The sequence below is a fragment of the Furipterus horrens genome, unplaced genomic scaffold, assembly GCF_987537825.1.
Source record: "Furipterus horrens unplaced genomic scaffold, mFurHor1.1.pri manual_scaffold_17, whole genome shotgun sequence".
Lineage (NCBI taxonomy): Eukaryota > Metazoa > Chordata > Mammalia > Chiroptera > Furipteridae > Furipterus > Furipterus horrens.
Genome location: NW_028327187.1, coordinates 3,675,529 through 3,747,617, shown reverse-complemented (window position 1 = coordinate 3,747,617; position 72,089 = coordinate 3,675,529).

The window sequence follows — 72,089 nt, the reverse complement described above, 5'->3', positions numbered from 1 at the left end:
CTTGGAGAAGTGTCTATTCAGGTCCTTTGCCTGTTTTTTAATTGGGTTGTCTTCCTGGTATTGAGTCTTATAATTTCTTAGGTTTTTTTTAAATTGAAAATTCTACTCTTCTCATAGTCATGCAAAAATAGTCAAATGATTTCAACTGAGGAATCATAGCACTGCTTTTCTACGAAGTGCTGGGGGTTTGAATAAGTATGAAGAATTGCCTGAGTTGATGATTCAGGTGAAAAAGTAATACAGTATGATTGGCACCATAAATATTTACATACACTATCAGGAGACTATCTAGAAAATCTAAGAAATATTGTATAGACAATAATTGGCTCTAGGCTTTCCTTTTGGAATGTAAGGCGATACACAGCTAATGAACTCAGAACAAGTTTGAACTCCAAAAGGGACTAACTCTTCCTGTTTCTGTTGTTTGATTGTTTTCATTTTAAAGTAAAAATTTAGAAGAAAAAGAACGGAGTGTGTAAGAATATGAGTGTGTGTGGGAAATTTCAAATATAAGCTTATTTTTTTTTAATTTTATTTTTTGGTTTTTCTATTACAGTTGTCCCATTTTTCCCCCGTTGCTCCCCCCCACCCAGCCCCCCCCCTTCTCCTGCAATCATATATAAGCTTCTTTAGCTTATTCCATAAGTGAATGATGCGTAAAATTTTTAGTAAAATGTGCCTATTATTTTTTGGGATGGGATCATTCTTGCTTAGTAGAGAGGAAACTGAGACAGAGTATTAACTGGGTTGTCATGGGAAAACAACAGAGGTAGAGATCAAAACCCAGGTTTACTATTTTTTTCATTCTATTGTGTAAATGAGACTGCATAGACAAAAGCACAATACACTACTTTCTCAAATAAATTCTTATTTGGATTTTTTTTTAATTTAATTTTATTTTTAAGTATATTTTATTGAATATATTGTTACAATAGTTCCAATTTGTCCCCTTTGCTCCCCTCTTCACAGCAGCCCCCTGCCCCCAGCAACCCCCCCCTGTCCGTGTCCATGGGTCGTGCATACAAGTTCTTTGGCTTCACCCTTTCCTATATTATTATTTTTTAAAGAGTAATTAATTCATTTATTATAACAATAAAAATAATAATCCCCCCTCAGACTTAAGACCCCTTATAATCTTATAAAGGACAATGGGCAAAGGTCTGGAGCTCCTCTAGCTGCTTCAAGCTGGACATGGTCGTCGTCCTACCTACCATTGGGTCCAGAAATCCCTAATAAGAGTGGGGGTGTGGAGGGGAGGGTGGCCTTCCCACATGGGGAGGGATCGTGCAGACTCCAGGTCAGTTGGCTGTCCCCAGACAACACCGTGCTTGGTTTAACAGGCTGGCATCCTTCTATTCTGAGGGCAACAGATTTGGCAACAGGGTTAAAAGGCATCACTCAGTCCATAACCACTAGATGACAAAAGGCAGGGATTGATTTTTCAATGTCCCACGTTAGAGAAAAAAGGGGCTTCTTTGGAGGAAGGTGTGCAAGGCACTTCCACACCCGTCCAAAATTCTTTTGCCCACTATTCTTAGTTTGGGCTGAGGCGAATATTTTAGGTTTTCCCCCTCTAAGACCTCTGGGTCCTTTCTGTCCAAGCCATTAGGATAGAAAAGAGAAACCAGTTTTAAAATGAAGCCCACAAGCCACCCCATACTTCACCAACCCAGCCACTTAGTTCAGCCAAACCATTGAGTCTCAGGAGGCAGCACGGCAGACAGGATTAAGTGAGGCCTATATGTGCAGACAATCACTCAGGTAATGAGGTCATAGTCTTATGCCCTATGAAAACAACACACATGTTAATTTATGTAATATAACCCACATACAAGTCTCTAAATCTGTGAGACTGTCTTATTGGAAAGACATACAGTTGTGAAGCATTTGACATTCTTCTTGCCTGTAAATTAAGCATCTTTGATGATGCCACAGCCCTAATTTAACTTTCAAATGACAATGAACTTTAAATGAAAAGAAACTAGACAGTTAGTTGCACTAGCTTATAGTCTACCACTGAGCATTGTGATTTTCCTTGAATAATGATTTTTCTCCCTGGAAAGATTGCTGTGGACTGCACAACCAACCATGGCAGCAGGCCTTTTATTTCGTGGGCTTTTATTACCTTATTTGGAGTCTAATATAACACATATTGGATATAAATGGAACTAAACAGGATATCTCGGTGATTTTATACAAATGTAAGAAAGAAGAGGAAAAAAGGAAATACCTGCCAGTTGTTTTAAAATGACATCATGCAGCATTATGCCTTTTCTATCACTAAGAACTCAAAATACTGTAAAACAGTCATTTAACAAACTTGTAAACAAATGGAGTTTTGTTTGCAAACTGAAAAATATTGCACATAGAAGTTGACAAGTGCTAATTTGTATGTCTGCATTTCTTCGTTGTTACAGAACCTGAAAAACTTAGGAGTGGCAAAAAATGGCAAATCATAGTAATATGGGATAGAGAAAAGAGCAGTCTTATTTGGAAACCACAGATATAGAATTGTATGCTTGAAACCTACATAATTTTATTAACCAATATCACCACAATAAGTTTAATTTTAAAAAGTTAGAGTTTTAAAAATTTCCTTAAAAGACATTGGGATTAAGGTGCCTTTTTAACAATTGGTAAAATCGACCCAGCAGAGCCCTTGGAGCCATAGCTAGGTGGAGAGATAAGATTGTTCCACCCAGGGCATCAAAATTTGGAGAATATCCAATACTGTAAAATAATAGTAATGCCATTTTTAAGGCAACCCTGGCTTTGGAGTTAATACACTTTGGTAATAACATTACATTATTTCCCCTTTATCTGTGGGGCATAGATTCCAAGACCCCCAGTGGATATATGAAACCATGGATAACATCAAACCATCTATATGCTTTTTTCCTTATACATACAAACCTGTGATAAAGTTTAATTTATAAATTAGGCACAGGAATAAATTAAAAGTAATAATAAGATGGAACAATTGTAACAACATACTGTAATAAAAGTTATGTGAATATGGTTTCTCTCTCTTAAAATATTTTATTGTACTGTATTCCCCCTTCTTCTTATGATGAGGTGAGATGACAGAATGCCTAAGTGATGACATGAATTGAGGTAACATTAGGCTACTATTCACCCTCTGACAATACATCAGAAGAAGGATCATGTGCTTTGAGCAGTATCCTCAACATATAGAAATATATAAATGGGTAATAGTTTACTGTACTCCATCTCCTCTCTAAACCAAAACCTTGGCATTTCTTTGTAAGGGTGCACATGTCTTTTCTTTAGAGGAATAAATGATCAATGTTGTTCTTGTCACTGACTAGAGAGGAGATTCAAATTTTTCTAATAAGGTACTAAATGAAGACATTTGTTTACAAGGAAGTCAATTAAATTTAGATTACAGAAAAGGTAGCTTTTTAATCCTCTTTAAAAGTCCTTTAGTCCGCAGCAGTAAATACTATTCGGAAAATACATGATGGTGTTCCTTGAAGCAGATAGGCTTTTTTGTTTAATTTTGATGAAGTTCAATTTATTTTTCTCTTGTCACTTTTTGTATAATCCAAACTCATAAAGATTTAATTCCACATTTCTTACATCCTCACCTGAAGATATGCTTTTTTTAGAGAGAGAGAAAAACATCAGTGTGAGTGAGAACCATTGATAGTTGCCTCCTGTATGCGCCCTGACTAGGGATCAAAGCTACAACCTAAGTCTGTGCTCTGACTGGGGGATTGAGCCTGCAAACTTTTCTGGTGCATGGGACGATGCTTAAACCAACTGACCTACCTGACCAGGCCTAATTCCACTTTTAAGAGTGATATAGTTTGGGCTCTTACATTTAAGTCTAGGATCCTTTAGGCTGCACTGAAGGGACACTAGATAGGAACTTAAGTCCTCATGAAGAAATATAAACCATTAGAAGAGGTAACTACATAGTTAAACGTAAAAGACAGTATAAGGTATTTCTGTTATCAGTTCTTCCATGTAAAGAACTTGGAAGCTGTCACTCCCAGCCTCAAAACAACAATAAAATAGGTGAACAATCTGAAAATCAACAAATTTATTAAGTTATAGCAAGTTGGCAGGATACAAAGTTAATCTACAAAAGTTAATTATTTTTCTATATACCTGCAATGAATAGTATTTGACACTTAAAACACAGTACCAAAAATTACTTAGGTATAGATCTAACAAAATATATACAAGAAATATTTGTAAAAACTATAAGTTCTGATGGAAGAAATCCAAGGTGTACATAAATGAAGAGAAATTCTATGTTTATTGATATGAAGACAATATTATTAAAATGACTTTTTCCCCAAAATGATTTATAGATTAAATGAAATCACAATAAAACCCAACAAGTTATTTCTTCATATTGACAAACTAAGTCTAAAATTTGTATGGCAAGAAAAAAGACACACACAAAAAACTAGTATGATAATAAAGAAGAACTAAGTCCAATGACTGACACTAATTTCAAGACTTAATACAAGGCAACAGTAATTAGGGTAATGTGGTACTGGTGAAAGATTAGGCAAATAGAACAGAGTTCCAAGCCCAGAAGTGGACCCACATAAGCACAGTCAAGTTATCTTTGACAAAGCAGGAGTGACAATTCAATAGAAAATTAATAATCTTTTCAAAAAAATGGTGTTGGAGAAACTGCACATCCACATGAAAACATATCCACACACGGACCTTACAGCTCTCACTATAAAATGCATTTAATTAAAAAAAAATCAGAGACCTTAATGTAAAACTTTAAAACTTGTAGAAGATAAAATAGGAAAAATCTAGATGTCCTTGTGTTTGACAATGACCTTTTAGTTATAACAAGAAGAGCACAATCCATGAAAGAAAAAAGATGATATATTGGACTTCATTAAAATGAAAACTTCTGTTCTGCAAAAGACATTTTTAGGAGAATGAAAAGACAAGGCAATGATATGTGAAAATATTTGCAAAACAATATCTGATGAAATAATTTTATCTAAAATATTCACAGAAGTATCTATTCAAATAAAAAATAGACAAAAGTTCTGGACATACACCTCACCAAAGAAGGTATAGTGATGACAGATAAGCATATGAAAAGATGCTTGACTTCATATGTCATTAAATAAGAAATCATTAATACCTTTTAGAATGATTAAATCCAGCTAACTGACAAAACTAAATTCTGGCAAAGTGTGTACTAACAGGAACTCTCATTCATTGCTGGTGGGTATGAAAAATGGTACAGCCACTTCGGAAAATATTTTGGTAATTTTTTTTACAAAGCTCAATATAGTTTAACCATACTATCCAGAAACCATGTTCCTAAGTACTTAACCAAAATGAGCTGAAAACTTATGTCCACACAAACACCTACTTACAAATGTTCACTTCAGCTTTATTTGTAATTGTCCCAAGCTGGAAGCAACCAAGATGTCCTTCAGTTTGTGATTAAATAAACCAACTGTGGTACAGCATACAAATGAATATATAGAATATTATCTAGTGACTATAAGAAATGAGACATCAAGTCATAAAAAGATATGTAGAAATTTTAAACGTTTTTTTTTTGTTGTTGTTGTTGTTCTAGTTACTTTTTAATGTACCATCTTCTCTGGTAGACTATAAATGCCAAGGCAGGAACCATCTGTAAGGGCACATAGTGGGGTTTTTTTTAATGTATTTTATTGATTATATTGTTACAATAGTTCCAGTTTTCTCCCCTTTACTCCCCTCCACCCAGCATCTCCCTCCCCCAGCAATCCCCCCCCAAGTCCATACCCATGGTTTGTACATACAAGCTTTCCCGCTTCACTCTTTCATATATTCTTCTTCTCTTTTTTTAGTAAATTTGTGATTAATTAATTATTTTAACAATAAAAAAGAACAATCCCTCCCTCTCAGATAAGATAGTAAGACCCTTTGTAATCTTATAAGGGACAATGGGCAAAGGTCTCGAGCTCCTCTAGCTGCTTCAAGCTGGACATGGTCATTGTCCTACCTACCCTTGGGTCCAGAAATCCCTAATAAGAGTGGGGGTGTGGAGGGGAGGGTGGACTTCCCACATGGGGAAGGATTGTGCAGTTGGCTGTCTCCGGACAACGGCGTGCTTGGTTTAACAGGCTGGCATCCTTGTTGTGTTCTGGGGGCAACAGATTTGGCGAAAAGGGTTAAAAGACATCATTCAGTTCATAACCACTAGATGACAAAAGGCAGGGATTAATTTTTCAATGTTCCACATTAGGGAAAAAAGAAAAAAGAAAAAAAGGGCTTCTTTGGAGGAAGGTATGCCAGGTACATCTCACCTGTCCAAAACCCTTTTGCCCATTATACTTAGTTTGGGCTGAGGGAAATAGTTTAGGTTTCCCCCCTCTCAGACCTCTGGGTCCTTTTTGTCCAAGCCATTAGGACAGAAAAGAGAAACCAGTTTTAAAGTGAAGCCCACAGACCACCCCATTCTCCACCAACCCAGCCATTTAGTTCAGCGAAACCATTGAGTCTCAGGAGGCAGCACTGCAGAGAGGATTAAGTGAGGCTTAAGTTGAAAAATCCAGTATAATAAGTCTACGTCCTGTAATATTACAAATATATGACAATCTGGAAACTATGGACAGAGCAAAAAAATCAGTGCTTATCAGGGGTTCAGACGGATGGAGAAAGGGATGACTAGATGGAGCATAGGGGAATTTCACATTATTATTGTGGAAACATAACATGATGCATTCGTCAGAAGCCATAGAACTGTACAATGGCAAAATATGCATCTTAATGTAAACTATAGATTTTAGTTGGTAATACTAAATAAATACAGTTTCTTTAATTGTAGGAATTGTATCACACTAGTGCAAGATGTTAATAATAGGGTAAATTAGATGAGGAATATGGGGTTGCATGGGAACTTCATATTATCTGCTCAGTTTTTATATAAACTTAATGTTTCCATAAAATGAGGTCTCAGAGAAAAAAAGTATAAATCTTTGTTTTGTTTGTAACTATTTTTATTTGTTTTAGAAGCCAACTGCATAGGGGTAAAATTATAAACTGTATTGACAGGCAGAACATATATAAAGATGTATAAAAGAGTGGGAGAAGAATAGAGCTATATAAGAGCAATGGCTTTGTTTAGCATTAAATTTAACTTTTTATTAAACCAAGTTAGATTGTTATATGTTAATGTTAATTGTAATTTGAAGGACATCCATTATGAAAATAAATTTTTGAATATAATAAAAATGGGATGAATAGTACAGTAGAAAATATTTAGCACAGCAGAAGGTAGTAAAAGAAAAATGAAAAAACAAGAGGCAAAGAAAATAAATAGCACAATGGCAGGTATAACTTCTATTTTACCAGCATTTATATTAAATGTAAATAGGTTCACCATTGGATTTAATAGGCAAAGATTGGTTTTTTAAAAAGAATGCAAACTTATTATCCACCTGTGTTCTGTCTGCAGGGACACATGAAATATAAAATATATAAACAGGGTAAAAGGATGGAAAAAGTTTTAGAATCCAAACAAATATTAGCTTGTAGAGTGCCAAAATTATTATCCCGTGATGAGTTCTTTGAGGTTTATATCAAGTTGGCTGACCTCAGCTCTCAGGGCTCCCTTAGATCCTGGAGGTAAAAGTCAGCTACAGTACAAACTAGAGTTTCATTAAGTATGTGGATCATCAGATTTTATTTCTCAGTGACACAAAGACAAGAGTGTGGGAGAAAAATTAGAAATATTAGAAGATGGAGCCAGATATTGAAAAACATTAGAATAAGAATTAGAAAATTTGAAGAGGATTGACTAAAAAGGTAAGATGGCAGGATCTAAGCCAATTTATAGGTAAATTTAAAAATACAGTTTACAGATAGATACAAAATATCTCAAACACAATGAATGAGACTAGCATGTCCTTTGAAAAATGTCTATTCAGATCATCTGCACTTTATTAAATTAAGTTGTTTTTAAATTTTTTTTATCTAGAGTTTACATTCAACATTATTTTGTATTAGTATCAAGCATACAGCCAAAAATATTGAGTGGACAAGATTCTTTCTTGGAGATACCGGTGACCTAGATTGAGGCAGAGGGAGAGTACAAAAATAGCGCTCCCCATCCTCCATCTTTGTAGATGCATGTCAAATTAAATACCTGCTCCTAAGGCCAGTGCTTTAAGATACATAAACTAGCCCCTTTCACAGAAATTCTGGTCACTTTTAAGTTGACTGCCTCTATTCTGGGCCTTAGGGTGTGGATGAGTCCCTGCCAACCCTTTTAAGTCTGTTTCTTCATTTGCTATATAACATTGTGGATCTCCTGGATGCAAGCTCCAGTGACTTTCAAAGCTAGATGTCTTGGGGGCGCATCTGTCAATGGTAGGTTTTAAAAGTTGAGTGCCAATGTGAGATTCAAACCTTTCGCTATTCAGGGAGGAGCTTGGAGCTGTGAGTTCCTTCCCGATTATGGATCACTACAGTGGTGTTGGGATTTATATCAAGATTGTATCTCAGTCTCTCATACCTGCTTTGATGTGGATTTTTCACATTTGACCAGTGTGTAGGACTTGCTCGGTTAGTTGTTGTTTTTTAAAAGTGGAAATTGTTTCATGTGTCAGCTGTAAATTTAGTATGTCCATGGGGGAGAGTGAGTTCAGGCTCCTCCTACGTTACCGTCTTGAAACAGAACTTCTGTGTTTTCTTTTTTAATGTAAGCATTTCCCTTTAAGAATTATGTGTACTTCTAATTTGCAGTGTTCTTCGTTAAGATTTACTGTTAAAACAATTACTTATATACTACTAATATAAGTGAATAATTGAAAATACAATTTACCCCATTCAGAGAAATGGAAGGCTTTTGCAGTGCTTAATTCCAAATAGCCCTCCCCAAATACATGAGATTTGAACCTCGTTCGGTTTAGAAAGAAATGTATCTAACATCTCAAAAAATTAAAATCACTTTTAAAAATTCACAAAACTAAAAGTAAAACTTTTGATAGATTTGTACTTACTCATGGTGTGATAGTTGAGCTCCCCCTTCATATGCCCCTATTCTGGCCTGTGGCATACATTTAAATTTAGTGTTTTAATTCAGTAAACAGGTATCTATTAAGTACTAATTGTGTACAATGCTTGGTGCTTTGGAGAGATACCATAAAGTACATAAATCATAACCCTAGTCAGAGTACATATGAGCTGGGTAGATATAACATGAAGAGATGAAAATAAAACTAACAGCTTATAGCTAAAGAATGTATATGATCAGTGTTAATTACAATATCAACAGCTCAGTATTTGACAGAGGCTACTCTGTGCAGAGCCCTGCTAGCTTATACGGAACCTCTGTCTGAACCATAAGTTACTTACTCTGGGCAGCAAATTAGAAAAAAAGGGCTCTCACCTCTTAGCAGATATAACCCCTTCAGAGCACAGCTTAGAAAACTGACTGTGCCTTTAGGTGAAGAAAAAGGCGCCACTTCCTCCAAAGGGAATAAATCTTCACATCAGGGACCATAGATTTAAAGGCAGAGTGCTGCTGAATTTTTGTCTCCATGTGCTGCATAAACGAGGTCACTTTTACACAAATCCAATCCATATGTTGTGACCTTGTGCTTAAGCTTAGTTTTTGTAGTGGCAAAGATAGTTCAGAGAAATCTACAAAATTATTTGCTTAATTTCCTATGTATTTATCATTTTTAGTAAGGGTTAATGAAAAAGTGAAAAAAACCTAAAAAAAAAAAAAGGTCAAATTATTACTTGGTTTCTTGATTAGTAAAATAATAGAAACTAAACTAAAGAGTGCTATCTGTGCTATGTATTAGTCAATAGTAAATAAAATATGCTTATTTGTTAGAAATTATGGATTCTTGGTATGGTGTCTGAATTCAAGATACTTTTAAGAGTTGTTTTCTTATTTTTCTTGAAAGTGTTTAGAGGCATAGTTTTTTTTAAGTATATAAAATTTTAATATCAAAATGAATTTTGTCTGTGAAAAGCTATGAACTCATCTCCTGTATGAGGATATATAAACCTTACAGAACAGAAAGTGAGAGTAAATTATTAGCATTTGTGACATTGAAGCCTGTATAATGAATTTTCTTTCTAGGAATGGTGCTTTGTGGGCCAGTCACACTGCACTGAGAGCCTGTCAGACTATATCGAGAACATCCTGATAGACATCTCAATTCTTCCTATTGCACTTCAGGCAAATATAGTGGGCAATTTTCTTGCAGAACTCCTAGACTGTACAGCGACAGCTGAAATAGAAATTGTTGGTGGAAGTCGTTCATAGCAGAGCTAATGTGTAGCGGCAATTTCATACTGCCAGCTTGAGAGTCACGAAACTCACCTGGTTTGAGACGCAAAGTGTTATTTCGTTACTCTAACATTCTAAAAGAACTATTGTAATTCACCTTCATAAGGTGAGAAATTACTACGTGTATACTGACTGGTTCTTGTCTGGCATTTTTCAAAACAGCTGGAGAATATTTAGTGAGGAAAAAAAGCAAGATGTATGTGAAAATTTATATATCCTGACCTTCAGTGGGGTCATAAGATCCCCCTAAGTTTATGGTACAAGTATCTCAGTAATATACAAGGTTAGAGAAATCTGCTGTTTACAGATATTTAGTTGTTCTAGGACTTGATGTCTGCTGGTGTGTTGTTCTTATTATTAGACTTTCAGTGTACATGCTATCTTTATTGAAATAGTTCTCTATCTCTTGAGGATAAACTGGTCCCTGCATGACTCCTCAGCAGTTAATACAGTACTTAGAACAATATCGTAGGTGCTGAGTCATGTATGTTGATTGGCTCATCAATACAGTAATGCACACTGAAGGCAAATATATAGTATCTCTCCTAGTTCAGACAGGCTTGTGACTTCTGTTGATTTTAGGTTGGATAGTTCCTAGCACTACCAATAATGTCGCCTATATATTGGACTTTTTATGGGTGTTAACCTTTTGTTCCTATGGAACTTCACCTTTTAAGACAAAATTGCCATCCAAATATCCAAAAACATAGCCAATGCTTCTCAAGAAGGATGTTGCTGATATTTTGGGAGAAATGTGGGCATAGATAGGGGCACAATTATTCCTTGTGAGGGACTGTACCAGGCAATAACAGAATGTTTAGCATTCCTGACTCTTCCCCAATAAATATCAGTAGTGTTCTTCAGTTGTTTCGATAACCAGAGTTACTCCTATACATTTCTATACTACACAGGAGGAATTGGGGCATGCCTTTTGTTGAGATCCACTGAGTCAGTGATACAGTATTTATTTGCATTTGACTTCCATTTATGAGAATATCTGCTGTGTTCTGTAACCCATCCTAGCTGCAAAGAAGGGTGCAAAGATAAATTTATGCATACTTCATAATTTCCATTACCTTTCAGACTAGTAGCAAAACAACATATGTCAGCAAATAAGTACAACATATGGATGATATGCGTACATGAAAAGAGTGAGAGAAGCACAAATGAAACTAATATGTATTTGAAGGAGACAGGGTTTTAAGTGGTGATTGGGAAGATTTGGGATGTGAGGCATAGCATGTCAAAAACAGACATGGGAAACTTCAGTGTTTGCGGAAATGTGAATAGTATGGTTTGAGTAGAGGATTTCTGTATGGGAGTATTTGAAATGGAGCCACGCGTGAAAGGCCTTGAGATACAATTAGTTTTAGGTGCACTTTGTAGAGTGAAGAGTCATTGAAGGCTTTCAAGCAAAGGAGGGAAATGAGTCAGAACACTGAAGCAATTCTGTTTTAATTTTTAAATTACATTTATTGGGGTGACTTTGGTTAACAAAATGATATAGGTTCCAAATATACATTTCTATGATACATGGTCTGTATATTGCATTGTGTGCCCGACCACCCAAAGTTGTTTTCTTTTGTCACCATATGTTTGACCCCTTTTACCCTTTACTAAAGCCCCCATCCTTCTTCCTTCTGGTAACTAACTTAATGTTAACTCTTTCTATGGGTTTTTGTTCATTTGTTGCTTTCATCTGAGTGAAATAATGTGGTTCTTCACTTTTTCTGTCTGATTTATTTCACTTCTCATGATCTTCTCAAGGTCCATCCATGCTGTTGCAAATGGCAGTATTTCATCTTTTCTTACTTCTGAGTAGTGTTCCATTGTATACATGTACCACGGCTTCTCTATCCACTCATCTAGTGAAGGACACTTTGGTTGTCTCCCTGTCTTGGCACAGTGAATAATGCTTCAGTGAACATAAGGGTGCACATATCTTTGCAAATACATGTCTGAAAATTTTGAGGTAGAAACCCAGAAGAGGGGTTGCTGGGTCATACAACAATTCTATCCTTAATTTTTTGGGGAAACTTCATACTGTTTCCCATAGTGGCTGCACCAGTTTAAATTCTCACCAGCGGTGAATGACGGTTCCTTTTTCTACACAATCTCTCCACCACTTGTTGTTACTTGTGTTGTTGATAAATAGCCATTCTAGCAGGTGTGAGGTGGTATCTCTTGTAGTTTTGATTTGCACTTACCTAATAACTAGCAGTTACTAGTGAAACATTATTCAATTCAATCATAAGCTGAATATGTAGATAAAGACAGTACATTCATGTGGTACAATTACAGAGAATGAAAATGAATCCTTTTTTGCTTAGGCAGCTGAAAAGCCTGCCAATGGCCACCTGGATTGCTTTGCAAAAATAAGAAAAAGAGCTTTCCTTTAAGCAAGGTAAAGCAAAGAGTTTTCACATGTTAATATCCATCAATTTGTTAGTGATGCTGGATGTCTAAAGCAATATGTCAAAAAAGATTTTGTGGTTGAATCCTAGCTTAAGAAGATTGTGAGGATCAATTAATTATGTTTGACATGAGAACAGAGCTGAGTAACAGAATGACAAATGCCTGTATTTTCCATCTCTACTATACAGCAAAGGTTTTAGACTAGAGTCTAGAAGGCAGCTATTAGAGAACAGAGAGAAGCACTTCAGATGAGTAACGAAATCCCTAGACAGTGTTATACAGACTTCTTTCATGCTCAGGTTGAAAATACATATTGGTTCTAAAACTTTTTTTCACATACACATATATAACTTATTTATATGTGGTTTTTTATTATTGTTTTTCTATTACATGGTTCCCATCCCCCCATTGCTCTCCCCCACCCCGTCCCCCTTCTCCCACAGCCAATCTCCACCCCGTTGTCCATGTCCATGGGTCATTTACACTAGTTCCTTGACTAGTCCCTTCCCCCTCTTTCCCCCCTTTTCCCCCTCCTCCCTGCCCCCTGGTCACTTGTCAGTCTGTTCCTTGTTTACATGCCTCTGGTTCTGTTTTGCTCATTGGTCTGTTTTAAAATTTTTAAAGTAAGACCTGTGTATATGGATCATCATTCATTATCTAGTGGTATTTCCCTGAGTAAAAGAGCACAGCGTATATAGAAAATATAAATTATCAGGAATTTCAGAGCCTGATAAAAGAAAGGTATAAGTTTGTAAACACAGGTGGGTGCATTGCTGATTTATTGAACTGCTTGGTAATGGTAAAACCTGTTTCAAGCTAATTTGCTCTTCTTTTATTGTTTTTCTATTATAGTTGTCCCATTTTAATTTGCTCTTTTTAAATACATACATGTCATTGATTTGAGACTTCATTTACATTTTGTTTTCTGGTTTATTGAATGAATTTATGATGGCAATGGGTTCTGAAGTGCGATTGAATCATACAGTCTAAAAGTTGCAACTCCTTATCTCCTCAAAAGGAAAATAAAAAATTCAAATTTAAAATCCATGAAACCATTTCAAACTCCTCAGCTTTATGCATATTTTATGAAGTTGTAAGGGGCTAATTGAGTGGAGGATAGGGTAGTTTGTTTTGTTTTACTTTTTTCTGAAATTGGACAGGAGCAGGGGAGAGATCAGAAAAATTTAGATGGGGATTGGAGTCATCTATGGATTCTTTGAGTATGATATTTTTCTTGCTTTCTTATTTCCCAATCCAGTAGCATCATTGCTTTCTAACTTTTCAGCCAGACTTCACTGACAGGAATCTGGGAAGAAGTAGAAATTAAGATGGAGATCAATAAACTAGATTTAATTCCAGACTTATTTTTAGGGGGTATTCTTGAGCTGTTCATAGACTAATTTAGGCAGTGTGTATTTCCTTGCCACCCATCCCATCATCAGCAATCATGACACTACTAGCTCATTGCCTATTTATTATGTGTTATGCATTGTGTTGAGTCCACTTTATTTCTATTATCTTATTTTAAACATTAGGAAGTTGAGTTTAGGAAAATGAAGTGATTTTCCTGAAATTTTCCAACTAGTAAATGTCTGAGCCTGAATTTGAACTGTGGCAGTTTGAGTTAAGTGTTCTTACTCATAGCTATTGCATATGCCGCTTCTATTATACAATATATGGATTATGCATATAAAAATATATGCATAATACTATATATGCATATCTATGAATTATGTTATGATCTAGAGCTTTTGTCTATCTTTTTATAACTTTAAATCTCATTTTTTATTTTTAAATTACTTGTACTTTATTTAGTATGCTTTAAAAATAAAACCTGCACATAATCCATTGAATATTTCAAGCAATGAAATACAAGGTGGATTTGACTGCTGTCCTAGTCTATAGCAATTTCCCATGCATATTCAGGAAGCACAAGTTTCTTTCATGTCGATTGTAGTACTGATGAAAAAATTGAAGGAATGAGTTTTGAGGTAATGATATAAATACGTTAACTCTGGATACAATATTAGTTTTACCCTTCGGATGTTTCTGGCTTTTTTTTTTTCTTTTATTTTTTCTTTTTTGGCAATAATTAAAATGTTAAAACTGGTTCTGTACTTTTTAATTTAATACTCAGTTGTTTATTTTTTAAAAAAACCTTACTAAGGATCTGTAGCTAGGTACAATTAAAGCAGTATGATTTTAGGTATCAAACAAACTAAGGGCCATGAATAAGCCTCACTCTAAATACCTCTGAACAAGTGAGAGAGGATTTCTCCCCAGAGATGCATTCACTTTATACAATTTCCTTAGTTGCTTTAGATATTGCATCTTCACACAAGATTTTCACCATTATCAATTTAATAAAATATATTATTTTTATTATTGTTGACTCTTATTTAGAACTTTACACCTGAATTTTCAGAATGTGTGTACATATTAGTCTCTGTTTTTAAATTTCCTTCTACATTTATTTTGCTGGGGCAGTTTTTTATTTTTGAGGGGGGTTAAGTAGAAAAGTGAGTTTTAGATATGTTTATAAAAACATTGTGTATGCCTTGTTTTTCAATAAAATGTAATTTAAATATATTCTATAATGCCTCATCTGTTAAAAATTGAAGAAGTATGTGTATGGATTAAGTGTGAGTTAAAGTATTGAGAGGTAGTGTATAATTCCACAGCTTATAGCAGTACATGAAGAAAGGAAGTACAAAGGCCTCAAGACCAGCTTTTTTTAATTTAAAATTTTATCTAGGATCTGTTTTGAAAATTATGCTTGTTGATGCAAAGGATTATACTCTAGATAGCAACAAAATTGAATATCAACAAATGTTTTTTATTTGTGACATTTTAAATATTTTAATATTTTTATTCATCATCTACTTTGTGACTCATTTATGTAAATATTATAAATTAACCTCCCACCTCATCATTTGACATTATTTATTTTTAACATTCTTCTAAACATCTTTATTACAAGTGTTCTTAAACACCACTCTACATGCACTGCAAAATTTATATAATCTCCATTGACTGATATAACACCAATCTATGCACAGTAAACAAGTAGTGTTCATAAATACATCTTTATTACAAGTGTTCTTAAATACTTCACTACATGCATTGCAGAATGTATAGCTACCATTCACTGATATTGTACTCTTCTCAAAGTAGTATGTAAGTAGGAGACACTTGATAATTTAAATAGTGAGACAAATACCATATGATTTCACTTATATGTGGAATCTAATGAATAAAATATCCAATAGAACCAGAGGTGTGGATACATGGAACAAACTGCCACCTGTCAGAGGGGAGGTGGGGAGGGGATACTGGATAAAAGAAAGTGAAGATATTAGCCAAAGAATATATATGCATGACCCATGGGCACAAACAATGGTGTGGTGAAAGCTGGGCTCAGGGGTCACTGGGTGGAGATAGGCAAAGGGATGGGGAGAAATGAGGGACATCTCTGATAGTATCAACAATAAAAAAGGCCATACCAAAAAATAAGTATATAGGTAAATAGCAACATAAGCTTTTCAAAAATTAGGAAGCATGTCTGCTGCAAAATGCACATATATACACACAAAAACACATTTGTATGCCTCCTTGGAATTTCAAATATATATGTATAAAATGTGTATTACGCATTTACTCTGCATTATCCATATTCATAGTCTCATTAAAGAAGATAACACTGCAAATTGACTTTGTGTGTAATTTCAAATACCATTTTCTAATTAATTGTCAATATTTAGGTAGAATTTTACCATAGCTTACTCATTTGATTTTGAAATTTCATACCACGTTTACTTTCAAGCTAGTTTATTTCTACACTATCTTTGCTATATTTTAAAAAAGGTTTTATTGGATGTAGTCTTATTTGTTTATTTTTTCTTTTGTTTACCTTGCCCGAGGCGATATATCAGAAAAAAATATTGCCTTGAGAAATGTCTGAGATTTTCCTACCTAGGTTTTCTCCTGTGATTTTTATGATTTCCTGTCTAACATTTAACTCTTTAACCTTTTTTTAGTTTATTCTTGTGTATGGGATAAGGAGGTGGTCATTTCAATTTTTTCACTTATCTGTCCAGTTTTCCCAGCACCATCTATTTAATAGACTATTGTACCTATTTGTATGTTTTTGCTTCCTTTGTCAAATATTAATTGATCTTTACTTACCATTATTCTTATGTATGACTGATGTTTTGTAATAACAAATTGAGGTAAAAGTTTCCTGTGGTACCACGTTTGTTTTGTACGTTTGAAATTTCTGGCTATCTCTGAATTCTAATTTTGCATTTTGCCCATAGAAGTATGTGTAGGTTCAATCACATATGTTTTTTTTACGAATGGCTAATTTGAAGAAGCTCTCAGTTAAAATGCTAACAATAATTTGTTGTTTGAAATTCAGTGAATGAAGAGCTTCGAAATGCATTGATGTCGGGTTTTTTTTTTGTTTTGTTTTGTTTGCCTTTTTTCTATTTAAGTATATATCAATTCCTTATAAAATATAGATAGATAAAATTTTCTTAATTGTGAAGTTTCAGAAAATTCAAAATGGTTTTGTTTGTAGATATATCTATTTAATTTTCAGTTCTGTTATTACTTTACCTAATTTAATTAGTCAATTTGTGACTAATGCAACTCAGCAATAGATAGATTTTGTTTCCTGAATTCTTTCCAGTACTTGTTCTCTTCTAGTTAAAGTCATAGCACATAAAAATATGAATCCACATTAGCTTCAAAATAACATTTTATTAGTCTATATAGAGTTTGGTAGGTTGTTGAACTACAGAATTGATTATTGAAGTTGTATTACATATTGCTTAGTGGTAGGAAATACAGGGTTGCAATTTCCTTGTGTAGGAAATGTGTATGTAAACATTGCCCAGTCACTCAAATTCTTTATGGTTTCTCTCTCTCTAATTAACTAGTTCCTATAATATTTCTCATTCATTTAACTCTTGGGATTATTTCTTTTAGTGGGACATACATTTTATTAACATTGTGTGTGTGTGTGTTTGTTTATTTACCTGAAATCAAATTGTAAGCTCTTTCAGTGTAGGGATTGTGTTGGGTTTCGTCCAATTCCAACAGTTTCTAACAATTTCTATGCACATTGGAAATGGTCTTTAACTCTTTCCTATACAAATGTATGAATGAATTTAGGGAATGATGAGCTGTACAGATAGGTTATGATCTTTTCAAAAATTAACATATTGGATAGCTGGCTACACTTAGGTTACTCTGAGATTGTGGTCAGCTGTCTCCTATCTTCAAGTATTCCATTCCAGAAGATATTTTGTGGGTATGATGGAGGCATTTTTCAATCTTAAGCCATCTCAATTACTATGAGAAGTAATATAGCATAGTGGTTAAGAGTATGAAATCTGAAGTTAGACTTGTTGGATTTATATCTTGACTCAGCTCCTTACTAGCTTGTGTATTTTTAAGTGACTTACCTCTCCTTGTGACAGTTTTTACATCTGTAAAGGGAAGATAATAGTAGTTACTATGTCATAGAGTTGTGAGAGTTGAAAATATATATGAAACGTAACAATATCTTCACGGATACATCTCCTAAGGCAAGAGAAATAAAGGAAAAAATAAACAAATGGGACTACATCAGACTAAAAAGTTTCTGCTCATCAAAAGAGAACATCAAGATGAAAAGGAAACCAACCATATGGGAAAACATATTTGCCAATGACATCACAGACAGGGGACTGATCTCCAAAATATATAAATAGCTTATACAACTCAACATCAAGAAAACAACCCAATTAAAAAATGGGCAAAGGACTTGAACAAACACTTCTCCAAAGAAGACATACAGAAGATCCATAGGCACATGAAAAAATGCTCAACATCATTGGCCATCAGAGAGATCCAAGTAAGAACCACAATGAGATACCACCTTACACCTGTCAGAATGGCCATCATCAACAAATCAACAAACAACAAGTGCTGGCGAGGATGTGGAAAAACAGGAGCCCTACTGCACTGTTGGTGGGAATGCAGACTGGGGCAGCCACTATGGAGAACAGTATGGAATTACCTCAAAAGATTAAAAATGGAACTGCCTTTTGAACCAGCGATTCCACTGCTAGGATTATACCCGAAAAATCCTAAAACCCTAATTCAAAAAAAACCTATGCACCCCTATGTTCATAGCAGCCCTGTTTACAATAGCTAAGTGCTGGAAACAGCCTAAGTGCCCATCTGTAGATGAGTGGATCAAAAAACTGTGGTACATTTACACAATGGAGTACTATGTAGCAGAAAGAAAGAAGGAACTCCTGCCATTTGCAACAACATGGATGGAACTAGAGAGAATTATGCTTAGTGAAATAAGCCAGGCAAAGAAAGCAAAATACCATATGATATCACCTAATACAGGAAACTAAAGAGCAACACAAACAAACGAACTAAATAGGCAAAGACTAGAATAGTAGCCAGTAGGGGGGAGGGGGGAGGGAGAGAAGGGGGACAAGTAAGGGAAGGGTTTAGTCAAGGAACGTGTATGAATGACTCATGGACGTGGACAACGGGGAGGGATATGATTGTGGGAGAAGGGATGGGCTGGGAAGGGGGAGCAATGGGGGAAAAATGGGACAACTGTAATTGAATAACCAAAAAATAAAATTTAGAAAAAGAAAATATATATGAAAAGTGCTTAGAACAGGGTTAGATATTACTTATTTTATGACAGTAGGTCTTGCAGTTTCTTAAACTAAAAAAAAAAAAAAAAAACTCCACTTATTTTTCTTCATCAACAAAGCACACAGACTAATCCTGATGGCTTTATTTCAGTCCCCAGAAATATAAATGGGGCAATGACTATATAAATTATTCATACACTTGGGAAAATACATTAAAATTTTTGCATGTACATATTCACACACATAAAATGTTTAAGAATAATATTGTGTCCTAAATATGTAAGGCAATACTATTAATAGCAAGCTCTGATGGGACCAAATGACATGGGATAAAAATGGAAATTTGGGTAAGTGTGGGTGTTTATGTCATATAAATCATATTGAATGTTACAAATGTCCAGGTTGATAACTTAATATTAAATCATAAAATTCATCATTGGCAGTAATTTGAACATCATTGCTACATCTGTTAGAAAGGATATCAAAACCCAGATGGTTTTAAAATCTGAAAATGTTGCTTATATTGAAAATGAGCTTTCTGCTTTTAATCAGATTTACTGTGGAATTTTTATCAATTCTTAGATTTGCTAAATGTTTTCTTGGATATTTTCAACGAATTTTAGGCATCATGGCATTTAGCCTTCTCAGTCTTTATGTTTTCTTGTAAGAAATGATCATGTCTCTTATTAACAAAGTTCTCATGTGTACAGATAACCTGATCTATATTAATCAGATCAACATGTTTGTGATGTCATTTGTGGCTCAAAAGCTTACATGTTTAAATGAAGGCCAAAATGATGTGAATGGACTTCATCCAAAATCCTCCAAAACCCAGTGATCCAAGTGTGCAGGTTATTGGTTGGTGAAGCCACGGACTGTGTTACAGGTTCATAACCATTGAAAGGCTTTGTAAAAGCAAAGGAAAGGTAACCTAGCAGAGATAACTGGCATTTAGTATATCAGATATTCAGTCATGTGTGGAGACCAGATTGTCTTAGTACAATTCCTGAATTTATTCCTACAATCTTACTGACACTATATTCTAGTGTAAGTATCTGCTACAATTAGTAAAACAGAATGTGAAACCTGGGATGTGAAATATTCACTCTCAATACATACATGAAGAGTAAGGAAAAGCTTAAAATCTCCTGTGATAAGTTATTCAGTCTTCAGGTATAGTTACTGAGTTAAGTTGTAAGTACATATGTTCATCATCCATAAGAATGTATATGTTACTCTTTTAAAAAATATTTTATTTATTTATTTTTAGAGAGCAGGGAAGGGAGGGAGGAAAGGGGGAGAAATATCGATGTGTGGTTGCCCCTCACACGCCCCCAACCGGGAACCTGTCCCAAAACCCAGGCATGTGCCCTGACTGGGAATCAAACTGGCGACCTTTTGGCTCACAGGCCAGCACTCAATCCACAGAGCCACACCAGCCAGGGTTTATTCTGTAGGATACAAATATACATAATTTCCCCATAGCCAACTGATAGCATAAGAGCTGACCCATTACAAGTTTTGATTTATCTTTTTAGCATATTTAATCACTATAATGAAATAAGTACTGTATAGGCTTCTGTAAACTAACAGGATGATTAGATTGATAAAGTTAACTTTCAAATTTCTTTTGACATAGTTACACATGACCTCTTGATATTTCTGATTTATGTTTAGCCATTCATATACCAAGTAGTCTTCTAAATCAAATACTTAGTTGTCTCCCACTAATAAAAGGAAATAGGAAACATGAAAAATGAACTGAGAGAGAGAAAGACACCCAAGTCTATGTAGGTACTTTGCAAATTTCGGAATAATATTGCTGATTGTTTTCTAGCATGGATCAGAGAAGTTTTCTCTGTATTGAAACTCCAAAGTGGGTGGAATTGGAAAATCTGAATAAGTACACTGATAGAAAGGTTATTCCAGGTGACTTCAATTTTTAAAATTTAAAATGTAGTAATAAATCTAACTAATTTAAGAGTAATCAAATATAAGGAGAGTTTGAATATATAGCAATAAGGAATTGTAAAAATGTAAAATAAAAGAAATATAGTTTATGACTTTAAAAGGTAGATTCTAATGAAATTAACAGTAAACTTATAGAGCTCATTACTAGGTCTTGCTTTAATAAATAAGTAAGAATGCAAACATGATTTAATAACATATCAGTACAATGAAATGTATACTCCTAGATTACTTGAGAAGTTTTAAAAAGCAGTTTAAATATTCTTAATGAATTCTTATTTACATTATCTAATTATTTATAAAATTATCTAAAGATATGATAAAAGTAAAAATTTCCCTGACTTAATTATTTTTTAAAAAGCAAAGTAATGGAATATGTATCAGTCAGTTTATACCATTAGTTCCCAGAATATTAACCACATTCACTTTCACAGCAAAGTTCAACATCAAATTTCTAACAAGTCACAAGTTCTTACTTTTTCCACATTATTAATATGGATAACAAAATATGAATGATAATTTGATAATTTATTTTGTCTTTTGATGTCTTCAGTTATTCATAGCTTGGCAAATTTACATGTCAAGTTGTATTAATTTATTTCTCCATCATATAATGCACTGTATTGTTATATATTTACTTTTTTCTAAATAGATCTGAAAATATGGCATAAACTGTTCATTAAAACATACCTGAGAAATTTTTGATATTTTTCCTGTATTGATTATAGTTATGAAACTGTTGACCTGAGATATTGTACCCTCCCAAAATAGTGCACATATATTAACTATATAGATCATTAGTTGATAACATTCTAAATATAAAGCAGTCAAAAATAAAAAACCACATTTTATCTCAATTCAAAAGTCCATCTTAGGCATTATTATAACATATGATGAATATGATCTCAGTTGTAAACTCTGTACCTGCATATTTGAGTCACTTTTGTTAATTAAATTTTGTACTTGAGCATTTCTGTAGGGACCTACAAAAATTTGTCCCTCTTAAGCCTTTCTAACTAAGGATTCTAAATTTAAGATGGAGTGTTGAAATTAAAAGTGTAATCGACTCATTAACTAATGAACAACACAAACAAATGAGCAAAATAGAACCAGAGGCATGTAAACAAGGAACAAACTGACAGTGACCGGGGGTGGGGAGGAGGAAAAGGGGGGAAAGAAGAAGAAGGGTCTGGTTAAAGAACTAGTATAGATGACCCATGGACATGGACAATGGGGTGGGGATTGACTATGGAAGAGGGGTGGGCTGGGTAGGGGGTAGCAATGGGGAAAAAATGGGACAACTGTAATAGAAAAACAATTAAAAAATAATAATGACAAAAGAGTTACAAGCAATTCTATGCCAGTAGAATTGTATAGTTATCTATACAAGGAGGTATATAGTGTCTATTTTCCTTAACATCTTCTCTACCTCTTTTATGCCCTTTTCAGACTTGGATTATAGTTTTCTCACATATGGAGAGAACTTTGAAGGAGCAGGAATCAATGGGAAGATGCTATTTAAAATCACCCGTGAAGAACTTAGGAATCTCGGCGTAGTCCCAACTGATCACCAGGACATCATATTAAAAGCAATTACTAGTATTATTGAAATGGTAAATATAATACTGTTCTGTATCACCTGTCTTTTTAGTTAACAAAAATGATTTAAAGGCAAGAAGTGTGTTTTTGTTGGCTACATGGCCTATAGTACATTGCAGTTTTTCAGCTTTGCAGTCCAAAGGTAATTATGACTGATATGATCTTTAATTGCTCTGCTCAAGAATTCTGTGGATGTCTCTCATTTTTATATTTGAATGCTGGCATTCTCTGAAACAGTTGCTATTTCTTGCTCTTTCTTAAGGATATGTGTCCCATTATTCTTAGGAAAAGTCAAGGATATTCTGCCTAAAGTTATTTCCTACCCGAAATGTGAGTCCAAGATTGAGATTCTAGAGAATTAGTTCACAAATTCCCATTAGATCAAAGGATTGAAAGGACTGCTGTATCTACTGAGGCTCACAATGAATCAAGGGATTAAGAAGTACAAATTGGTAGTTACAGAATAGTCATGGGGATTTGAATACAGCATAAAGAATGTAGGCAATAATATTCTAATAACTATGTAAGGTGTCAAGATGGGTGCAAGATTCATTGGAATGATCACTTAGTAAGTTATTGTAATGTCTAATCACTGGGGTATACTCCTGAAACTATAATATAATAATATATATCAACTTCAATTAAAAAATAAAAATGATTTTAAAATGAGAAAAAAGAAGCAAAATAGAAATGATAGCAAGTTATGAGAAAACATATTTTGCTCAATTTAAGAAATAAAATTCTAATATTAACATATTCTCTTGGTAGATGGTAAGCTTATTGTTTCTAAAATCAGATGGAGTTGTTGGAGTTAGCTTTGGGTTAATTCGTGCTATTGGTAAGTTGTTAGACTTAGCTAGGCATTAAGATACCTTCCATTTCCGGGATTTCTTTTAAGTTTTGATTCCACAGAAAGTACTAAAACGAACTTCCATAGTTCCCTAAGGAGTCTTCTAATTCTGAAGTGAGGAACATAATCAGGCTACATAATACTATATATTTACCATGGGTTTTTCATGTATGTATAGATATACATACATATCTATTTCTGTATTCTTTGTTTCTTCTATATAGCTTAAAGAAAAAATCACCCATACATCATAAAAGTACCATGTTACTCCACAGTCAAAGTAAAAACAAAACAAACAAAAGAGAACTGTCATCGAAGTAGGTGTACTACTTTTCTATTCTAATAGTCAAATGTAATAGAGAAGGCAGTTAAGTCTACATCCTGATATCTTGATTATTGATCTGAATATAGATGAAAATATCCCAAGTCCAAAGCTGCTTTAGACTATAAACATGGATTAACATAGTATGCTGTAAGTTATCTTAGTTATCTTCTTCCTTATTACATGGTGAAATAATTAAAAAATGATAAACAATTTGACTCAAAAATGACATTATCGTCCTGTGCCACATAATGGCATTTCAGTCAACAATGCACATGCTATATGACACTGGTCTCATAAGATTATGATAAAGCTGAAATGTTCCTGTTGTACAATGATGTTAAAGCCATCTTAAAGTCATAGAGCAACATATTACTCACATATTTGTGATGATGTGGTGTAAACAAACTTCTTGTGCTGACAGTTGTGTAAAAGTGCAATACATACAATTATGCACAGCATATAATACTCGATAATATTAATAAATTACTGTGTTACTGATTTACATTAAGAAATTAATCAATTTTAAAAATGATCAGGAGTTATCATGGCCAGATGCAATATTCCAGACAACTGCCTCTATTAAACCTAGAAGTACAGTTGCCATTTTACATAATAGCCAAATCTACCCAAAACTCAAAAGTAAATACAAATGGCTTACCAGAACTATTTTACTAAGGAAATGTGGAGATATTCATTATTTCAGGGCTGTGATCATACTAAAACCCATTCATCCATTCGAAAAATACTTATTGAGGACCTTGATTAGCTTCAGTAATTCAAACAATGTCACATGCATAATTCTATCTAATGAGTTTAATTTCCCATGTTTTCATTGGGCAGGCTTAAAAATACTTTATTTCTAATAGATTTTAAAATATTCTAATATGTCATATCTCTCGGATGAATTTTATCCTTCTTTGTTTATAAACACACTGTATACTCCTCTTAAAAATAAAGTTCTGTGTACCTTTTTCTTTATATTCCAGGTAGATTGTACGAGAGTGAGACAATATGTATGTTTGATTATATCTTGTGTTGCAGTAAATTAGATATTCCACTGAGACTATTAACTAGCAAACACCATGACAGTCCTTGCACACTACCCGAACAAAGTGGGTATGTTAGTCATAAAAGGGCTCCGTTTGAACAACAGTCACCTAGACTGTTTAATCACCAATTTATTTATAAATGGAAGACTTGTGCAGGAGACTATTAATTTTATCAATGGTCAAGTAGTTGTTCCCCAAATAATAGAACACCGTTTTTAACTATGTGATGGGAGAAAAACTCTTATCGATTTCTCTCAAGTATCCATCCGTTCTCTAGAATATCTTGGCATCAAAACTAATTTTGCTTGTTCTTAGATAATCTCATAAGTTAATTTTGTGACTATGCCACCATGTTACCCATCCTTAGCAGTATGTTTCAAAGAAGGTTCTTTTAATGAAAAGGTCAAAAGCATTTGTAATGTATAAATTAGTACTTCTGTCAAGTTTATTGAGTTATAGATGAGCAAAAGATCTTAGAAACCTCTACCCTCTGTTTCATGACCATATTTATTTTGCCTGGTATGCCTGACTAAAGAAAGATACATTGGATAGCCAAGCTATAAGGCATGCTTCATTGATTATAAGATTCTGCTCTTGAGGAGTGCCGTTGTTTTGTTTAGCACTATGAAAGAAAAAAAAATCCTACCGGTTTAACCTAGTCCAGTGTTTTGTTCACACTTGGATAAGCAACCAAATCCTGACTTTAGAGATTTTAAAATACAAAAACCCTGCTTCCTCCAATAAATGAAATATGGTATTATATAAGTCTATATGGTCCCTAAAACCTGAGTTGAGATAATATTTTGGAAAATTAAACTGAAAAGGTATACGTGTTCTTAGAGGTCACAGAGAGAGAAGTGTTTAAATTTTCTATTTTATTTATTTTTAGTTAGTTATTTTTTATTTAATTTATTTGGGTGACATTGGAAGAGATGAGTTTTTATAAAACTGGTTGAGCAGTTACTTTTGGTAGGCTATTTCTGTCTCAAATTCTGAAAATTAGCCAAGTATCATATCATATATCATATCTTAACTGGACGTCTGGGGCTTCTAGGATGGAACAATAATAACTCCATTAGACGAAAAATGCTCAAGAGAATGTGAGCTGAAAATAATCAAACAGAAATGTGGTCAGGACACAGGCTCTGAATAAAAAATGATTTCTTAGGGAAGAGGAGTATATTTGTTTTATGTTTGTGTTTTCATGGGGGGATGGATCTTGAAAAATGAGAGGAAACCTTAACAATCATGGAATATAACTATTCTCTTTGGCATATAATTAATATAAATTCATCATAATTTCTTTATTGTCAGCTGAAAAGTGGATACATAAACCACATGCTTACAGATTTCAAATGTATCATAAAAGATACAATTATAGATAATAAATAATGACACAAGACAATAAGTTTTTCAGTAATGCTGTATTACAGAATTTTTTAACTCAAATATTGTTTGTATATGATAAAAGGTGGAACATCAGGGTTAGAGATATCATTTTGAAAGCTAAGACCATAATGGAAACTTTGGGATGTATTTTTGGAGAATATCAGAAAGTTTGTTATAGATTTTGAGGTAATAGTTGCAATAGTATTACTTGATTTTATGTAGCAAGGAATCATTTATAAAGTACTATCTCATATTGTAGTCTGATTTTAACAACTTTAGAGTTAAGAACATCAAGCATTCTAAAATACTCAGAATTGCAAATTAAAAAATGATGCAGTGAAAACAAAAGAACATCAGGGATAGTTGTTACCATGCCCATTTTATAAATGATGGAATTGAGAGTTATAGACTTTCAATTGTGTTAATCCATGATTGCTTGATGAATAAGTAATGATGTTGGGTCTAGAATGCAGGTCTTCTGGATCAGTATTCTCACACTCAATCAAAGCAGGGAGCAGAGAAGGATAAAGAAGGGTTAAGGAGAGAATGAATGACAAGTATCTATAGGCTATCAGAAGAGCCACGAAATCACAAGTGAGGGAAGATACATGTCTGTAAAGGACACTGTCAGCAGAATCAAATATTTTATATAATTTAAGTTACATGAAAATAATTAATGACAAGTATGATAAAGTAATATAAGCAGAAATTTGGCTCTCAGAAAAGTAGGGAAGTTTTTTTTTTTTTTTTTTTTTTTTTTGGAATGAAATAATTTGAGTGAATTAAACTGCAACTGTTCAGTATGTTCTCTTAATACCACAGATCGCCATAACTACTTCCAGTGCCATTTAGGGAGTTTGGAGAGTCTTTTGAAGATTATACAATTCATCATTTGTTCTAGTAAAAATAATGGTTTGGAAGTAATCGGGATATAATTCTTACAAAAATAGAAAAATAAAATGGAAACCATCATACTTCACAAAGCCCCTATCGTAATTCAAACAAGTTTTTTCTTATAGTATATGGAAAATTAACTTATTTCTGTGTTATTTTCTAAATTTGTCCTCAAAACTAGCTCATGGTTAAATCTGGGATAGAGTCCGTCATTCCATAATAAGAAACTTAAGTTGTGATTTCCTGTTTCAGCTTTACAGTGTAAAAAAGTGTCATCAAATATGAGTTAATATTTTAGTTCATGGATTCTTTTCTTATATATGAGCAATTCAGAAAAATATTAAAGAAAACCACTCTATTGATGCCCTTATGCCACTATTGCTCAGTTTTGTGTCAAATCTCATATATTTTAAGTTTGGAATAGGACACTAGATATTTTGGAAAGTCATTTTTCTGTGTGATTCCTCTTGAAATATTGAGTAAAAGGATGTAAAAATGTCTCCTTTTTCTTCCATGGTAGAACTAATTTTTAAAGTACACTAAAAATTCCAGTGAAATCAGACTCACAAGCAATGTTTTCAGATACTGAAGCTATTGTCCCCTCCCTCTGTGAAATACAGAGATTACTGTACAGCTCCTTTAAAAATATATCCAGTTGCCTTTTAGTCCCACGTTGCTATAACAAATGGTTTTAAGTTGTAACCATGTTAGAAGAATGGAATGCGATTTAAATGATGACAAAGCAGATAGTTTGTTGTTCAGCAGTTGGAAGGAAAGTTTAGTAACTGTTTTCTTGCCTTCAAAACTTAACGCATTCAAGTTAATTTACCTGCAAAGAACTTCTTAGATTATCTAAGAACAAAATTTTTAAATCGTCTTCCATTCAAGAAACACAAACCTTCTGGCATGTGAAGATTTTTCATTAAAATGGCCTTTATTCCTTCTTCTTCCTTAGTACAATGAAGTTAGATTTCAATAGCTCTCGACTGGTTAAATAGAAAAAAAGTTAATTTATTTACTGACAACATCAGGGCAATGTGTTAGTGGACGGAAAATTTGAAGAACTTGAATTATAATAAAGATCTTTAAGTGTACTGGGAAAGAGAAATAGCAAGATATCTAAATAAATGTGTTGCATCATAATAATGGGAAAGACAAGTTTTATAGTTTTGGACTGCTTGTGAATGTATATTGGACATAGCCTTATTCTGTCTTCTCTGATACCATAGTTATGGATAATTAATTGTGTGTTCTAAAATATTACCACCTTTTAATCTTCATTTCATTCTTTGTTATAATTATATTGAAGTTGCTCTAAACTCAGTGCTCAAATTCTTAAGCCTTTTTACCCAGAACTTTATGGGTGGCTTTTTGCCTTGTGGAGAGAGCCTAACCAACTCATTTTCCTATGTTAACTTTTGCAACTCCTTTATATCTTACCATGAGAATATGTTTGCAACTAAAATCCATCTTCCTGTCTATTACTTGGCATTCCAAGAAGAAAAAAACACCTTAAATAATTATAAAACCATGCAATAGAAATAACCCTATCTTTTTGATGTTTCTTCTACAATCTTATTTCTTTAGTCCCGCTAATAGAAATTAAAATTAAATATAAGGAATAAAAATGTGTAATACAAAAATCAATGTCTGGCCAACTGTTTTACTAGATATCTGGGTCAACAGTGGCAGATTGCATGATAGGCCAGAAGTTAAGAAAATTATGTTAGTATCTCACTAAGTGATTTATCACTACACAGCCTACAAACCAGGAAGTTCCTCAAGTTCATTCATAGTTATTAAAATTCCAGAATTGGTAGCTGGTTGGTTTTTATATTGACACTGAGGTAAGTTATAGTTGTGATGGGGGACTTAAACTATTTGGACAGCTGCTGGAAATGTCATTCTATTAATAGCAAAACATGTGTCTGACTATGCCTACCATTCCCTTCCTTCATTACTACTTACTAACTATAAGATGACATGGTCTCCCTTTCCCGAGGCTTCTATGATTTCTTTCTTAGTCAGAATTTGGACCAGAAAAACTGTTCTTATCATGGTTTTCTTTTCTGAGAAATGAAATTGCCAAGAGTGCAACTCTCCAGACTCAGGTGATTTTTATCTCAGGGTATGAGAGTGGGAACTAAATACATATACATATTATTTCAGAAGGAGGATCAGTAATTTTAGTGAGGAGATGCCAGAAGCTTAAGAAATAAATTTTTATCTTAAAGAGATGTTTTCCAAAGTTTCTCCAAATGTAAATATTTTATAAGATATAGAAATGTTGGTTAGAGATACAGTCAGATTGATTTGCAGATGACTAAATAGCTGCACTAAAATAATATTTAATGTATTTAAACTTAATCCCCACAAAAATATAATTGAAATGCACTGTGCAAAAATTACTCACATAGTTCATCTTATCTCTTTTTAACAGCTTCTTTAAAGTCCAATTTCCTATTTATGGGCTGTTTTTGCTTCATAAGTTATTTTGATTTTTTCCCCTTAGACCCAAGTTGAAGAGCAAGATATGCAAGAAGAACATCAGGTAAGAAAACAATAGTAACAACAACAGCAAAATAAAATAAAAAAATTATTGAAGGTAATTAAGTAAATTGTAATTTTTTTTATAATACTAAAGACCTAAGTATGATGAGACCGTTGTACTTGGCTTACTTATTTTTAATGTTCAAAATATAATTACTAAATTGCTTTGGAATTGCTACTATTAAAAGCTGCCTGTAATGTGGGGAAAAATGTGAGTCAGATGGGATATTTTCTCTTCAGTACACCAAATATCTATCTGGAATCATATGGGTGACTGGTCATTTCACTTTGCACGGGGACTGTTTCATGCTGTTTCTGTAAAAGAACTAGCACCTGATTTTTTGGCTCTGGGATTTTGGATATCATGGTAGTTGGATACCTTGTCATCTCTCTTCTTTTCTCTACTATTTCAGCTTCGTGTGTGTGTGTGTGTGTGTGCGTGTGTGCGCATGCGCGCGCACACGCATGTGTGTGGGTGTGTGAGATGTGTATAATGTTGTCCAAGTTTTTGCTGGGCAATTATAAATTAGTGTTTCCACTACTGTGTAAGAGTTTCTAAGTAGTGGGAATTTTTCTGTTTTTTCCATTTCTTCGTAGGGGGTATATCTGTTTACCAGAGAATTTCTTATGATTAACTTACCACTGTACTAAAGATGTGCAAGTAGGAAGTGTTTGCAAGTGAATACACAGAAAGACTATTAAAGCATGGATATATTTCACGAAACATATAATGATTTATTCATTTTTAGTCACAGGAATTAACATAAAAATTATTATATATTGTAAGACACAGCAGGTATGGAAAGGACACTTAGAGATTTATTTGTAAATTTATTTGTAAGCCATCAACTTAGTATAGACTGTCTATAAGTTCATAATTTATAGATTTAAAAAAAATCACTACCATCCTTGGTGGGATTACATTGGATACGAAAATTATTAATTAGAAAATCTGATGGTCTTTGTTAACAGTGAATAACATCAATATCTTGAACCTAACCCAGATTGTAAAGAATTTTTCCTTCTAGCTAGTTTTGAGGATTGATATGAACTCTGTCCTGAGTTCTGAGATTCTTGGGGATTCACTTATTTTCTGTTTTTAATCACTTTCAACCTAATATTAGACCATATTTTTTTTACTCTTTATAGTAGTCCCCAATAGGAAAAGAAAAAGATCCCCTGGCTGGTGTGGCTCTGTGGATTGTGTGCCAGCCTATGAACCAAAGGGTCGCTGGTTCAATTCCCAGTCAGGGCACATGCCTGGGTTGTGGGCCAGGTCCCCAGTTGGGGGTGTGTGAGAGGCAACCACACATTCATTGTCCCTCCCTTCCCCTCTCCGTAAAATAAATGAATACAATCTTTAAATATACATATATATATATTTGCAATTGTAAAATAATTGTCAAATTTGGAGTTCTCAAGTAATTTTTTTGTCAAAACCCACTTCTGGGAATATACCAGAAGAATCCTGAAACACCAGTTTGAAAGTATATATGCGCCCCTATGTCCATAGAGGTACTATTCACAATAGCCAAGATCTGGAAGTAGCCCAAGTGCCCATCAGTAGTTGAGTGGGGAAAAAAGTGTGCTACATTTACACAGTGGAATACTATGCAGCTGTAAAAAATAAGGAAATCTTACCTTTTGCAACAGCATGGATGGGCCTGGAGATTATTATGCTAAGTGAAATAAGCCAGGCAGAGAAAGACCAATAAATACCATATTATCTCACTTATATGTACAATTTAATGAACAAAATAAACTGACAAAATAAAGACAGAGGAGTGGACGCATGGAACAGAATGACAACTGTCAGAGTGAGGAGAGGGGCACTGGATGAAAGAAGGTGACTCAGACAACAACGTGGTGAAGGCCATAGTAAAGGGGCCAGGAGCTGGATGGAGGAGGGCAGAGGAGTGGAATGGTGACATCTGTAATAATTTAACAAATAAAGAAAAAGGTGAAAGAACATCCATATATGTCCACAGAAATGGTATTTGAATTAACCTTACCTTGGGCCATCACATTAATTTATCCACAGATACCTCTGTTGTAGATTGTTGCTTTATTTGTTTTTAACTTAAGGCCTTTATGGAAAAATATTCCCATAGTTGGGTGTATGACAACTTCAACAAAATCACATCTCTAAATTATCAACAGAGTGGTTTAGAATTCAAGCTCTTGAGACAGCCTTCTTGGATTTAAATTCCAGATAAAATGTAGTAACCGTGACCTTGCTCACATTATTCAGTGGTTCAAAGTTTTGGTTGCTTTATCTACAAAATGGTGATAATGACAATGCTAAATTTTTGTGTAAATATTACCCAAGATAATTACCTTTACTTTTTTGTATATGGTGCTCAATAAATACTAGCTGCAGCTGCAGTTTCTTCTCCTTTTTCTCCTTCTCTTTCTTCCATTCCTAAGCTACTTCTCTTCTTAAAATTATTGTTGTTGTTGTTGTTATTCAAGAGGTGTAGCCCATGGTCTTCTGGCTTTCTCTCCAATCCACTGTACATAATTTATCCAGAACAATTTTGCCTCAACATTATTCTCAAACACTCCCTTGTGGAGAAACCTAAATGATTAAAATCAGACTGCCATTAAAATCCCCTCATGAATTTAATGCCTATCTATAATGCTAGTTTTCCAGTTTATTTTTCAGCATTCCTGACTTCCTTAGTTTATTTCAGGCAATTAAATCCTCTCTCTGTTACTGGTCAAAAACAACAGGTGATAAGAATGAAAAAGAAATGAGGCCAGCCATCTTGAAAAGTTATGATGGTAACACAAAAAGCAATAATATTAACAGATTGCATTTGTAAGCCTTACCATCTGCAGAACACTCATATATAAATAAATTTCACTACACATATAATTATATGTATGAGTACGCACACATACACTTTCAAGCTTATAAAATGTGTTGTGTTTTTTCCTAACTAATCTTCTTCCTCATTCAGACGAAAAGCAAGGATTTCTCTGGTAGGGCCAGTATACATAAATAATATTGATATATGTATTCTGAGATATTAGAACAGACCACAAAGAGTCCTTTTTTAGAGACTACCATAATCCTTTTTATTTTATTTTTTAATGTTTTTTATTGATTATATTGTTACAACAGTTCCAATTTTCTCCCCTTTGCTCCCCTCCACCCAGCATCTCCCTCCCCCAGAAATCCCCCCCAATCCACACCCCTGGTTCATAAAAAATAACCATTCCCCCCCTCTCAAATATTAGGACCCTTTGTAATCTTGTAAAGGACAATGGGCGAAGGTCTCAAGCTCCTCTAGCTGCTTCAAGCTGGACATGGTCATCGTCCTACCTACCCTTGGGTCCAGAAAACCCTAATAAGAGTGGGGGTGTGGAGGGGAGGGTGGCCTTCCCACAAGGGGAAGGATCGTGCAGACTCCAGGTCAGTTGGCTGTCTCCGGACAACGGCGTGCTTGGTTTAACAGGCTGGTGTCCTTGTTGTGTTCTGGGGGCACCATAATCCTTTTTAGAACAGACAAATTAGTGGGTTCAGAATTGACGGTCAAGTCCTTAGGGGTCTTCTGGGGTAAGACTCTTCAACTAGAAGTTTGTAAGGAGGGGTGATCCCAAGTTTTAAAAATAAGAATTTGAGCAAAAGGAACAGAGATTGGAAAGCACAACATGCGTTTGGAAGATAATGAAATACCATAGCCTTTCCTATAGGGACGTAAAAGAAGATTTGGCTTTGGATTCCTATGAATCAAAAGTGTGAAGAAGTCAAATTTTAATATGGGGTCTTAACCCCTTGACTAATAAGGCCTTAAGAGACTACTGTTGGCTTTTTGTTTAGGCATTTTATAGGTTCCTTTTCCCTCATGTTTTTGTTATTGCCGTATTTCATACATCACATCTCAAAACACTCAGAAGGATTCTTAATTACCCTTGGATGTTATGTCTTTTTTAGATGTCAGGAGCTTTGTATTTACTCTTTTCTGCATCTGTATATCAAAGTTTTAACTTTTTTCGGCACAATGAATAAAAATTAATAAAATAATGAAATGATACAGCACTAGTGAAAATTAATAAAAATATGAAATAAGAAAGCTAGTAAATATTTAACAAGTGGGTCTCTGGAAAAAATAGGCATGATATATAAATATAGATATAGGTAAGTATATAAATATAGAAGAACATGCATAATATATACATTTTACTGATATTAAAGATATGTAAAACATAATTCACAAATAATAAAATAAAAAACATTCTTTATTGTAAATTCCACATAGTTGATTCTCAGGGAATTGTTTCACTGATTTTTGATGAATTCTTATATTATAGCCAACTATGTTTGCAATTAAAAAATGAATACAATTTCACCATGAATATTAGGTGATTTATATTTATGTTAATACATAAAAAGAAGTGAAATTTAATATGCACATTAAGAGTTCAAATTTTAATAAATAACATTAGTTACTTTCTTGTTCAATCAAATTACAGTTTTTAAAACTCAGAAAAATACTCAACTTTTGATGACATTCACCATACAACAGCTACAGACATGACAGTAACACTAATATTTATCCAAAACTTCATAAATCTAAATAATGAGCAAGACAATTAATCAAGATTTAATTTGTAGTATAGAAGCTTGTTAATTTAAATGGTGTAAATATTTCCTCTGTGGTTAATTTCAATCTACCAATGTAATAGAGTTAGGAAGAAATGTACAATAGCACACCACTATATAGATACAATAGATGTAAATGACTCAAGATAACATAATAGTAAACTGTAGTAAAATAAAAACATAGTCTTGAGTGTTTATTACCTTTGTTCTCACCATAATTTATTTAATTGTAAGTTTATGTATTTATTTTTAATAGTGGCTGTTTAATAACTAGCTTGCAAAATTCCTGATAATTTACAAATTGCCTCTTGTGAGCTAGTAAGATTCAGCTTTAGTATGCCACTGGAAATAGTACCATTAATTTATTAAAAGTTTATAAGTGATCCTGGGTGTTAGAAAGAATATTTTTAAGTTGAGTGCTAGTCTCTTTTTAATTTTACTTTCAGTTACAGTTTACATTAAGTATCATTCTGTATTAGTTTTAGGTGTACATCATAGTGGTTAGACAATCATATACATTACAAAGTGATCCCCTAATATTTCCAGTACCCACCTGACACCACTGACATACAACATCATTTAAGTTTAAGGTGTAAAATGTATTCATTTGATACATTTATATGTTATAATGTGATTACCGCTTTAACAGTAACTAACACCTCTATTATATTACACAGTTATTATTTTGTGTGTGTGAACATTTAAGATTTAGTCTCTTTGGAACTTTGAAATGTACAATACAGCATTCATGACTGTGATTACAATGCTGCACATGAGGTCTACAGAACTTACTCATCTTCTTACTGCAAGTTTGCACACTTTGACCAACATTTTTCCAATTTCCCTACCTCTGCCCCCACCCCTGGTTCCTGGTAACCAGCATTCTACTTTCTCTTTCAATGAGTTGGCCTTTTTTGTCAATTGAAATCAAAACTACAGTAGGATATCATCTCACACCTTTTAAAATGGTTATCATCAAGAAGACAAGAGATAACAAGTGTTACTAAAGATGTGGAGAACAGGGAACCCTTGTGCACTGCTGGGAGAATGTATATAGGTACAGCCACTACAGAAAACAAGATAGAGGTTTCTCAAAAAATTAAAAATAGAACTACCATATGACCCAACAATCTCACTTCTGGGCTTTTATCCAAAGAAAATAAAAACAGGATATTGAAAACTATATATGTTATACATATATATTATATATGAAATATGTATTTTGTAAATATATGTAAATACATATGTATTTCATCCATGGATAAACCCTGAAGGCATTATGCTAAGTGAGCTAAGTCAGACTGAGAAAGGCAAATATTGTATGTTATCACTTGTATGTGAAATCTAGAAAATCTGAACTCGCATCAAGCACATTAACTCACTGAACATCATTAATCATACAGAGGAACTCATTGTATGAAAGTAGCAGTTGTTAAAATGAGTACTGCCTATAAGCCCTGCCTAAATGTAAAGGTCTACATAGTGAATGCTATCTTTAGCATTGATTATTTGTGGTATTTTTATAGCATCTTTCTTTAGGACTTTCAATAAATTTGCAATAATAAATACACCACCAAATATTATAAGACTAGGAAACCTCAAGATGGGAAAACAAATGAAGAAGAATGGGGCATCTGAAGTGGAGGAGACTGAGGCATGGTGATGGTAGCAGGAAGCGTCCATGTCAGTATGTAACTCCTGAAAGACGTAACTCCAGGAGTATTAGGTTTCTATTGCTGCCATCGTAAATTACTATAAACTTAGGGGTTTACAACAATGCTAACTTATTATTTAATAGTTATAAGAATCAGAAGTACAGTATGAGTCTCAGTGGCTAAAATCAAGGTGTATGCAGAACTTTTTCTTTCTTAATGTTCTAAGGGAGAATTCATTTATCATTCATTCAGCTTGTCGGCAGAATTTAGTTCCTTACAGTTATAAGGGCTGAGGCCTCTGTTTCCTTGCTGGATGTCAATGAGAGCAATTGGCAACTTCTAGAGGCTGCTTACATTTTTTTACCTCATAGCCTCCATTCTTCATTTTTAAAGCCAGCAATGGCTGATTGAATATCTCTCATGCTTTGAATCTCTCCTACCTCTTCTTTTATTGTGACATCTCTGTGACATCCTTTTGTATTACTTGTGTACTTTTAAGGATCCATGTTATTGCACTGGACCCACAATACTAATCCAGGGTAATCTTCACCTTTTTAAGGTCAGCTATTAAGCAATCTTAATTCTCATTTGCCACATAACATATTCACAGGGTACGAAAGAGTATGAAAATCCTGAGTCTAGTGCCTAGCATGCAGTAAGGGTTTAATACATAATACCTGTTATAAGTCATTAGTTACTTTGCTATGTTCCATTTGAAGTAATTTCCGTTTAGTCCTGGGCCATTAATAGGTACCATGATAACAATGCATATTTATAGCCAAATAATTATATTTCACCATAAAAAAATCACAAAGTGTTGGTTTCTGGCATTAATGGATGTAATTTCCACAATTACTATATCTAATATAGAAAAATAATTTAAAGAATAAGTTAATACATCCTTACAACTTCTAATAAAGATGTTTCATTGGTTATCAGTGACAGTTAATAAAGGTTTTCTTTTAACAAAAATATTCTTTACATTGTTAGATTTGGCTTTCAGCTGTGTAAAACTATAAACCATCTTTGAGCTTTTTCATTCTTACTAATGAGGTACAATGTGTGGCTGTGCTAGCTAATGATTCATAAAGAACAAATTTGAGTGTTTGAAATATGTTTGGCAGAATCTAGGAAAAAGGAAAAGCTACTCCACATCCCACTCTTTCTGTACTTTCAGACTATTTCTAAGCCCTAGATATTTAGGAAACAAGATTAGTTATAAGAAAAGTAAATATATAGGCTATGAAACTGTATCCCTCTTATCTCTGCTTACATCTTCTAAAGATTTATGAAAACAGCATTTGCTTTATTAAAAGAAGTCTAATTTTTCCCCTTTAATGATACTGATATTTGAACATTTACACAGGTTAGTAACATTTCTATGTAAAATATTTAGGCACTTCTACTAGGCAGCCCATCCTCAGAGATCTGGACACTTTAGGTCATTCTGCCTCTCACATGCTATCTTTTGACAGTTCTTTAATGACAAAAATACACTTCTGAAACATAACTGATCCTTTAGAAGTAATATGTTTTTCTGGAGTACAGTGTAATACTTAAGTATATGGCCTCAAGAATCAGACTAGCTGAGGTTTTAGTACTTCTAATAATTTATTTTTATGACCTTGGAAAATAATAATTATGGCTTAACTTTTCTTGACTACTTATTATGTATCAGGTACTGTCTTAAGTAAGATAAAAAAATTATTTTATTTCAGTATCTTGCTTTTGCCTCAATTTCCTCATTTTAAAAATAATATTAATAATAGCTTGGTTAGTATCAAATTGTAATAAGGATTAAATATGTTAATGCAATAATAGTGAGGATTGCCTGACTCAGAAATAGCACAATGTTAACTGTTATTATTATGATGATTATAATTAACCCATTCTAGTCTTCTGTTCTCTTTCAAAAATGCTAGTACCTAAAAAATCTTTTTTGAATGTTCTGGCACCTCAACAATTCAGCAGGTGCTGAGCACATGTTGTTAACTGATCCTCAAGAACAGAGTAAAGCATGTGACTTTTTCTAAATAAGGTTGCAACTTCTCTCCTGCCCCATGGTCTGTCAGAGTTTGTAGGAACTAAGTTTTGCATTGCTCTACTTTCTAAAACTCTAAGTAGCTCCACCAAAGCTTTGATTTTTTTTTTCCATATGACGTGAAATGTGAAGAAGTAATCTGTGAAACTTGCTTCACTTTGAAAATTAGATCAAATTAGGTTATTCATTTCTTATTCAACCTCTGTGTTTCTGGACTCATGAATTATTTGATTATTTTCATTACCTAACTGAAAACTGAAAGATTTTCCCTACCATGTACTGACAACTGACATTTTATGAATTATAGTTGATATAGGTCTTCCTTAAGTAAGCTTTTACAATATCTTAGATTTTTAAACATCTCATTAAAATTTTTCAAAACTTGTCTTTTAATGCAATGGTAGTTCTATTTTCACCATTCAAAGACAATATCCTATTTCATATCAAAAGTTCTTTAAAGTGCTCTTTTTTCATCCAGGATTCTTGGACATTTCCCTATTAAGTCCAAATCCATCTAACTATTGGTGATTTTTACACCCCTCCCCTTTTCCTCTTTCTTTCCCCTTTCAACTATACAGCACACCCCCTCTTCCCAATACTTCTAGCTTGGATAGTGAATGGTGGCAGCTATTTGGAAAATATAACCTTTTTCGCTGAGGTTCTCTCATGCCTTTTCCATGAGTTTTCTGTCAGGAGAGAAGATACTAGAGTAGATACATGGATTCAGTGAGCTTCTAACATTACTTTTCCATCTATTAGACTCCAAGAGAAAGACAGCAAGTAGTAAGCAGTCCGTGATCCTTAGCCCTTAGTATATGCTACCAAACTCAGCATCTGAGCACTTATCACTTGGTAATCTAAGTCATTTTTAATCACGAATTCCATGAAATCAAAAGATTCATACTATAATACTGCAGTTGTGTTAATGAGCTGTTGCTGGAAGTCAGCTTGTGATTATACTAAACTTCCATCCCCAATAACTTCCAAAGCACTCCACCATAAGCAAACTTGAAAAATAATCAGGTTCAACTTTTACATTTGAAGACTGAAGTTTGTTCTCTTACAACTTACTTAGTTCAGTTGGCTGTAGCTAGTTATTCAGTAGTTATCCCCTTACTTTGCTGTTCTTTATATGCATGTTGTGACAAAATTGTGGAAATATGTAAGGTCCTATCATCAGTAATTGCTTGATGTAACTTATTATCTGTGTGGATAAAAACTGTTTTACTTTCTACGTGTCCATAATGAAATGAAAAGACTTTTTCAGTATGTCTTCTCAAGGACATGCTATATTACTGTTAAATGGATAAGTAAATTTATTATTTTATACAGAAATAGAAATGTTTCATTGCATCAAAAATCATCTTACACCTGGCAGTTCAAGAGCACTATTCTAAATTCAGTCATGACATTTGTGAAGGGTGTGTTGCCTATAGATCAGATGAGTTGAGTGCCTTTTATTTTCTGTTTTTATTAAATTCATGGTGTATCCTTGGAGGTACAATTAGTATAGATGTTTTATAATTTGTTTTATCAATTTCTCTAAATAATATGGAATTTTAATATGACATATAGAAAAATACAGCATGGATGATAAATTATTGAAAAGTACACTTTAAGAAAAAATATAGTGGAATGTGCTATTGTGAATCTCTTCTACTTGATTTGAATGAAACATTTTATTTTAAATCAAATTGACTATTCATATATGTATTTATATTTGTGTTACATTTGTGGGAATAACATCCCCACTACTATAGAATTGGGAGGCTAAGTAGATAAATGCAAGAGTAGAGTCAGACCTTGTCCTGAAAGGCTGAGCTCTCTAGAATATTATTTTATAAATTATAAAGTTTATGTTGTTCAGAAGTACCTAGCCATTTCTTGCTGCTGGTCTTTGTGTTACATTGTTACTATAGTTTTCAATAATCTGCCCAAAGGAAGTGGTGTCATCAAGATGCTGAACTAAGAGACTCCAGGTTCCATCCTTCCACAAAGACCAACAATTAGACATAATCCATGAACAAAAACAGCTCTAGGAGAGCTGTGCAGTCCAATTAAGAAACTTTAGCAACATAGTAGAACAAAAAACTTGAGAGTAATCGCACAGAAAGGGGAAAAATAACTTAATTTTGCTTATATTTTCTGATCCTTAAAGTGACATTGCTGAGCACCAAAAAGAAACTTCTCATCTAGAAATAGTTCTCACAGGGAAAGGAAAAGTAGGGTGAGAAAATTGTTTCCCCAGCTTTCCAAAAACACTCAGTGGAAAAAAAGATCATCTCTTCATTACATGGTTTGGGAAAGCAGATTATTCCTGTGCAGCAGAATGAAATTCAATCCTGTCTTACACCATTCACAAAAATCAACTCTAAATGGATTAAAGACCAAAATTTATGACCTGAAACCATGAAACTTCTAGAAAGGAACACTGGTGTTGGCACTGAGTTTTTGGACATGACTCTGAAAGTACAGGCACAGAAGCAAAACTAAACTGTCCCAAACTAAAAAGTTTTGTACAACAATAGAAACAACCAAATTAAAATGCAACCCATAAAATGGAAGAAAATATTTCCAAACCATATATCAGATAAGGGATTAATATCCACAATATGAGGAAGTCGGACAACTCATAATTTTTTTTTAAATGGGCAGATAACCTGATTGAATGTTTCCAAAGAACACATACAAATGGCCAGCAGAGTCATTAAAGGGTGCTCAACATCAGTAATCAACAGGGAGATGCAAATCAAAACCACAATGTGGTATCACTTCAACATGTTAGAATGGCTATTGTTAGAGAAGAAATCATTTCTCTATAGGGATGTGCAGTGTTGGTGGGAATATAAATTAGTAGACCCACTATAAAAAGTGTATGGATGTTACTCAAAATTAAAAAACTACCATATGATGCAATAATTCTACTTTAGGATATACTAAGGTCTGTCTGGAAAAAGTCCAACCATTGTTAATATAACAAGAGTGGTTCAAATGACATTGATGTAACGTGGCAGCAAAGGAGAGTAGACTGGAATGCACATGCATGAACAATGACAACCACACTGCACTAGTCAGTGAGAGCAATAGATGCCGTTGAGTGAGCATGTGTACTGTGTGGCCATCGCATTTAAAATGACTGAACGAGAAGGGCAACGTATCTGCATCAAATTTTGCATCAAGCTTGAACATTCCTCTGAGAAAACTATTTAAATGACTCAGAAGGCTTCAGGGATGATGCATTGAGTGCAGCGCAAATAAAAGTGTGGCACAAACACTTCAAAGATGGGTGCGAATCTATTGAAAGTGGTCCACATTCTGGAAGGGCTGCAACAAGCAGACACCTGAGAATGTTGAATGTGTACGGGCTGCAATCAACAAAGATTGGCGACTGACAGTGTGAGAAATAGAAGCTGATCTGGGAATTCCAAGAACTACTGTGTCCGAGGTTTTGACACAGGATCTTGAAATGAAACGTGTCATGGCAAAATTCATTCCGTGGCTTCTGGTACCAGAGCAGAAGAAACATTGTTCTGCAGTTTCTAACGACTTGATTCAAAAAACTACCAATGAACCAGATCTCCTCTACAAGGTCATAACCAGAGATGAATCATGGGTCTACGGCCACAATCCAGAAATGAAGGCCCAGTCATTCCAATGGAAGTTGCCTGGTTCTCCACACCCAAAGAAGGCACAGCAAAGTCGCAGCAAAATCAAGACCACGTTACCTGTGTTTTTTGTTTTTGTTTTTGTTTTTTAATTGGGAAGGTGTTGTCCATCACTAATAGGCCCCTCCAGGCCCAACAATTAATAAGGAGTACTGCCTCAGTGTTCTTCATCAGTTGAGAGATGTAACACGATGAAAATGGCAGCAGTTATGGGCAACTGGTGATTGGCAGCTTCATCATGAAAACACGCCCCACTCATTCATCACATCTCGTGCAGAGTATTTTTGGCAAAACATCAAATCATGCAAGTGACTCAGCCCCTCTACAGCCCAGATTTGGTGCCCTGTGACTTCTGGCTTTTCCCAAAAGTAAAATCACTTTTGAAAGAGAAGAGATTTCAGACCATTGATGAGATTCAGGAAAACATGACAGGACAGGTGATGGCGATTCTAACAAAGGATTTTGCAGTGTTTTTACCAGTGAAAGAGATACTAGGAGTGCTATGTTAGATCCCAAGGTGCCTACTTTGAAGGGGACTGAGGCATCATTGTCCTATGTACAATATTTCTTGTATCTTCTTCAATAAATGTCTCCTTTTCAATATTACATGGCTGGATACTTTCTGGACAGACCTCATATATTTAAAGAAAATTAATTACCGTTTCAAAGAAATATCTGCAGGCACATGCTCATTGTCTCATTGTGACTTTATTCACACTAGTCAAGACATGTAGAAAAATACTAAGTGCCCAGTCAAGAAGCTTGAGTGACAACCAAAATCCTTCTTGCTTCACTCACCAACTTTGCTCTTTGAGTTGTGTTTTATCAATCCAGAGGAGAAATCTTTTTTTTCTAATTGGTCAGTGAAGACAGAATAACTTTTCTAAATCACTTGTATGATGATGCATCAGCCTTATATTTGGGGTCATTTTATTTTATTAAATCTGTGAAAAGTTGCCACTAAAGCTAAAAATTAATATAAAAAAAAAGAACACTGGATAGCAAGGGACTTTGTGTTTAGGTTAAAATTTTCTATTTGCTGTATGGTATGGGGAAACCATTTATGTGAATTGGGGACAGCAAAGTATTCTTACAACTACGAAGTCAGAAAATAAATTTCCCATTAACTCCTTAAAAGTACTGGAAGATTAATTCCAGCTGATGAAAAGATTAATAAAATAAATAATTCAAGAATACATAAGTTGTAGTATAAAAGAGGCAGCAATGAGCAGTGGAACTAGTAAAGCATAGTTTGTCAAGATGATTTCATTAATATGGTTATGTAATTAATGCAAAATTTTGAAAAACTCTTTAAATACAAAGTATATACTTCCAAAATGTTTATCTACTGTTATATTTAGGATAATAACTTATATGTAAAATGTCAAATTATATCAATAAACACTGAACAGTTTTGGCAAGTAGATGATGGAAGTGAAAGCATGCTAATATTTGTATCTTAAATGTTAGTATTGATAATTTAATTTTGACATACATAAGTAAGAAAAGTTGAAACCATCATTTTATATTATCTTTTTCATATTACAGAACTCTCTGAAAGAATTAATAAAAGCATATACACCTTACTTTGTCGATCAGCAAATGCGAAGCAAGTTTATTTGTGGGAAGTGAATGCTACCAAAGATAGTTATTCATAAGAAATCTTGAAGATGACCTATTTTTAGATTGATTTGTGGAGTTCAGAGTGAAAAACTAGAGTAATTTCTTCCAGAGAGGAGGCTACATGGGGCAATTATTGCAATTCTGTGATTATTTGATGACATTCTCGACAAAGTGTGACTAATGGGAGTATTTGCTCACATAATTCACGCTGAGAGAAAATATGTGAATTAAACAAGTGTCTAGTCACTTGAAGTGGTACATTTAAATACCAGCACTCAATTAATAATCATACAGCTCCTGTATGTTTAAATTACCAGTTCACAGAAAGGATTATACATAGTTTCTAGGGCTCTGAGATGACTGAAATGTAAGGAGCCCCTTTCCTGTCTCTTGGATCTAAACCCAATCTTTTCCGGTATTCAAGCCAGTATAGGTCTTCCTCTCACTAGATTATACTCTTCAAAGGAAATGAGATAGGTGTACTATAAGACAGTAGCAACAGTAACATGCCCTAATTGTAGGCAAGTGGTAGTTTTTGTCATGTTCTAAAATCATGTACCTCAAAATTTCCATTGGTGAACTTTATTCCTTCCAGGCCCTTTATGTAACTACTACCATGAATGATGTATTACCAGAAACAATGTGTAAAGAGTTAATGGTATTTTGCCTTTCTCTGATATTACTTTGGCTAAATAGTATTGCTGTTTAACCTACTTCATACTTATAGTTTGTTAGATAAGTGCTACCTCATTTCTTTTTGCCAAACTCACATTTTAATTTCAGAATGACAGAAAGATGCCTACCAGATTCAGAAAACAAAATGAAGCGCTTGAGCAGGCTATTGAGCAACTTCTTGTTGCGATATCGGAAAGAAGAAGGGAACGTGCTCTACATGGCATTAATAAGAAACCAACTCATAACATTCTCACTGCTGCTATTGATGTGGTTACTGCCGTCAGGACAATACAAAGCATTCTGGAAAGGTAATTACTAATATCTGACCTGTAAAGTCTTAATATTGTTGCATTTTTCCTGATTTTTGCTTCCTCAGAAAACTTATGTATGGATTGGATTTTATTTCTCCAGTATTTTTCAAAGACAATTAAATATTTTTATTGACTCTCTGAATATCTCCCTAAGGTGATACATAATTCTGTAGCCCACTTTAAATGAACCAACATTTGGTCACCTAACTTTAATAGAAAAGATCATTTAACAGAAATAGTATGTATTTTACAAAGGACTCACTTTATACTCCTTTTTCTAGGTCAAACCTTGCTGCTACACTAGAAAGAACACTTGTTTTTCTACAGTCTGTCAGGAATGGACAAAGTTACACCAAAGTTCTAAATTACCACTGGGGACTCTTTACAACACCAAAATAGTTGTTTTCTTTATACATTAATTACATTAGGTATCTTTAGTAAAAAATAAAAGTCAGTCTTGTTTTTAAAACTGTTACTATTAGAAAGCTATAGAAACCGAAGGTTGTATAACAATCTCTAGGTAATACATTTATCTTGTTTTGATAATAACCTTTAGGTAACATCTTAATATTTCAATTTCATAATTGTTTTCATCAAAGACTGTAGTCAAGTCTATGCTACACACAAATGAAGCATTATATGGATATTTATTCCTTATAATCCAATGACAGGTTAGATAGTGAGAGAGGGAAGCATGTTTTATTTACTGAAAAAATGCAAGCTTTTATGATCAAGGAGAGAAATATAAGAGAGAGAAGTCATCATACTTTTACCTCTTTACTACCTGCTCTCTTACTTATTACTTAGTATCTCTTTTCATTGCAGTTGATACTTGCTTTTCTTCACATAAAAAAAAAGGGATAAAGGGGGAAAGAATGGGAAAGGTCTAGTCAAGAAACTAGTATGAATGACCCATGGACATGGACAAGGGGGTGGGGATTGAAATGTGGGAGAAGAGGTGGGGGAAAGCAATAGAGGAAAAATTGGACAACTGTAATAGAAAAATAATAATTTTTTAAAAAACAGTTGAAATGACTTGACACACTAGTTCAACAAATTTCAAGTTGAATGTTAAAGGAAATTTAGGAAGTTTACAAGTTCTATATTTTCTCTCTTCTGAACTCCTTATGAACATCTATCTGGTAGGTAACAAGCTGAAACGAAGTAAATAATTGGGACCCTTGGAATGAATTCAAGTTAGGGAGAGTAGAAAAAGGGATAATGAGCAGACAGCAAAGATATCTATGTGACTGAGTAGTGGCAACAAAGAGGACCCTCCCCCTCAATTGAATAAATATAATCTGTTTTGCTGATAGTTGATAGCTCACATTGTTAGATTTTCTTATTTTATTAAAGTAGCCTCACTACGAAATTCACATCATGGTGTCAATATTAACAAGCACTCTTTGACACAGTTTCACTACATCACCAATGTGAGGGCTTCCTTGCTCTCGATCAGTGAAACCAGGCAAGACAAAGGGAAGGTTATATTACTCTTGGAGTATTTTGTAATAAAACAGTCAGATTCCTCTTTCAGAAATGATATAATCTGTACAAAGAGACCTCATTTAATAGCATGGGAATATGGAAAATTTGTGGATCATCTCAACATCTTCTTTTCTAACTTCTTGAAGATTTTAAACTTTAGTTTAAAACATTACAACCAGGAGGGAGGGGGAAAGAGGAGAAGGGGGGGTAAGAAAGGGAAAGGTCTAGTAAAGGAACGTGTATAAATGACGCACGGACATGGACAATGGGTGGGGATTGATTGTGGGAGAGGAGTTGGGCAGGGTGGTGGAGGAGCAATGGGAGAAAAATGGGGGAAAATAAGATTAAAATTCATGTTCAATTGTGTATGATCTCAGAATTTAAAAAAAGTAATGTTTGGTAAAATTAAATGTCTTGAATAAGGTAAAAAAAATACAGATACTCATTGTCCTTGCTTAAAGACTAGTGATTACTAAATAAGAGGTATTCATAATGAATAACCTTTTTACTAAGCTGAAGATTTATTGATCACTCTAAATGTGATCTTTTAAAACATAAAAGTGTTATCAACAAAATATATAAAAACACAATGTTATGTCTTGCCCTGGACATAGTTGCTATAAAAACACTTAAGTACCTTTAAATTTCTTAGCTTTAATTGTTTCTAATTTTCCAAAGCCCTTCCCAGGAAAGTCTGTATATTTTCAAAATTGTGTCAGAAAATCATCTGATATATTCTGATTGGAGAGTAATATGGATTTTAAGAATGGCTAAGACTTAGCCTAATCGGATTTCTTATAGAATAATTAAATTTCTCTTACCAGATATCTAGTTAGTTTTCAATTGGAGGAATTGCTTCTTCTTTCTCTCTGAGATTGAATAATTGTGTTACTGGACAAAATTATTTCTATGGTTTATTCTAAAATTGTCCTCATCTCTGTTTCTAAAACAATACATGTGAAAGATGGCATTAAAATATATATTTTCTGTTATTATATTTTTGGTATTAATTTTTCTTAAATTGTGGTTCAAGCTAATATTTGACTTAGTTTAATAAAATATATGATGTCAGGCAAGTATTTAGTTTTATTTTTAAAAAGGATATTAATCTAGTGAGTCGTTTAGTAATAGAGATAAGTATTTTTGAGAATTGAAGTTAATTCAGAAGTTTACTTCTGGATATCATGAAAAAAAAAATAAAGGTGATTATATGACCTCTTCCAAGGAAGTTTTCTCTTCTTTTTTTATATTTTCCTAAAATGTTTAGCTTTTTTCGTGGGTTACCTGAGATTTTTTCAACTGAATGGCAGTGTATGAAAGATTGACTTTAGCGGCACTAGAAGCTTAAATTACATGATACAGCTTTATTTGTACTCCTTTATTAGTAATAGGAAACATTTTAAGATTTACTGTAAAGGAAGTTTTAGAAAGTTCTCAGTTATGGTGTTAAATGGAAATCTTAGAGTCTGTTGACAAGGATTTATCTCATTATGGTGTATTTCCTTTAGTCATTAAAATTTTAAGTGGTTCACTGATTTGAGGTAGATAGAATTTATGACAAAATTCATTGAGGAGGGTAATGGAGTACCTACCAAGATTCTACTTTAAGGAAACATAAATTGATTGTGCTTTATGTTGAGAAATAAGGGATAGGGTGGGGTGGGGCTTTACATTAACTCAATGTTTTCTTGCCGGTTTGCTTTTCTTTTGAGGGAACACTGCTGCCTATGGAATTTTGCTCAAGTTTTATACCCTGGGCACACTTACAGGACAAAGTCCTATGTATCTTGCCATCTGTTTATAAGCTTAATAATAAGAAGTAATTTGGATCATTGCCCATATTCTTATGTGCTTTAGAAATAAACTTCCAGAAGATGGCATTTTCACATGAACACCAGGGATTGTAATCTCCTAATAATTTGTAGGGGGGTAATAAATTATTTTTCCTTGCTAATTCATAACATTAAAACTTGACTTCCCTGGTGTGACTAAATATGACTTTAATACTGTAAAGCTTGTTAATTTATTCTACAAAATGTCATTCTGACAATTATTCTTCATTTTTGTAATATAGTAGGATAGATGAATTGAGTGATCATTTTCCAACAAAGCTATATAGGTTTTATAACCTCGTTCAAATTACAATTTACGATTACAGGTCCCCAAAGCTACAGAAGTGCAAGAGCTATGCTAGATTTAAAAAAATAATAAAGACAAATCTTTCAATTGGTATAGTGTCCTAAGTAAAATATGTATTTTTCAATTCTGGCAAATAAAATTACCAGATACAGCCAATTTTTATTTTCCAAGAGATAGATAATTTACTTGTGGATATCATAATTCATATGTGATGATTTTCTTCCTCCTTTTGTTGTTTTTATTTCCTTTACCTTGGTTAAAGTTACCTATTCCACCTTCAACTTTTTTATGGGAACTTGAAAACAGGAATAACTACCGTTAATTGTGTACCTACCATCATACCAATATATTAAGGCCATTATGAATGACTCATGGACATGGATAATGGGGGGGGATATAATTGTGGGAGAAGGGATGGGCTGGGAGGGGGGAGCAAAAGGGGAAAAATGGGACAACTGTAATTGAATAACCAAAAAATAAAATTTAAAAAAAAGTATATTACATTGGTCAACTTTCATATAAACTTTCTATTATTTTCATATAAGTTTTTAATGTCTATAAATTAGGCACCCCTGGCCCTTTTTCAAGATTATGAAAAGATCTAACTGTTGTGAATTTAATCTTCAATTTCCTAAACTATAAAGCTGTGGTATTCAATGAAACTGAGAGTGATGAAATCTCTTGTCATCCTTCCCTGGCAGGCCTCCACTTGATAACATGCCAGAATTTTCCACACTGAAAAGCGACCTCACTAAATATATTACATTACTGAGATATCTCTCTGGACAGGTAAGACATGGTTTTATTGTGCTGTTCTCCATACATCCTCACATGCATTTACCCATCATTTCTGTAAATTTCTTTTCAATAACACCTAAAGAACTTATATCTTCTTTATCATTTTCAGTGTCAACACTAAATACAGGTCCATATTTTGTTATATATAAGTACATTATTTGTGTAGCTACTAACAAATCGGTCAACTCAAATCTGTTATTTATTTAATTAGAATTTTCCACTGTTGTTGTGTTATTCTAAAATAAATATTAAGCTGAGCAGAGCTTTCAAATGCATATTATTACCCAGTAAACATAGTCTAAACTTGTTAAACTACCATTCACAACATCCCTTAGTATATAATCATCTGTTATAGTATTCTTTTGTTTTATATCATCCTTGTACTATTGTTAATAGGTTTTATTCATTCATTCTTCAGTGTTTCATGTGCAATTCCACCTCTATCTTTTTTATCATCCTATTTTCTCCACCTAGAATTTACTACCATGACTTCTCTTTTTTATCTAACTAACATACTTACTTTAAGGACTGGTTAGTACACTCACTTATTTGTTCATATTTTCATTCATCTATTCATTAATCAAAAAGTTGACTTCTGTAATTGTTGCTTTCAAAAATTCCGCACGTGATACATTGTAAGCGTGTTTTCATTCCATAATCATTTGAGGGTTGGCTATATGCAGGTACATGATCCATGCTTCATAGATGAGACATGGATGAATAGGAGAGAATTATTTCCCTCAATGTTTAGCAGAATAATCAGATATTTAAACAACCAATATTTAATTTTTAACATATATATTATGCCTTAACAACTAGATTTTAAGTCTCTTGAGGTCAGGAATTATCACACATTATGTTATATTAAGATTATTCAACATAACCTTTTGTACATATGAGTGTCTAATAATTATTTTATGGGAAGGAACTCTTACCCTTTCCATCTGCATGGATGGACCTAGAGACTGTTGTGCTAAGCAAAATAAGCTAGTCAGAGAAGGAGAAATACTATATGATCTCACTTATATTTGGGCTGTAGTGAACAAAATAAACTGATGACCAAAACAGGAACATATGCATAGGCACATGGAACAGACTGACAGCTGCCAGAAGGGAAGGGGGGACTGGATGAAAGAAGGAAAAGAAATTTTAAAAAGAATAACGGAAAATTTTATGTCTCATGAAGAGCCTCAAAATCAGACTGCTACTTTCAACAAAGTCACTGTAGACTCTCTGTTAGACTAACTCTCCCACTGAGAAAAAAATTCAGAAATATAGATAAGATAAAATAAACTCCCCTATTTCAGGGCACCAAAAGGATTAAGGTAAAGTGAACACGTAAATAGAAGATTATAAAAATATTGAAAACAAAGGGATGGAAAAGGTGTACCATACAATCTAATATATATCTCAGTTATACTAATATATACAATTAGTATAACTAATTAATATATATGAATATGAGGGGGGACCAAAAAACTGGAATTTATTTATTAAAGTTGTGTATTTATTCTTACATGTTTAAACATGCCATTTATCTTTACAGGCTTTGACAGACAGTTAAACAAGATTAATTTTGTCAGTTGAGGAAAAGATGAAACTAAGATAGTAGACAAAGATAACACAGAATGTAGAAGAGAGGAGATTGAAGTATAGAGTTTTAAGGTCATTGTGCTGATCAGAATAGAATATAAGTATTGATTAGTTCTGCTATATATGTTAAACATTTTAGATTAAAAGTACATAAGCAGAATGTGTAACGTCTCTTCTAGTAGAGTGAAAAACAAAAAAACTGAAGAAAATATGTTTTAATAGAATGCAGGGAAGACTGTGGAAATGAGTCAAAGGAAACATGATACATAGAATATAAAATAAGATGGTAGAATAAATCCATATGTGTCATAATCACAATAAAGATAAAAGGATAAAAGGCATCTGTTAAATGACAGAGACTCTCAGATTGGTGTTATTTCCTCCAATTCTGAAAGATTCCTTTCTACAACTTTGAAATGAATAGATTATTTGAAACACACTAATATCATTTAATACTTATTCTGGGGCTTTAATTAAAGAAATTACAGATTTTATAGCAACAATTATATTTTCTTCTCTTGTAGTCTAATATCAACAGTGAATCGGAATCTGATATGATAGATGCGGTAAGTGGCTTTTTAAGATCTTGTTATATAAAATAAAATATTTCACAGATACTGTACACTTTTTGATGCTAGAATACTAAATAATTGTATTCATTTAGTACTCTATATAAAAGTATAGAGAAATATAAATTTATAGTAAATGTTTAAAACATAGGATGGTTTTGTTTTCTGTCACACAAATGAAATTGTTTTTAAAAAGGAAAAAATCTAATGTTTCTTACAGAAAATAATATTCTAAAATGTGAGACAGAAATAAACCATAAATTAATTGAAAGGGTATTATTTACAATAAGCAAATATGAAGAGTATATTTTCAACATATTCTAAAACAAAAATAAAAATAGTTCCTTTACATGGACATGGACAACGGGGAGGGATATGATTGTGGGAGAAGGGATGGGCTGGGTTGGGGGGAGCAATGGGGAAAAAATGGGACAACTGTAATTGAAAAACCAAAAAATAAAATAAAAAATAGCTCCTTTATTCATTTTACTGATTTGGTACACTGTTTCCCTAAGAAATAATTTGTTTATGTGCAGCTTTCTTTGGGCAGAAATTATCACTGTACTTTGGAGTTAATTACTCTAGAAAACTGACCTTAATACCCTTAGTAAGACAACGTTTTTTGAAATTATGTATATCAAATACTGGTGTAGAGAAATTTATCTTCATAAAATGCCATTGTTGGGGAAATACTTTTCCTTAATAATTTCCAACAACAGAAAAACTTACTGAACCTATACATGTTGCCTTGGGGACTTCTGTTTATTCTGTCTCTCAGATTAAATAATAATAAAAAATCTGGTAGTACTCTTTAGAAATACAGATTGCCTGAATGAAGTATTTAAGATATGACTGAAACAATTAGAATTAGTTAATTATATATTTTTTTCTGGACCAATCTAGTACTCATTTGAAGAAGTTTAAGAAGGTCAAACACTCTTATAATTATAAATCATTTGAGTAGTTTTTTAGCTTTTGGGTTTTGTTTTGTGTTGTTTTGACCATTGTTTAGCAGTTGTTTCATGCCAAAAGAATGTATCTAACACTAATTCCATTTTTCATATAGTAACAAAAGATAAAATGCCTCTGCCTTAGAAACTGCCTTCTTTTCATGATTTGTTAATGTTCGAATGTAACATTTTGACCTTAAGGCTTACTCCTTGTCAGAATAAAAATTGCTCTGTGGGGCATGCAGTGTGTTAAGTAAGTTCATGCTTATTTTTTCATTTTTAATTTATTTATTTAATTAGAGTTTACAGTCAATATTACTTTGTATTAGTTTCAGGTGTACAGTATAGTGGTTAGACAATCACATAGTTTCCAAAGTGTTCCCTCTGATATTTCCAGTACCAAACTGGCACCAAACATAGTTATTACAGTATTACTCATCCATAAAAAGAATGAAATATAACCATTTATGACAGCTTGGATGGACCTAAAGGATATAAAGCTAAGTGAAATAAGCCAATCAGAGAAATACCAATACCATACGATTGCACTTTTATGTGGAAGCTAAAGAAAAATATAAGTGAATAAAAAAAAATCATAGATACAGAGAACAGACTGATGGTTTCCAGAAGGGAGGGGGATGGGGGACTGGGTGGAACAGGTGAAAGGATTGAGAAGTACAGATTGGTGGTTATCGAATAGTCTTGGGGATGTAAAAGACAACATGGGGAATAGAGTTCATGGTTTCTTCTTCAGTGCAAGAAAGTTTTTTGGGTTCTTTTTGAAAAACAGATTTTGGTCAAGGCAAGTTGAAATAAAGCATGAGGACATCCAGTTCATATATGGAAAACTGGAGAAGGAAAGAACAGGAGGAAAATAGGCTACTTGGCAGTTTTCCTAAGGGTAGGAAATTGCTCTTGAAGCATTTGTTTTAGTTAAGTATCAACTGAATTTAACTTCAATAACAACCTAAGAACCACTAAAGGTATAGTTACAAATGAAGTGGCTCTGCATTCTGTATCTGCCATAAATCATCATCACATCTCTCTAATTACCAACTCAGAGGAGGCCTTATGTTTGAGATTACGCTATTTGTGAAATCATGAAAGAGACATTTCATTACATTCTTTATTCTTTTGTAGTTTGGATTCTAATGACTATATGTTATATAGATGTAACAAATTTTAAGATTTCTAATAGATGCTGCTTTTTAAATACAAAGAAATAAATTTTAAATGGTTTTTCTTAGTGATCATTTAATAAGCATACAATATTTGTTACCTAATATCTTATTTTTCACTCTGGTTTCTCCAAACATTCCTTGCCCTCACATCCATTTTATTTTTCTTTATTCTTAAGATTTTTCTCTTTTTATTTTCTTTTGATGTTTTTTTCCCCTTACTGCTCCATATGGGACCTGAAAGTATTGATGTGAAGTACAGGATATGATCATAGACTTTGAGAATGTATATGATGTTAAAACATTTCAACCTTCAGAAACTAAAGAACCACCCACAGAAAAAGGATTTTTATGTGCTTCTGTTCACAGTGCTCAGGATTTACAATTATAGCTATGTCTTCTAAGACATGCTTCTTCATCAGAAATTATGTTGACCTTAAAGTGATGTATGGACATGCAGAAAAAAAGAAAAATTATTGTTTCTCTTTAGAGTAATCTGTTAAAAGACTTTCTAAGTACCTAATACCTGATACTAATATTGAATTCTCTTCAGAGTAGCAAAAATTAATTATATATTGGCTCAAATATCAGATCTGGGATCCACTTTTTGTATACCTCAATTAAGATAAATAATATCCAACTGGAAGACATTTTAGTTTTGGTTCAACCATCCACTCTAGTATTTGAATAACCTCTTATACAAGGAGAAACCACCCCCAAAACTGGTGGCTATCTGGAATAAGTGTGTTCTAAGTGAAAGACATGAAAACAAAGCATATAAGGCAGGTGCATGTGTGATGTATTCCAAGAATAACCAGAAGACCAAGATGGCTAGAATGAGATGTCAAGGAGAGAGGGAGTTGGGAGTAGAGAAAATAAAGCTGATATCTAAGAGAAAATGAATTGGGTGGCAGATTTTATAGTGGGCCACTATAAAGACAAGTTTTTCTCCCTATTTAAATTTTCAAACATAGAAAAGTTGAAAGAATTGTACGGTAAACACACATATGCATACCACCTAGATTTGACATACAACACTTTACTGTACTTGCTTTATCAAATATTCATCATCTATCCATCCCTCTATCTACCCACTAATTCATCTTATTTTTTATGATGCACTCCCAGTTAAGTTGCAGAAATCGGTACACTTCGCCCCAGATACTTCAGCCTGCATATTATTAATGGACCTTCAATACTGGTTTTCAGTTCAATTTTATAGGTAAAATTTACCAAAAAAAACACACAAATCTTAAGGGTATTCTATCGTGAGCTTTTATAAATAAACACACCTGTTTAACCCAAACCCTGGTGAAAATGGAGAACATTACCCTTACCCCAGGAATTTGCCTCATGCTCATTCTGAGTCATACCTGATGTCGCTCACCTGCTTTCCCACATCCTCTCTAGGAGGTAACCACATTTCTGATTTTCTTCCACCTCAGACTAGTTTTGACAATTCTGAAAATTTATATAAATGAAATTATACACTGTGCTATTTTGTGTAAGGACTTTCTCACTCAGCATATTTTATATCCATTTTTGATGTCAATTGGTTTTTCTTTTTATATTGTTTTATAGTATTCTATTGTATACATGTGTATACCACAATTTATCTTTTCATTCTGTTGATGGAGATTTCTATTATTTCCAATGAAAGTCTATTATGAACAAAGTTTCTATTACTATATTTCATGGAAAGATTTTTTCAGAGACTATTTTTAGAGTAGCCTTAGTTTCACAGCAAAATTTAGAGGAAGACACAGAAATATCCTGTATACTTCACAACCCCATATGTACATAGCCTCCCCCATTTTCAGTGATCCCCACCAGAGTGGTATATTTGTTACAATTGATTAACCTATATTGACACATCTTAATCACCCAAAGTCTATACTAGTTTGTATTATGAGCCTGGACTTGGTGTTGTACATTATAAGGTTTTGAACAAATATGCAATGACAGATATCCATCATTATAGTATCATAAAGTATTTCCACTGTCCTAAAAATCCTCTTGTCTTCTATGAATATTTTTTAGTCTTTTTGTGGACATATGCTTTTATTTCTCCCTGTGAATACCTAGGAATGAGATTGCTGGGGGAATATGCATGAAATTTCCCCAAAGCAGTTATTATCATTTTACACTAAAATAAAAATGGAAAAAAAATTAGTTGCTCCACATCCTCAAAACATTTTGGTAGTCTCAGACTTTTCAATTTTAGCCATTCTGGTGGATGTGCGTTGATATCTTATTGTAGCTTTTATTTACATTTTGATGTTAACCAATTTTGTTAAGCGTTTTTAAACATGCTTTTTATGCCCTTCCACAAATCCTTTTTGTGTGTATAGGGTCTCCTCAAAACTTCTGTCCATATTTTTTAAAAAATGAGTTGTTTGCATTTTTATTATTGAGTTATTGGAGTTTTGTATGTAACCTGGATACCAGTCTTTTGTCAGACATTTAATTTATGAGTATTTTTCCTTGTGTACGTTTGCCTATTCATTTTCTCAGTGAAGTCTCTTGTTGAGTAATCGTTTTAATTTTAATGAAGTCCAAAGTGTCATTTTTTTCTTCTGTTTTGTCTAAGAAAATCTTTACTTACCCCAAGTTGTGAAGGTGCTCTTTTCTGTTTTCGTCTGGATGCTCTGTAATTTTAGTTCTTACATTTAGATTTATGATCCATTTCAAAATATTTTTGTATGTTTTAATATAGAAGTTATAGATTATTGTATTTTCCATTTATAATAAGTTCTAGTACTATTATGGAAAATAGTTTGCTTTTTTGATTGGATTACTTTGGTGTCTTTGTCAAATATTTAATGACTGTGAAATGAAGGTCTGTTTCTGCACAGTGCATTTTTCATTACCTATTAGTCAGTTTTTATGCGAGTACCACACTATTTTTATTACTGCAGATTTATATTAAGTCCAGAAGTGAGATAGTGAAAACATTTCTACCCTTAGAATCACACACTTTGAGAAGGACCCAATTGAAACCTTATATGTTAACTCATTATACAATGCCCAGTGATTCATTAACATATTATTTCCTGTGGACGGACGTATCAGTACCGTTTAGACAGGACTTTTTCTTTGTTTGTTTGTTTGTTTGTACTTGAAGTGGAATGGAGCAGAGGAGTAGACAGGAGACAGGTGTAGCGTGAAGCCAATCCTGGGGTTCTCATCTATTTTGTAATAGTGCCTAGTTTGAAAAAAACGTAGTGGAAGAAAAACTATGAGGTGGGTTTTCTACCAAAATTAGAAAGTCCTTTCCCTCCTTGACTGTAATTTCCCAGGTCCTTTGTTTTGAAGTGCATTAAAGGGCATGGTAGATGAAGAAGGAGCTTCTGCTCTTTAATCATCATCAAAGGACAAGGTCCGTCAGGATGGTATCCAGCCATTTAATATGAAACCTAGAGACGTTTATTGAAGAAGATGCAAAACACAAGAAACATTGTACATAGGACAATGATGCCTCAGCCCCCTTCAAAGTAGGCACCTTGGGACCTCACATAGTTCTGCCAATTGCTATCAGCTGCCCTGTCATATTTTCCTGAATCTCATCGACAGTCTGAGATTTCTTCTCTTTCAAAGGTGACTTTAGTTGTGGGAAAAGCCAGACGTCACAGGACACCAAATCTGGGCTGTAGAGGGGCTGAGTCACCTGGGTGATTTGATGTTTCACAAAAAAACTCAGCAGGAGATGTGATGCATGAGCAGATGTGCTGTCATGATGAAGCTGCCAATCACCAGGTGCCCAGAGCTGCGGCCTTCTGAGTCATAGAATAGTTTCCACAGAAGAACACTCAAGCTTAACACAAAATTGGACACACATTTGTTGCTCTGCTCAGTCATTTTGAATGTGATGGCCACACAGCACACATGCTCACTCAAAGGTGTCTACTGCCCCCACTGATTAGTACAGTGAGGTCATCATTGTTCACACAGGCACATTCTAGTCCACTCTCCTTGGCTGCCAGGTTACATCAATGTCGTGCAAACCATTCTCGTTATATTAGCAGTGGCTGGACTTTTTCCGGACAGACAAAATATTTATAACTTTACACCTTAAATGTACATATCAAATTAAAATATTTACCAGGGATAAAAGATGCATTTGATGCTAGCATATATATATATAGATTTTTATCTATAAGACTTTTCAAATTCTTTCGATTTTAGGTTATTTGGTCTTTAACCATTTATTTATTTTTATTAGTATTTTATTTAAATTGTCTAAATGTGATAGGAAACCTTACTTTTTAAAAAATTACATTTTACTTTCAATATTATTTTGAATTGGATTCATGTGTACAGCATAGTGGTTGCTTTTTAACCATTTAAATCTCTGTTTTCACATGATCATCTTACTTGAAGTCAATGTTAGACTTAATAATTTTACATATTCCTTGGGAAAGTTTAAGAATTGCTTTTATCCCCTTATATTCATCAACAATAAATATTTATGTAGTTCTATTGTATATTTGAAATTGAGCTAAGTGATAGGATTTAGAGATATATAAGCTACAACTCCCCATGAGCTTTGCAGATCAGTAAGTAGGTGGTTTATTGGGCTATTGTTTATAACTCTTCCTTTTTATTTAATGTTTTAATTTCTTTTCCTAAACTTTTACTGACATTTTAGAATTAAATTTTGTTATATCACAATACTGAAAGTCACACAGGTCAAGTTTCCTTTAAAGAGTTTGCTATATTTAAAGAAAATGACAATTTGTTTCCTGACTGCATATGTACAGGATATATAAAAATACCTGCCAGAAGTGCAGTAAATAGATATTTATGAAGGTCACAATAAGTAATTTTAATATTTACCCTGTTTACCTGTAGGTGGGATTCTGGGTGATACTTAAGTTCTTAGGCTCGTCAACCTTTTCTGAAAGTTCCCCGGAGTATATATATGGTTAAAGAGCAACCACTATGCTGTACACCTGAAACCAATACAAAATAATATATTGAAAGTAAACTGTAATTTTTTAAAAGTAAGGTTTCTCATATTTAGACAAGTTAAATAATATATATATATATATATTTAGAAAAACATTCAAAAAGTTCTTTTTACTTCTTTTCACTCATCTACATGTTGCCTACAGCACAATTAAGACTACCTAAAAATTACACAGTTCTGTGCTTTGATATTAAACACTTGACTTACTCTGCAAACAAAAACATATGTATTTCATCCTGTTGGTGAGTTATGTATACATTTAATGTCTTTCCATGAATAGAAATATGAATACAAGTACATATATTCATTACTTGAAAAATGAAAATTATTAAAATTACCTGTTAGAACTGAGTTTATGACATTGATATGAAATTCATGAATCTTTTTTCTGTGATTTCTTCTTTTCTAGTGCAAGGCTCTGAGTAAAATGTGTCGTTACATAATTGATCTGCCACCTGAACTCACAGGACCAGAACAGATGCCACCTGTGGTGCAAAGGGTAAGTGATTTTTTGAAAATATTTTTCATTAAAATAATGCAGTTTCAAAAGATTTTTAAATGTCAAAAAAATTTTAACTTACCGGGTTTTGGAGGGGTTCCTTTCATTGTTTCTCAATGTATAAAGTATATAAGACTATGTAATTACATCTTGCTTTTTAGTATAGTCATCATATTAATTTTAAGTGATACATTATATACTGCTGAATTTATATACCATAATTTATTTAATTGTTTAATTATTGATGGATTGTTTATATTGCTCCCAGTTCTCAGGTAATAAAAATAAAGTTGATATAATTATGTTTGTAGGTATAGTTATTTTTAACTATTGAAATAATTTCCTTGAATATATTCCTATGATTATGATGATTATAGTGATAGTGTACAATTGTTTTAAGATTATCAAATTATCCTCCAGAAGAATTCTACCAAATTAAACCTGCATTTTCACTAGTATTAGGTTTTACCTCTTTTTCTTATTCTTGTTAGAATTATAAAATCAAACTTCGTTTGTATTTAACTGCTTGGACATTGTTTTCATATGCTATATATGTTTCTACTTTTTTCTCCATTCCATTATTATTAAAATTATTTTTCTTAGTTAAAGGTAATAACTCCTCATTATATAAAACGTGGAAAGTACAGAAAAGTATTTGAATTGTTTTTCGCATTAATAATATTTGTATATTTTCTTCTAGTGTTTCTTCTCTTCATAGTTTACCTGTATAATTGTGACGTACGTATTAGGTATATATACACACATACATAATTTGATCATATAAACATTATTTGATACCTTCTTTATTGCTGGCATTCAAATTATTTCATGTTCTTTCTATTACTATTATACATAATATTTTGATATGCATAATTGTACATCTTCATGCATAAAGGTTTTTGTCAGACTTAGTTGCTCAAACATGAAATTACTGGTCCAAGGACTATTAACATATTCAAGATTTTTTAATATAACAAAAAATTACTTTCATAAAGATTGTATCAGTTTACACTAAGGATACTAAAGATACTACATCAGCAGCATATATGCATAACCATTTCATTATACATTTACTATTTAATCATCAAGTTGAAAAATAGTTATAATCATAACCCTTGTCATATTTTATTTCTCTTTCAATTAATGAGATAAAATTTTCCATTATATTTATAAGCCATTTTATTTTTATTTTTGTCTGAATTGCCTGCTCATAACCCTTGTCTGTTTAACTACTGGGGTCTTAGTGATAATTTATATGTATTTTATATTACTCATATGTATATGTTCCAAGTTTATTGTAAAGATTTTCACCATGATTTGGGATAAGGAATTTTTAAATTCAGAAATAAGCCTGGAAATTAACCACCAGTGAAGTCAGTTTCATAGCTTAAGTGCATTATTTTAGCCCAATCATTATATGATTATATTTATCTTAGTACATATGTGAGTCTCTAGTGCTTTTAAAAAGGAATGTAGTCACGATTTACATCTCCTTAAACAGAGGGAAAATAAACTTCACACTTGCTGCAACACAAAAACTATATGTAACATAAAAAATGTTTAAAGCTCTTATTTAAGTAACCATTCAAATGTCATGCTTGTATTTTTAAAATCATTTCATCCATTACCAAGTCTTACTGTATTATCTATATAAATATAACAAAATAGTTATTACAGTTGCCCATATGGGAAACCTAATCTTAGTGTACTGTTTTTAATGAAAGAAAATGGCAGAGATTTTTAATATGGAATTGTTTGGGTTGAAATAGTTAATGACTCAAAAAATGAATAAGCTATTATCTTACTGTTCAATTATGTTAAGGGTGGGATGTCATTAAACTGTAAACTGCATGCAAAAAGAACGTGACATTATATGGTAATAATGAAATATACAAAGTAATTATTTAAAATATTGAATAATAATTTGGCTCTCAGTTTTAGAGTCTGATAGAATGTTAACCTTATGTAAAATATAGAAATCTAAAACATGTTAGGAAATACATTTTTTAAATTAAGGAGCAAAGAAATTGGAGCAATATTAAAATTTAGTATAGGTTTAATTTCCCTGAAATCCAACTTTAACACTAATAAAACTACATGTGAACTTGAACAATTCATATTTCCTCTTCAAACCTCAGTTTCTCCTATGTAAAATGCAAGGTTTGAGTGAATGACAACTGTGGTCACTTATAGCTCTATGAATCTAACAAGGTTTCACTGACCTACAATTTCATTTCTTCCTATAGTGTTCTCTCAGAGAAATTAATAACTAGTGCTTATATTCTGCCTAGTGATTAATTTATCCCTAACATGGAAGTGGATTAAGTAGTATTGATTTTCCTCAAAATGTCAGTTTTGTAGCTACAGATTTTGATGTATTAAGAGAGGGAGAAGTTGTTAAAGAGTTTGAAGGATATGATAAAATTTTCCCAGCCTACTATTACTGAGGTAATATATACAAATTGAAATATGGAATGAGAAAAATCACAACAAATTATCAATTTAAAGAATATGACAAATAATACAGACATAGAATTGTTGGGGCCTCGGAAGGCTCTTGTACAAGTGAGAGGCCTTAAAACTTAAGCTTCATTGGCCTCATGGTAAATTCATCTCTAGGATTACGCATGATTTTTTCCTTTGTATACTTCTCTCTGGCCACTCCTTATCATTAACGGTCCTTCTAACTCCGTGGACACAAGTAGCACAAAAGAAGAAAACTAAATTGGAGGCCAAACAGGAAATATTATATAGATATAACTTCTGTATCAGCAGGAACTGTACCAAGCCAGTCTCCTTTCCTCAATGAGCACCGCCTGAATAATTCTTGCTATATTATATTAAACACTGGTCACAAAGTTGCAGCTTTGGGGGGGATAAGTGAAAAGTTTATGATACGTTTTCACTCAGATGGCTAAAGAAACCTACTCACAAATGTGAGCCTGTACCAACCACAATTAGAATAAGTAATAAGTTTTCCATCTGGGACCATTATTTTTTATCCAGGGAAGTGTACTGGCACATCGGCATCACATCTACCAACATCTTGTGACACTCATCTTTCATCTAAGATGCTTGGCTCCATAATCTTTTCATGCACCTGGTTTGTGGATGATTATAATCATTGATCTGATCAAGGATTGTGAAGACCACATATGTTTTCATTGTTATAACCCATACATTCTTCATAATCTAAGATTTGTAGTTCATGCTATTTTTTCATTCAGTTTCCTCTGTTTTTGACAACCACCTAGTATACAGTCTTTGCAACATTGCAAGGCTCTCAGCAGTCAGTGATACCATAGTTAATTTTGAGATCTAGCATGTTTCAGGAAATTGCGACATCTACGACAAGTCTTGGTTATCAGCACATGCAATCCAAAACCAAAACAAAAGACACAAAATTTAATTGTACTTTTGAAATATATAACATTCTAATAATAAATGTGAGTATAAAACCATATGCCTTGTTGAGGAAACTGATTACCAGTGGAAGGAAACTTCCCAAAATGATCAGATGGCAGAAAAAATCAGCATTAATGCTTTACAAAAAGATAAATCTAAGAATAAATGCATTTATCTAGACAAATAGAAAGTTTATATAGGATTTTTGTTAACATTTTAAAATCCAGTAGGCTACTCTACGGGCTTTCTGTTTTAAAATAAGTCAATAGCAGAATTATTTCTAAGTGTGAGAAAAGTTATAACAAAATTAAAAATACATGCCTGTGTGTTGAAATACTGCATGGCTACAAGGAATTTTCATTGTAAAAATGCATGTCTTAAAGGAGTGTTCTGTGTTCCCAAAATGTGTCATTGGAGTATATTCTGAAACATCTATCATTTAGTTCAAAAAATTGGCTCTACTTTCTACTTAGAGAAACAAAGTTTCAGATTCCATGTATTCACATGTGACAATGGCAAATAATGAACAATGTTACAAAATTGCTCAGCTTAAGTGGCTCATCTCTGCTCAGGAGGAGAAACCTAGAACCACTTGACTGACGTCTTGTTTCCATTCAAGTGGCAAGACCCAGGAGATAAAACCAGGAGCCAGCAATCAGACATTAGGCGTGCTGTGTGTACTTAATGGACTTTTCTGCAGTAAACCTTTGACCAATGACTCTTGATAGGCTTCTCAGTAGCAGTAGCTATTCTGGGTGAAATAGCTGTGCTAAATTATAGTTATCATGAAGATGTTTAGCAATAGCTCTCATATAAAGAAGTAAGTATAGATTTGAAACTCACAAAGTACCTGCCTATTTGACCCCTTCTTTCTCCCATTCCATCTCACTTCTTAATTTCTGTCCTCTTTCTCTCTTGCTCTAAGTGTGATACGATCACTTACTCACAGCCTTCCTCCATGAGTATATATCCCCCAGTGCTGTGGAAAGTGTCAGTAACTATCAATCCTATGAATGAAAATTTAAATGATCTCCATGATGCTACAAATAAGCCCTGGAAGACACAATTCTACACACCTCGTTCTTTTGAATAAAAAAGAATCATTTCAAACTTAGTATGTATTATCCAATTTTTAACTTGCATGTTTTTAAATTTTTATTTATTGATTTTTAGAGAGAGAGATGGGGGGTGTTGTTGCTGTTCCACTCATTTATACATTAGTTTGTTGGTTGGTGTATCAGGAAAACACTGTAACCAACTGAGCGACCCAGCCAGGGCAAAATCTGCATGTTTGTAAATAGCCAATATTTATACCACCTCACAGTGTACATCCATTGTTTCTTTTGAATATCATCATCTCATTTGGTCCTCAAAAGGACTCCATGATATACAGGATAGGAACTATTTTCATACTCATTTTTAAAATTAAGAAATTGAGGCTCAAATATATTGTACTACTCTCTACCACTGCTTGTCACTACCATCAAGTTCAGCTGGATTGTCGGTATCACTTATTTAATCATCTATGATCAGCTGTCTTTTCTCAGAAGCAAATCCAAAATTGTGTCACTCCAAAAAAGACCCCCTATCCAACTCCAGCCTCCTTTGAACCTCAGCTTTGGCCTCACCGCCCCCTTCAGCAAAAATATTGGACCAGTCAATCGTGAACATCCTGGGAATACCTCCAGTAATGGTGGACTTGGTACTTTGTTTGGACCTGGTTATTTTAACCCCTCAGCTGAAAACAATCAGAAAAGCTTGACAGACTTTCAAATCTTTAAGCGTATTAAAGAAAAACAGTCAGTGAAAAATATGGGGCCAGGATCTAGGAGAAGAAGGAAATCTAGACTGTAAAGCAATGCAAACCAGAAGAAAATGGAATGCTGTTTTCAACAAAATGAACTGAAAAAGCTGAAAGAAAATAACTGGAAATTTAGACTTCAATTACCCATAACAATATCCTTCAAAAAGAGTGAAATTCAAACTTTTGGACAAACCAAGCTGAGAATTTGTTACCAGCACACCCAACTAAAAGGTGCTCCTCAGCAGAAGAAAGATGATCCCAGATGGAAGCACAAGGAAGGAATGAAGAGCAACAAAAATGGTAAATATGTATGTAAATATGACTGATTATTGGCTGGGTAAAATTGTAATAATGGCAATGGTAATATGGGGTTTTAAATATAGAGAATTGAAAGTCATTACATTGGTAGCCGATAAGGCAGGAGGAGGGTAAACAGTTAAGGTATTCCAGGATCCTTATACTATTCAAGAAATGAAAAAGGACTTTGATAATCCATGGGTGCTTGTAGTAACCACTAAAAGAATAATACATTAATGTATAACTGTCAAGCAATATAGGGAGAAATTGAAAATGGAAGTCCAAAGGAAAACAAGGAAGGAGAAGCAAAAGTAAGGAAAAAAAGGCACAAAAATGGATATCAAGTAGCAAGGTGGTAGATTTAAACTCAAATATACCATTGGATGCAAACAAACTAAACGCGCAATGTAAAAGAAAAAAGAATGTTAGACTAGGTAGACAAATCCAAACTATAAGCTGCTTACAAAAGACATGCCTACAATGTAAAAAATATGGAATACTTAAGAGTAAAATGATGGAAGAAGATACACCATGTAATTAGCAAAGGAAATTTGGCATATTAAACTAAGTAGATTTTAAGGTGGAAAACATTGCTTGAGATAAAGATGAATATTTCACAAGTTAAAAGGTTAGTTTCATCAGAAAGTTAAAACAATTTTAAATTTGCATTTAATTTTACTATAACCTCAAAATAAATAAAGCAAAGGATGTGAACCTCTTCATCTTCCTGCACTCTCACCTTCAAAATGATTCTTATTCACGGGCAACTTTATTTCCACCCCTCCAAGTGCAGAGGAGAACATGTTTCCCCTTTCTAAGTATGGTCATCTTCTCATTTATTTCAACACCTTCTCTTCAGTTTCATTGACTTCTTAACTTTCCTCTTACCTGCTCCTTTCATTTTATCTATATTCATGCCCAAATTTCTCCCATCGCCCCCAAATAAAAGTCCTTTATTATTTCATCCTTTAACTATTTCACAGACTTTTTCCTTTGCTGCTAAGCTAAGCAAAGATTCCTAAAGAGACCATCTATGTTATCTCACATCCACTGCTTTATCAACGGAAACCATGAGTCTGCTCTCGTTACTCAGCTGAAACTTCAGTCGTCATCTGGTTTTATTTATCTGCAACATTTAACAGAGCTGATCATTGCTTCTTTGAACTTCTTTCTTCCATTGGCTTTTGAGACACCTTGCTCTCGGGATTCTTCTCCCAAATATCTGGCCATTTTTCTCAGTGTCCTTGATTGGATTCAGATGTTTTATTCCATCAGTGTTGCAATTTTCCATAATTTGTTCTGAGGGTTTTTTTCTTAGCTCCCTCTGCCTTAGTGTTTCTCAATCCTTTAACTACATACATCAGAATTATTTAGAGGTGCTTGCTAAAAACGCAAATTTGTAAACTGTACTCCTGCACCTTCTGAATCAGAATCTGTAGGGATAGGGCTCAGGAGTGTGCAATTATTTTTACAAGCTCTCAGTAAGTCTAATGCAGGCCAATGTTTGAGAAGCACTCTTTTTCCTTTCACTTAAAGAAACTCCCATGTTTTAAAACTATTATTCACATGCTGATAACTTCTACCCTATATTTCACCAAGACTTCTCCCCCACGTCAAAACTCAACTATGATTGAACCTTTCGTATAAAGGAGGCAGAGAAGTGATTTAGCAAAATTCTCTTCTACAACAGCTTAATAATGTGAAGTATGATTATTCAAACAGCAAAGGTACTGCACTAGGGTCATGAAACAGGCTGTAATCTTGGTTCTGTCATTTAACAGCTATGTGACCTTTCAATTAACTGAACCTCACAGAACTTCAAATCCTCATTTGTAAAAATAAAACAATTGTAATAGTTCATCTTTAAGCTATGTAACGTTAGACAAGTTATTTAACTGTTCCTACTTTCCTCAGATGTATAAAGGAGTTAATCATACCTAATAAAGTTATTGTGAAGATAAACTGAAATATCTTTAACATGGAGGAAGTGCTCAATAAAAATGAAAGAGAGCACTATTATTATAAAAAGAATCCTAGTCAACATTCTAATGCTTCATCTCTTAATAGGCTATTGTTTATAGTGCATTTCAACAAATTATTTTCCTGCTTACTTCTTCTTTAAAAGTAGCAATATAAATGAAATTGTACAAGTGTCAATTTTAAAAACTGATTTTTAAATGTTAAAATATTCTAGAGGAATAATTATTTTTTCTGTAGAAAAATTAGTGCAATTTGACTGCCTTTGAAGTAGAAATTTACTGTAAGTCTGTAAATATTTGGATTTGATAAACAAGCGTGATGAGCTTTTACAGAAGTAAAATTGTGAGGTGAATTAAAAAGAAAGTAATGTTTTACCTCAAATTAGTGTACACCACAGTAGGAATAGAAGAGTTTTTTTACTCATTGAGTGATTCAGTGATTCATTCAGCAATCCCATTTTGGGTGTCTTATTATGTGCCAGGCACTCTACTTGGTAATGAGAGTGTGCCCCGTCTCTCAGAGTTCACAGTCTAAGAAAGGACTGTGAAGTAAAAGTGTTGTTATTTTAACCAGCAAAAAAAGTCATCCTCTAATTTCTTGATCATGTGGTCATTCTAAATGAATCCTTTCAACAATTTCTTTTGTATGGTAAAAATCATAGCAGAAAATGAAAGTATTCCTTGTGGGTGAATAAATCAAATAATGCACAATAATTCATCTCATAATGCAAAATTATTAGTAGTCTGTAGAAGATAACATTTCATGCGGTTATTATGATAGTTTATCTGACTTACGATATGATGTCATGGTAGCTCCACTGTTAGTCCAGCATTAATAAATGTTTACCAACAGCAACCAAAAATTTTCAGTGAATCTCAACAATGAAGTTATGTTCCTATACCCTAAGATAACTTTTTCAAAAATGCTTCTATTTCTAACTAGAAATGATTAATTCCAAAACAGTTACTTTGTCTGATAATTTTATTTTAAATAAAATTAATAAATGCCTTATTATAACCAGCCATTTTAAACTGGGGACTATGAGCAGGACCTTTCTTCATGGTGCAAGAGAGAAAGTTGGTTTTAAATATTTTGGAACTGACAATGGGTACTTTTATTGTTTTTACATTTTAGAAAAACAAAACATATACATAGGTATATCCAGTTTTCTTTCTTCATAGATATAAAACAAAGATTGAGGGTTCTTTTCATTTTTACTTTTTCTGCATATGTAGAATTTTAATAGAATATTTTTTAAATATTATATACTGCTAAATTTTTCCCTAAAACCTACTTTAATCTAGGGTTTTTAGTCAGATGAAAAAGGGGTTGAAGTGTGAGTAATGCATGCTATCAGGAAGTTTTTTACAAACTCTAATTACCAGACACTTCAGATGGAATTTAAAGTAAATAAACTTTTCATTTTGACTTTGATAATATTTAGATTTATAACCTTTATTATAAAATCTCAGCACAGCATCTTGTTCCACAGCCCTTCAAGCCAGCCAACATTTATTTTCTTAAAAATATTTATTTCAGAATGTACCAACATGTTAAGTACTCTCTTAATTTCGAGGCAACCTGCATATCTCCAGTTTTTCAGCTATCAAAGGCTTTGGATAAATAATATGATATGCTACTAACCATCCGCCATAGTATAATAATATGAAAGATGCCAATAGACTGTGCAAGGTTTTTATAGAGAATTATCAGAGATAATAAACCACAAGATTTATTGTTGTAGCATACTTTATGGTTATATTATTTTGGTCTTCACTTCTGCTGAGTAAACTTTAAATTTTCAGAACAAGTCTCTGTCAGTGAAAGTGTTTTAACTTAAGTACTTATCAGTGTTTACTGAAAATAACAGTGATTCCAAAGATAATGAGAAGGGGAGAGAGAGGGGAGGAGAGGAAGAAAGGGAATGTGTCTGACAGTAATGAAAGAAAAGGATTCATGGACACAGAAAAAGTAACTAAATTTTATACCATGACTTTCATCTTGAGAAATTGGAGGTTTCCTTAACAAATATATGAAAATCATGCTAAAGAGCAGGTATAACTGAATAAAAATGAATTCAGTATTCAACAGACAGGTAGAAATAAGAGATAGATTTTGGGTGAAGAAATTTGAGGGCTACACCTGTATCAGAGAACCCTTAGCTTGGGAAATGAAATGGGATTCATACTGAATATGTTCTTCCTTTACACTTGAAGTACTTACAACTTTCCTTTAAGGTGGTCATCCACAACCCTGACTCATCATGCAACTTTAAAGAAACATTGATGCTCAGGCTGTATTCCACAAAGATTCTAATTTAATTTGGGGGTTTCAGTATTTTAATTTTTTATTGAATTTATTGGGGGTGATACTGGTTAATAAAATTATATAGATTTTACGTGTACAAAATTCTATAATACATCATCTGTATATTGTATTGTGTATTTACCACCCCAAGTCTAGTGTTTCTCCATCATCATTTATCCTCCCTTTCATCCTCTTGTACCTCTCCCACCCGCTTTCCCTCTGGTAATCACCATGCTATTGTCTGTCTATGAGGTTTTGTTTGTTTGTTGATGTATTTTGCTTAATCACTTCACTGTTTTCACTCAGTCCCACAACCCCCCTTCCCTCTGACCATTGTATTCTCTTAAGTCACTCAGTTCTAATATACAGCCAGGGTTGACAGCCACAGCCTTTAAACATTTCTTAGCTAACTTGAGGGTAATTTAACAGCTACAGAATCTTAATATCTGTTAAATTAGGAGTTTCTTATAGCAACTACTTAAAATAATAAATTAGTGCCCTGGGAAATCATTTAATTCAATGCCTACATTTTATAAATGAATCTGAAGGCTCATCTTGTCTAAATGACTTATCTATAGTAAAAATAGCCTTGTTTCTTTTCAGTTAAACCTATTTTAAGTATAGTCCACATATGAAATTCTGTATTGAGCAATTAAAATTTATTTTCAAAAATATGTCAGTGTCCACTCTGGGTCAGATTGTGCTAAGTCAATTAAGTCAATGACTAATCCTATAAGGGAATTGTTATCACTTCTATTTTAGAGATTCAAGTACATTAACTTAATTCCCTAAGTCATGAAGACAGTAAGTGGCAGAGTCAGGATTTAAACCCAGTTCTACCAGATTTGAAAGCCATGATAACTACCCCCATTAGTTTATCTACTATGTCCTCATACAACTAAAATTACCTATTGGTTAAGTTATCTGATTCCTCTGGTATTTCCTGAAACTTTTCAGTTATTTTTGCAACTTTGTAATTTTCTTAATTGCTTCAAACTCCAATATCTTTGTACAAACTTCTCATATCTTTTTGACAGAGGGTAGTGGTGCAAGCTGGAGCAATACGCCCATCAAAGTTAGGCTCTTTCCCTCCCACAGGGCCTGAAAGTGGTAGAAAATTTACATCTCAAAGGACAGAGAAAGGATTTGTAATTACAAGTTGTTTTTTTAAGTAACTGCTCTAACAGTGGGTTCAAGTTTAGGGGCCTAACAGTCATCCCTGGGTTTTGGCAAGAACAAATCGCAAATTCGCCTAGTCCTGTTAAGCTTTTTCAAGCAGGCATCTGAAAGGAGGCAGGATATTCCTAGGTAATGGACTTAAGCTGTTAGACGCCATGATAGAAATTGTGCAAGTCCCAGTTCAGGGTTGGATGGAGTTGTTTTGTGCCCAGAACTTTTTGCGTTTTCATTTGTCACTCTAGGTTCTACAATTTAGAGTTCTAATGACAGCACTTGCTTATTTTTATTAAGTAGCACTCACTTATGCAAGATATATGTAATATATAGATGAAATTTACTACTGATAAATTAAATCTTCTTAGAATGTCTTGTTTGACAACTCAAAAACATACAGATTATTCTTATAATGGATATCCATAATCAACAGGACTTACATATTGTCCATCACTGATTAGTAGAACATGAAGGTGGAGAGTAGGAACAAAGATTTAAGCTTTATTTATGTGGCACAAAATACTATTTTGGCAGAGTTTGGGTCTGAATCGATAAGTTGCCCTGGTGTTATTTAAGGCCAATAGCTCAATTAAAATATTTCAGGAAATATTTCATAAAATTCAAATGTTTGTGTGACCCTCACATAGAAAAAAATGTTATGTGGTGGAAAACCAAGAAAATTGATCCAGAGTTTTTGATCTTCCAGGCAGAAAACTTCATTTCAGATTTTTATAACTCCTGATGAGTCACTTCATTATGCCCATGTGAACTTCTCAAACAGACTATTTGTAAATTTTTCTGACTCTTTTTTAAATATTACAGTAACCTCCAAGGTTGACCAGTGTCCTAAATAGGAAAATTCAATTCTGAAATGTCAGATTAAATTAATTATAGGTATGTTGTTCAACTTCGGAATTTTTCACAACTTTAATGAGAGAGTTATTGTGGGCATTTGAATTTCATTCTTTATTAAGTTTAACCTCGTAATTTAATTAAATTATATAAATTGTAATTCATTCTGACAATAAATTTTTTAAAAGAGAGCAAATTTGTTTTCCTTTGGGATCAAGCATTACTCTTAGCTATAGAACAAAGGCCTATTAGAATATTGTTTTGTATTTTAAGAAATAATGCCATTTGGAGATGATCTTTAGATCACTTTTGATTCTGACTATAGTAGTTGTTATCACATCAATATCGAATAAAAAAAGAAACAAAACACTTTCTGGTTATATAAGTTAGCCATTTTGTCACACAAAGGCTGTTTCTACTTGTTAGAAAACACAGATCTGACATTTATTCGTTTAGTTTGAGGGAAAAAGATTAGTTCTAACTCAAAGAGAATTTGGAAGTGACAGGAGGCTCTTATTTTATTAATATAGATAATGTTATTAGGTAATCAGCATTCATAGAATGTGAATAAAATGCCATAAAAAGCTTGTGGTATTTTTACTTTTTAAAACATTAACCAATCCCTTAATCATTAACAATGACAAAATTATATTTTATATATAACAATCATTTCCTGGTTAAAAGCTCTTTTTTTGCCTCCACCACCAATTTCATTTGTTTCAATTATTTCCCACATAACTTGAACCTACTAAAAAATAAAATAAGAATTTTTATTTTTTTCTGTTACACTTAATGATTAACTTTCCATTGTAGAAGACACAACACATGAAAATTCTTGCTAAAAATATTGTCCAATGTTTTATAGTTGATTGGAATGTCTTGAAATTTGTGTAACCACCACCTAGCTGATTAAGAATGTTGTTCTATCTTGATTGCCTCATGGACTTGTATGATATTAAACACCCATTAAACAAACAGTTATCATATGTATTTCATTCGGATATTTCCAAATCTGTGAGATGGGTTTTCAGATGTACCTATTTATGCTGTTTTCATCTACAGAAATCCTTATAATAAGTTTTATGTATAAGATGAATATTTGATATGATACAAAATTTTACACTAAGTTCTGTTAAAATTTTAAAGACTGAGTCCTATGAAATATTTCATTGAAATGAATCTTACTAATAACAAGAATGCTGTAACTGAAAATATTTCAACAAGTACCCCCTTCTCCTCTCTTAACCACCATTGTCTGTCTATGAGTTTGTTCATTTTTGTTTGTTTTCTGTTTTATATATCATTTATGAGTGAAATGATACGGTTTTTGTCCTGTTCCATCTGACTAATTTCACTAAGCATGCTATCTCAAGATTCATCTATGTTGTCACAAATGGCAATATTTCATCAGAAATGGTGATTTTTAAATTTTGTACTTTGCCCTGATAGCACACCATCTCGAATTTAAAATATGCAAGTTTAAGGTAGATTTG